Here is a 72,089-nt window from a genome sequence, read left to right as displayed (position 1 = left end):
AACAAGAGCAAATACCGGTACCGGTTATATTTGTTGGTTTGATTTCTGTTCTGCACATAGGACAAATAAGCAAACATCTGCAATTTCCATCCTCTTTTCCATCAAAATTCTCCTATATCCTTAGCAGGCAAATAAGCCCCTCCTGGCATTTCTGCCCCAGTTGCTCATCCTGAAAGCAAATGGCCTACAGTCCGTCCTTTCCCGAACGCTGCTCCTTCTCAATGAACTATTCCCGCTTTGATCTCAGAGGCACAAGCCTCTCTGATAGGCACTGGGCTGAAGCTGTTTTCTCTCTCACTGTCTGATATCTACAAGAGGCTTTATCTGTCAAGACAGTCTGTCTCCTGGTTACGAACAAGGAGACCTTGTCTAAAAAGGATGGGCATCGCATTGCTTTGCATCAAAGGTCACACTCAGAAGGTACAATGAGCTGGAGCCACAGACTGCTGGGCACTTCTAACTTGGCCCAACATCTATTTTTGCCACCTGGGTGCATAACTTGTGTTGCCTGTTTCCCTGAGTGATAGCAATATCTACGAGCAGCAGCTTTGGTCTTGGTGCAGGAAAATTAATTGGCATTTTAGTTCGAAATTCTCCTTATATACACAGTTTTGTATATTTTTGCCTATGAGATGCATTTTTGCAAAGCAATTTCCCTTAAATGAAATATACTTTTGTATGCTATTTGCACTTATATGCATTTTAATGCAGACTTTACCCCCGTATATGTATTTTTATTCACATTACTTGGCTGGAGAACTGCACTGCAAAATTCAGAGAACTGTGAATTTCTAAGGACGGCTGTGTTTCAGTTCACGTATTGTTTTGGAAAATGTGAATTGGGCAGGGTCACCTTTAAATGCAAACTGAATCAAATTTCTCCAACATCCATAATTTCTTTATTCGTAAGATTTCTTGCCCACTCTTCACCATAAGTTTACCCAAATATAATCATACAATTAGAAACAAATTAAAACAGTTACAACGATAAAAACAAGTAAATTCATTCCAATGAAAAGAGAACAGCAGAGATTCAGCAAAAGAGGTGGGCCCCACATACCACAAAATACCTTAACTGCCAAACACCCAGGTAAACAGGTGCTTCTTCTTTAGCAAACAGCAGAAACTATTCAATCTTTGTGGGAATTCAGGAGCCGGCGGAATGCCAATACTGATGGGGCCCCTCCTATTTCAGCAGGGAGGGTCCTGAGTGTCAAAGGTCAGGGTAAAGAGATGTTGCTTCAGCATATGATGAATGTTATACAATGAAGGCACCAGATGCATCTCTAAGTGTGTGTTTCTGGTAGGATTCCACAACTTACAGGCTGCCACAGAGAAAACCCCCTCCCAGGCTACCATTCCACATTAGGGCATGTTGAATTTTTCAGCTCTCATGTGAATACACATGAGAAATGTGAAGGCTACAGCAGACGCCAAGAAGCAAGTCAACTGATGTCCAAGATCAAGTCAAAGCGAGAAGTGTTTTGACTTGATATCCTGCCTTTCACTCCCCTCAAGGAGTCTCAAAGCGGCTAACAATCTCCTTTCCCTTCCTTCCCCACAACAAACACTCCATGAGGTGAGTGAGGTTGTGAGACTTCAGAGAAGTGTGACTGGCCCAAGGTCACCCAGCAGCTGCATGTGGAGGAGTGGGGAAGTGAACCCAGTTCACCAGATTACGAGTGCACCGCTCTTAACCAATACACCACGCTGGCTCTCAAGACTCGATGAAACTTCTTATTAACTGATGTCATTACTTTCTAATGTAGTTTTATGTTTACAATGTAATATTGTATCCTTAGATATGGTTTATGCAGAGAAACTAATTTTTTTGTGGCATTGCCTGACATTTTCAGGAGATAAATTTTGAATTATTTGGTTTTCCAAGAAAACCAAACGTTTTCTTCATAAAACGTAGGTTAGCCAAGCTAAATGTTGTCCAATCATAAAAATCATAGCAGATTTGAATTCCTCACAAAAATGTATTTTTAAGACCCCCCCCCACTGAAGAAATTTGCAAAAAAAAAACAAAAAAAAAACCAGTTTCTGAGGGTGGCAGAACTACCATGAGGTCCCCCTCTGCCAATCTTAACACCTAAGGGGGTTGGTTGTGATGGAGGTGGTCTTTTGGAAATTTGAGGCCCAAGTTGTTTAGGGCTTTAAACAACCTTGAAGTGGGTCCCAAAACAAACTAATAACCAGTGCAGCTGTTTTAAAACAAGGGTTATTTGAGCTCTGAATGGAACTCCAGCTAGCAATCTGGCTGATGGGTTTTGGACCAGTTGAGCTTTCCAAAGCATCTTTAAAGCATCAAGCCCAAACAGCTGGGTCCAGCTCTGGGTTTGAGTGGAGGCGCTGACAAAGTCATCACCCTGCATTGCTATACCCCCACCCCACCCTTCAGGATTACCTGCTGGGTGTGGGAAGTGAGAAACAGTTGCCGCACAGCCAGTTGTGCTAGACAGCTGTGAGCTGTGAGCTGTTTTAATTATTCAGAAAGCCCCCCATATACTTGTTGGTCCTGCCATGCATCTGGGCCCGTGGCAACTGCCCAAGAATGCCAGTTCTGAACCTGGTCCCAAAAGAAGAATGATTTCTTACCCCGCTCCAGCTGGCCAATGACAGTGAGGGCAGCCATCTTTGCTTTCCCAAGAACACCCCTGGGCACAGTGCTATATCATGATATAACATTGTTCCCATTAGGACATTCTGTCAAGGCAGCTAAGGGGAGCCAAAATGCTGTTTGAAGCAGACTTCCGGTCGGTGCCAGCGCTTAATGGCGGTCCTACCTCCGAGCTCCGGAGAAGGACTGCTTCGCAAGTTCGGGTCTTACCCGCTACGGCGAGCGGGGGACCCCTAAAATCCCAGGCGCTGAAGCCTGAGAACAAGGAGACTCGGTGGGCACCTTCGCGCCCCCCCGGTACCGTGAAAGAGCCTTTTTAAAGGCTACGGATCGACATCGGGAGAGAGCGCGGTGCTGAGAGTCGCTACCCAGCCTGCGAAGTGAAGCCGCGTCGCCATAAGCGGAGAGCGCCGATTCCTTCCTGAAAAGAAAATTTGGACTGAATTCCCGTGAGTAAGAGCTGGACAATAATCGGGACCCTTTAAAATTTTAGAAATTGGGCTAAAAACGGGGAGATTTAAGCAAAGGAAGTCTGCCTCCCCCCGACTGCATGAAAGTGAAAGCAACGGAACTCTAAACTTGCATCCGTTTAAACCTGCTCTTTGACCATCTAAACCGGACATTTAGACCTTTGATCTCCCCTCTAGCAAGCAGGGCAGAGGGGAGGTGAATCTGACCAACAACTGCATGATCCATTTGGAGGAAAAAAACCTCTGCTATCTCACCTATTTGAAAGCATGAAACGGTCTGCCTTGTTAGTACACTGAACTGACTTTTTCCTGTGAAGTGATACTTTGATACAAAGTTTCCACAGTGCCTGATCACTGTATATCATAAGAAGAAACAGTATAAACTGGGCAACTGTGGCAATTTGGAGTTATAAGTTTTTAGCAACATTGACTTTGACTGTGTTAATCTCCTTCTTTTTTACATCTCGGACTGTCTCCTTTGTTTTTGTATTTGGAAATCCTGTTCTATGGCCATTTTGATTTGCTCCCTCTAGAGGATAAAGTAAAACTTGACGGCCTAAGACAGTGGAATTTTCCAAGGGAGAATAATCCCGTGGGAATTGACCTTGACATGAGTGGCCCACAAGAAGAGATAGTTACAAGAGCCAAGATCAAGCAACAACAACAACAACAACAACAGCTGCAGCTGCAACAGGCAAAGAAAAGAGGCTCAATTTCAGGCGCAACAGCCGGATCAGCAGGAACAACAGGACAAGACAAAGGAGCAGCCGTCTCTATGGAAGCTGTGACAGAGGCCTTGCTCAAGATAAACCAAACTCTGGAGTCTTTGACAAAACAGACTTCAGAGAACACACAAAAATTAACAGAAATATCAGCAAGATTAAACCAGAATACAGAATCTATAAATAAATTGGTGGAGGAAAACGCTACCACGCGTCAAATTGCCGAAGAGGCAAAAGCCACTGCCGGAGAGACACAGGAGAAATTAGAGCCACTTGCCAAGAAGGTCTATGAGCATGATGCAACTTTGGCCTTGTGGGAGTTACAGAGGAAAGAGAGAAATTTAAAATTAAGACTGATTCCGGAGAATGAAAGAGACAACCTTGTGGAATATTTGACACGGGAGTTTGTGGATTGCTGGGACCTTGAGGAAGACGAATTTAAAATTACGACTGCCTTTAGACTGGGTAAAAAGCAAGATAGAAAGACACCGAGAGACTGCTTGATTACATTCAGATCCAAGGAGGAAAGAGATAAAATATTAGGACTACACTTTGAAAAGGCCTTGCAAATTGGAAATTCAGCTGTACAGATCTTTAAAGACATCCCAAAATACATTTTGGATTTAAGAAACTTCTACAAGGACTTGGTTCTTTTGTTAAAGAAAAATTCTATCCGTTTCAGGTGGGAGTTCCCACAAGGACTGTCATTTGACTATAAGGCAAAGAAAGTGAAAATAAAGACAATTCAAGATAAAGACAAATTTTTGGCAAGATACCAGGAGGATCTACAGAAGGGGACTGTGGACGTACTTGCAGAACAGAGGAGAGCACTGGATATCCTGAATCTCTCGTTTGGACAAAAACCACCACCATCAGAAGAAGAGCAACAACTTGGAGCTGTTGGAGGAGTCTTAAGAAAATAACAAGATGGCTTTGCAATTCCTTAGTTGGAATTGTAATGGACTGAATGGGCCTTTGAAGAGAAGACAAGTATTTCATATTTTGAATAGAGAACAACTGGACTTGATATGTCTACAAGAAACTCACATAACTAGAGCCCACAGGAGATTACTCACAAATAAAAGGCTAGGACAAGAATTTATCTCATCAGACAAAGTTAAGAAGAGAGGAGTGGTAATATATGTGAAGGAGAAATGGGCTCCAAAAATGATATTCAAAGATGAACAAGGGAGATATCTGGCTGTGGAGATACAAGTACAAGGAGAAAAACTTCTAGTTGTTGGAATTTATGCACCAAATGAAGGCAAATCTGACTTCTTTAAGAGACTTCATGAAACTTTGACGGACTATCTGGATTACAATATGATAATCATGGGAGACATGAATGGCGTGGTCTCCACTAATATGGACAAGGCACAAAGACTAACAGTCACTAAAGAAGGGAGACTCCCTAAGACTTTTTTCGAAATGACAGAAAATATGGACTTGATAGACATTTGGAGAACAAGGAACCCTCTGGAGAGAGAGGGAACCTTTTTCTCCCAAGCAATGATGACCTGGACCAGAATTGACCAAATCTGGGTTACTAGTGGACTGGCTCCAAAGATTAAGAAAGTGGAAATCCGCCCAAAAACTTGCTCCGACCATAACGCCGTGAAGATGGAGATGAAACTCACAATAACTGGTCAATTTAGATGGAGAATGAATGACACCCTCTTTCGAGATAAGGAGATTCTCACGAAGGCCCAAAAGACCCTAAAAGACTATTTTGAAATAAATTTGAGGACCGACGTGGAGAAAAGAGTGATCTGGGACGCAAGTAAAGCTGTTATGAGAGGATTTTTGATTCAACAAAATTCAATAAAGAGGAAAAAACAAACTGAGAAAAAAGAGAAGATTTTGGAAATGATAAAGGAAGGAGAGAGGAAATTAAGAACAAAACCAAAGTCTCAGGACATTTTAAGAGAGATCAAGTTATATCAAACACAATATATGGAATTGATGAACCAAGAGATTGAATGGAAGATAAAGCAAATGAAGCAAAAGACTTTTGAATCAGCAAATAAATGTGGTAAACTTTTGGCATGGCAACTGAAGAAAAGGCAGAAATTAAATACAGTTACAAGCCTAGAGGTGGATGGAAAGAACATATCTAAACCCAATGAAATTAGAAATTGCTTTTTAAGTTATTTTAAAAAACTTTACACTCAAGGCCCGCAAAATGAAGAAGATATAGATAAATTCCTTGGAAGATATGGACTACGAAACATCTCTCATCAAAGTAAGATGGATTTGAACCAGAGAATCTCAGATCAAGAGATAGAGGCTGCCATTCAGAATATGCAATTGGGCAAATCTCCGGGACCAGATGGACTGACTTCCAGATACTACAAATCGCTGAAGGAATGGCTGACTCAACCACTAAGAGAAGTTTGTAATGAGATTCTTGAGGGGAAAAGGGCACCTGAATCGTGGAAAGAGGCATATATTTCACTCATACCAAAGTCAGAGACTGAAAAGACCCAACTTAAGAACTACCGCCCAATATCACTGCTTAATGTGGATTACAAAATTTTTGCAGACATTTTGGCAAAAAGATTTAAAAGAGTCTTGATGGAGAAGATTCATAGAGACCAAGCAGGCTTTCTCCCTAATAGACACCTAGCAGATAATGTAAGGAATGTAATAGACATTTTGGAAAAGCTAGAGGTGAATATAAACACTAAAGCAGTATTGATCTTTGTGGATGCGGAGAAAGCCTTTGATAATATTTCTTGGAGTTTTATGAGGAAGAATCTTCATGGGATGGGGGTAGGCCAGGGTTTGGAGAATGGTATGGCTGCAATATATTCTGAACAAAAAGCTAAACTGATTGTAAATAATGTTGTGACTGAGGAACTTAAGATAGAAAAAGGAACACGACAGGGGTGCCCAATTTCCCCATTACTTTTTATTTCAGTTCTGGAGGTGTTGCTGAACATGATAAGAAATGACCAGCAGGTCAAAGGTGTGCAGGTCGGAGCTAAACAGTATAAGTTAAGAGCGTATGCAGATGACCTAGTATTGACTTTGCAAGAGCCAAACACTAGTACGAAAAAGGTCCTAGAAATAATACAACAATTTGGCCAGGTAGCTGGATTTAAGTTGAATAAGCAAAAAACTAAAGTTTTAGGGAAAAATCTAACAGATATGGAAAAGGAGAAATTTCAAGAGGAAACAGGTTTGACTGTGGTCAAGAAGGTGAAATACCTAGGGGTTTATTTAACATCTAAGAATGCGAATTTGTATAAGGATAACTATGAAAAATGTTGGTCAGAAATTAAAAAAGATCTAGAAATATGGTCAAATTTGAAACTGTCAATGTTAGGCCGAATTGCAGTAATTAAAATGAATGTATTGCCTAGAATGTTATTTCTGTTCCAGACCTTGCAGATTCTTGACAAGATGGAATGTTTTAAGAGGTGGCACAAAGATATCTCGAAATTTGTCTGGCAGGGCAAAAAGCCCCGAATTAAATTTAAAATATTGACTGACGCTAAAGAAAGAGGGGGTTTTGCCCTGCCGGACCTAAAATTGTATTATGAGGCAGCAGCTTTTTGCTGGCTGAAAGAATGGATGCTCCTCGAGAACACGGACATCTTGGATCTGGAAGGTTTCAATAATGCTTTCGGTTGGCATGCATATCTTTGGTATGATAAAGTTAACAGCGCCTTTAAAAATCACATTGTTAGAAAAGCATTATTTAATGTTTGGATAAGATATAAAGATCTATTGGAAAATAAAACCCCTAGATGGGTGTCACCAGTGGAGGCTAAAGCAGTGAAGAAACTCAATATGGAGGTCGGATGGCCGAAGTATTGGGAAATCTTAGAACAGGATGGAGATAAATTCAAACTACAAAGTCAGGAGAAATTGAAGCATAAAGTAGAAAATTGGTTTCAATATCGCCAAATAATGGAATTTTTTAAACAGGATAGGAAAATCGGTTTCCAGGTGGAAAAATCAAAACTAGAGACCGAACTGTTAGAACCCAATACTAAGAATTTATCTAGAATGTACAACTTGTTGTTGAAATGGAACACACAGGATGAAACAGTTAAATCGGCTATGATTAAGTGGGCTCAGGATGTTGGACATAACATTATGTCAGCTGACTGGGAATGGTTATGGAACACCGGTATTAAATTTACGGCATGTAATGCCTTAAAGGAAAACATTATGAAGATGGTTTACAGGTGGTACATGACCCCAGTCAAACTGGCAAAAATCTATCATTTGCCCGACAATAAATGTTGGAAGTGTAAAGAGACTGAAGGTACTTTCTATCACCTTTGGTGGACATGCCCGAAGATAAAGGCCTTTTGGGAAATGATCTATAATGAAATGAAAAAGGTACTTAAATGTACCTTTTCTAAAAAACCAGAGGCCTTCCTCTTGGGCATTGTCGGCCAATTGGTGACAAAGAAAGATAGAACTTTCTTCATGTATGCCACAACAGCAGCAAGAATACTTATCGCAAAGTATTGGAAGACACAAGATTTACCCACTTTGGAAGAATGGCAGATGAAAGTGATGGACTATATGACACTGGCCGAGATGACAGGCAGAATCCGTGATCAACGAAAAGAGACGGTGGAAGAAGAATGGAGAAAATTTAAAAGTTATCTTAAGGACTACTATAAACTTAATGAATGCTAAAATGTTGTGGTTTCCAGAAGCAAAAGGGTACAGGGATACAAGGTTAGACTATAAAAGAGACTAAGATGACAGAGATTAGAAAGTAACAAATGGGAGTTGCTTGTTGAATTGTGGACATTGGGATGCAGAGAGGGGGGGTATGGGGAAGTTCAAGAAAAGAGGTTTATGAAAATATGTTTGAAACTATACATGTATGTCTGTCACTTTTTGTGTTTGTTTGTTTTTTCCTAAAAAATGTTGTAAAACCAATAAAAATTTTATAAAAAAAAAAACAAAATGCTGTTTGAAGCAGTGGCAGATTTATTTATTTTTAAATGTGTGGGGCATTTACCACCTTCTCTTTAAAGACAGGACCCCAGAAAGTTATTATGACTCCCCCCCCTTCCCCCGTAAAGATCAATATCTGTGAGCGTTTTTCTGTCCACACTCACCTCTCTGAAACTTCCAGAACTTACTGGGCCTGAACAGTGGCGTAGGGTGGGGGGTGCAGGGGGGGCCAGCCGCACCGGGCGCAACATCTGGGGGTTAGGGTTAGGGGGCACAAATCCACGGGTTAGGGGGCGCAAATCCACGGGTTTGGGGGCACAAAATACTTGCCTTGCCCTGGGTGCTGACAACCCACGCTACACCACTGGGCCTGAATACTTCAGCCTAGCCAACATGGTGCCCTCCAGATGTTGTGGACTGGAGCTGTGGCAAATGGACAGGGATGCTGGGATTTGTAGTCCCAAACATCTGGATTTGGGGTGCAAGTTTTATTCCTGAGTTGGAAAAGGTTAAGGCAAGGATGGAGAATGTTGCTGGACTCCAACGCCCATCATCCCTGAGTACTGACCATGGTGGGCTGGGGCTGATGGGTGTTGGATTCCAACAGCTTCCCCATTCCTGGATTAAGGTCCTAGGCATCTCAGGTCCAGCATAACCAGGGGAAGGGCCATAATTCAGTGGCAGAACAGAAGGTCCCGGGTTCCATCCCCGACAACTCCAGGTAAGAGTGGGAGAGGCCTGTCTAAAACTCTGGAGAACTTCTTCCAGTCAGTGTAGGCAGAACTGAGATAGATGCAGCAATGGTCTGACTTGATATAAGGCCCTATCCTCCGTTCCTAATCTTTCTGGGCGTGTGAATATCTTTGGAATATATCGCACATGCAAAACCATGGACGCATCATCTCTTTTCCTGCTCCCACGTGGCTTAATAAAAAGAAATTGCTTGGCAAGAGCTTAGGACGATAGATGTTTAAACACTTAATAGGCATTAAAACCTGATCTGGGAAAAGCTGGATAGCAGAAAGGAGAAGGAGACTGGCGATTGTATCTGTTACACGGTTCTGTTAGTATTGGATTAAGGAGCTTTCTAACTAGGCGCCAGAAGAAAGGAGTGTGTTTGGGGTTGGGAAAAGGGCAACAACTTGACCAGAACCCAAATGGAGCAACTTACTAGCTCGCGAAGTAGATTTGCAGCTTCTTGAAATTAAGGTCAGTAGGTGAGTAGCGGGACTAGGATAGCCTCGGACACGTCATCCCTCCACAAAAAGGAATCACATTCCCCCCCACCATTACATCTAAGTAGGATGCTGCTGTGTGAAACACCATAGATATTGGAGATGCTGACTGATAAAATGTATGTGTTTGGGGAAGGGGTGGAGCATCTGTTGGGGAAACCCAGCCAGATGGGTAGGGTATTATTATTATTATTATTATTATTATTATTATTATTATTATTATTTGCTTTTTTTGCAGAGGGTCTCAGGTTCAACTCCCCAGCATCTCCAGGTAGGGGCAGTAGTAGGGTTGACATATTTAAAAAAGGTGAAAATCTGGACAGAAAAGTTGTTGATCTTTTTTCTTTGGGGTGGGGGGTTGTTGAGCTTTCATTCTATTCCCCCCCCCCTTTTGAGCTGATTTTGAGGGAAATCGCCAAAAACAACGCCGACACGGGTTTTTCCTGGATGTTTCACCAATTTCTGCCCAGACACTGTTTCCGATGGCCAATTGCTGGTTGTGTCCGTGAAATTCCAGACGTATGGCAACCCTAGGCAGTAGACAAGCCTGTCTGAAATCCAGGAGAGCTGCGCCAGTGTTCTTCCACTTGCTGTGTACACGTCATCTATTTATAGCACATTTATAGCACATTTCCACCTGAAAAATGTAGGATGGGATACATAAGTAGCAGTCAAGTACAACATTCCTTGTTTTCCTAGAGTGGACATGCAAGGGGATGTTTGGTCCAGTCAGTCAAAACATTCTGTTTCTTCCTGGGCTAGAGCATCCTTCCTTTTGCATGTGACTAGAGGTGGGTGTGACCTTACCTGTCCAGGTAGCAAAAAGGACAAGGCACGCAGCCATCTTCCTCCCTTTGAGCTTCTCCATCATTGAAGAACTTTTTAGCTAGAGATGCTCTGTTGGCTTTCTGCCAACAGAGGACAAAGGGACAAAGGGACTATCTCCATATGGGATAGGCTCACATGTATATACTTTGTAACGAAGTCTGCCTTCAGGGATCCAACTGTGAACTGATGATGTGAGTAAACTACTTTCATATACTTTACACAAGATTGTGGTGTGTATATTCTTTTAAGGGGGAAATAAGGGAACTTACCAGGAATCTAATACTGAGAGGCTTAAACAAGCCTGCAACCACCTACCTGCTGTGAGTTTAAAAGGGGAATGTAAAACTCTGCTAAGTTACAGAACTTGCTAGCACACGTTAGGAAGGATATTAATAAAAAATATATCCTCTCCTTCCTCCCTGAACATTCCTACAGAATTCTGGGAAGCGTAGTTTACCCCTCACATGGCTATAATTCCCAGCATCCTTAAAAACTGCAGTTCCCAGGACTCGTGTGGGTGGGAGGAAAATGTGCTTTAAATGTGTGTCCATGACGGGTCCAGCTGCAGATGTCTTTGGCAAGCTGGTGGATGTCTGGAGACCGCAAGAAGGGAGAGGCCTTGATGGGACACCCATTGCTACATTCACCAAGCATGAAATCATTCCTAGTTGGGAGTACCGGTCTCCTGGGGAGGGCATGTTCATCATTGTTCCTTATTCCTTCCAACAATATGTAAAGTGCTTGTTGTTGTTGTTTTACACCCCCTAAAATAAATCAGCTAATTGGTTTGTTAACGAGCTTGCAGTGATTAAGATCTCATGGGTGCCTGGGCACCACCAGGTTGCTATGGCGGCTCCTTCCTGGAATGTCGTTTCTTTGCTAGAAAGCATTCCGGTGAGAATCTGTGGAGAGGATGGTGTGTTTAGGGTAATATATGTTGTAAGGAAGGAGATGGAGTCCAGGCCTCCATCCTCTCTTTAAGAACATGGGCAGAACTCTTGTATAAAACAGCCCAAATGTCTCACAGATAAAGGAAGGAAATATATAGTATTAGATACAGACAAATGGTTCCATCGAAGGGACAAGTCTGTTTTTAATTATCTTGTGGGAGGCTTTTTTTTATATGTGTGATTTGTAATTTTTATTCTGAACCCACCCTTAAATGCTCGTGTCAGAGCCAAAAGGTGGAGTTTTTTAGGTCACCTCCAGTAATTTGCAAGAGGGAATGGAGCAGATACCGGAAATGTGGGTTTGTGCAATTGAAATGAATGAAAGCACTCTGCTGCCCTAGTGTAAGAAACCCTTTTTATTTTATTTATTTTTGTAAAAGGGGGTGGGAGGACTTATTGCAGTTAGGAAAGTGAAGGGAAGATGGACTGAAAAGTGTGGGATGGAGGAATGATTGCAAGGAGGCATATAAAGAGCCCACAAGCAAATCTGGATGGGTGCTCATCCTATGACTCTCCCATAAAGAAAACTGCCAAGGTGGGATGGCCTAGACTCTTAATCTCTGGGTTGTGGGTTCAAGCTCCACCTTGGGCAAAAGATTTCATCATTGCAGAGGGCTGGACTAGATGACCCTCCTGTTCCATTCCAACTCTACAATTCTATGATTCTATTATTCTAAATCAGAACAAATGTTCAATGAAAATTAGACATAGTCTGACTTCCACATGCAAGCAAATCAGGATGAATACTCAATAAACTGGTAGTCTGGAAGAGACTTTACAAGTGCAAACTGCAACTAAATGTTGCTGTATATCCTTGCTCCCTAAGAGGAGTGCTTCCATATTAGGGTTGAGGTTGCCAGCTTGCAAGGCCATCCTCCAGCAATACTGTAAATTGTTAGGGGGCCCAGGCAAGCCCGTTCATCCTTCCCCTCCCGCTTCAGTTTTCCATTTTTCTTTTCCAGCTGATGTGTAACATTCCGCAGCTCAACATTCCATATTAAACTGAAAAACCTTTCCTGAATACAGTGGTACCTCGGGTTAAATACTTAATTCGTTCTGGAGGTCTGTTCTTAACCTGAAACTGTTCTTAACCTGAAGCACCACTTTAGCTAATGGGGCCTCCTGCTGCCGCTGTGCCGCCAGAGCACGATTTCTGTTCTCATCCTGAAGCAAAGTTCTTAACCCGAGGTACTATTTCTGGGTTAGCGGAGTCTGTAACCTGAAGCGTATGTAACCCAAGGTACCACTGTATTGTAGAAGAAATCCCTTGCTTCCTCGATCAAAGGGAAATCTCAAAGTTTTTTAAGGTGTTGATATAATTATACAAATATATCACAGAAAAATATAGGCTTGTAGCCAATGTTAGTCCTACTCAGAGTAGGCCCAGAGTAGAAATTAATAGATCTGCCATGTCCATTAACCCAGATGGGTTTACTCTGAGTAGGACTAACATTGGATACAGCCCAGTGTGTTTTAATATCAAAACTCATTATTTATTACTGAACAATACATCTTGGATTTCTGTTTTTCTGTAATGTACGTGAAACTGAATTTCTACCCCATCTTTACACTGAGTATTGCAGTGATTCTAATTTTACACACACACATATGGATAGAAGAATGTGTCACAATCAGCACTGTAGATGAGTCTAAACAATGCCATATGCTGACTGAGCAATAGTCACAATTCTTATTATTCCATTAAAGGTTCCACTCCCCCTCATTTCTTTGGCTCTGTTTTAACACTACAAATCAAAGCAGAACTTAAAGATACAATCAATACATTTTAAGGAGTCAGATTCAAATAGCAAATTCAGTTTCAGAGGTAACTTTCGCTGTGCTCAGTGGGGTTTACAGCCAGATTAGTGACAATAGGATTGCAGCCTAATCATCCAAACTTCCTTTTGTGCCACGCTTTCTGGGCACAAGTTTGGGATTTCCAGGTCCATGACAAAGAAAACCTGAGTCTTGTTTACTCCGATTCAGCTATAAAATGTAGGTTTTACTGGGGAAAGGGGCGGGAGAAAATAAAACCACTTGGACACAGAAATCCCAAACCTTTGCCTAGAAATGAGGCACAAAGGAAATTTTGAATGAGCCCTGTGTGATCCTATACATGTTGACTCAAAAAACTAGCTCCATTGAATTCAATGGAACTTACTCCGAGGTAAGTGTGTGTATAAGATTGCAGTCTCATGTTAACATCTTATCATAGCTGTCAACATTTTCCTTTTTTTAAGGGAAATTCCCTTATTCCAAATAGGATTCCTCGCAAGAAAAGGGAAAAGTTGACACCTATGGATCTTATTAACTTTAATTCAGGCTAAAATGTTTGATGGGCAAAAGCCTTTAAACCAAAAAAATCATAATACAGTGGTACCTCAGGTTAAGTACTTGATTCGTTCCGAAGGTCCGTTCTTAACCTGAAACTGTTCTTAACCTGAGGTACCACTTTAGCTAATGGGGCCTCCTGCTGCCGCCGCGCCGCTGGAGCACGATTTCTGTTCTCATCCTGAAGCAAAGTTCTTAACCCGAGGTACTATTTCTGAGTTAGCGGAGTCTGTAACCTGAAGCGTATGTAACCTGAAGCATATGTAACCCGAGGTACCACTGTACTTCTGATGCATTGTACTTTGTTTAAGCCTTGTTTCCTGGAGCAGGATTTGGGCATATGGGATGCCTTGGGTCATATCTGCTCATAGCTGTCAACCGTCCCTTATTTGGTGGAAAAGTCCCTTATCCCAGCGCTGTGTCCCACTGCTGTCCCTTATTGATGATGTCCCTTAAATTTCCGGGGTTTCAAAGGAAGCAGCTCCTTTCCCTCCCTCCCTGCCAGCCAGGGAGGAGGGAGGCTCCAACTGTGTTGCTTGGCTGCATTGCTCACCCAATAAGGAGTCTAAGAATGACTGGGGGGGTGGAGCTTGCATGCCTTGTGCCGATCAAATCGGCCGCGTTGCCTGGGGACTCGCCTTTGCTCAGCGCTTCCCAGCGGAGAGGTGATGGTGCTTTTCCTTGATGCATTCCCTTTGCCGGGTTGCTGCGCTGTGGGAACCACCGCTTGAGGCTTCGTTTGGCTGCTGGCTGGGCTTTCTGCCTTTGGCTCGGAGGGGCTCAGAAGTTGAACATACCTGTGCTCTGAAAATCCCTTATTTTGGCTGCTGATCCCTTATTTTTGAGGCTGCTGGTCCCTTATTTTCAAATCTGTAAGTTGACAGCTATGTATCTGCTTCAGCCCCACAGAGTTATGGGTGTCTCATTGCGGGAACCAATGCACTTCTGTAATGTGGTTAGGAACGAATGGCTGCTTCTAGGGGAAGCTCTCAGTTAATACCCAGCAGAGCACGACTCCGCTGTTTTTCTCAGCTGCTTTCCCACCTTCCCAAGCCGCACCTCAACAAAACGTATTTTGCTTTTGAAGAGTTGTGGGCCAGGGCCTCCCTCTCCCCCTACGCCACTGCCCTTGCAACCCCCTTGCTGTTTTTCGGAAGTGCCGCTTGCCCTGGCAGCATCTTCTGTCACGGGTACGGTGTTTCCAGAGCCTCGGAGACACTGAGTCACCTGCTCCATTGTTCCAGGTCAAAGGAAAAAGCTGTCTGGTGTGATGCGTGTGGCGATGGGGCAGCGATGGCTCCCAAGAGGCCCAAGGAATGTGCTGAGGTGTATGCAGCCTTCTCTCCTTTTCCTGGAAATACCGCTGAGGGAGGATGCATAATCACAATGCCTGTTTGCTGCCAAGCATCACAAATCTCTCTTGCCAAGGGATTGGCTGAGCTGACAGGGTGTCGCAGACAAAGGAGGACTGGGATTGGTTGGAGAGCAGGAATGGAGAACCTCTATCAGCCTTCCAGGGGTCACGTGACAATGGCCAGCCCAGCCACCTCTCTATACTGGGGCAGAGTGGTTGGGCGGTTAGGCATAGGATGGTGACGGCCTCAGACACATTTAAAATCCAAACATACTCCATTTTGATATAATGTATTAGAGGGTAATATAGGGACGCGGGTGGCGCTGTGGTCTAAACCACTGAGCCTAGGGCTTGCTGATCAGAAGGTCGGCGGTTCGAATCCCCGTGAGGGGGTGAGCTCCCATTGTTCAGTCCCAGCTCCTGCCAACCTAGTAGTTCGAAAGCACGTCAAAGTGCAAGTAGATGGCACTTCACTCCGGCGGGAAGGTAAACGGTGTTTCCGTGTGCTGCTCTGGTGTCGCCAGAAGTGGCTCAGTCATGCTGGCCACATGACCCGGAAAAACTGTCTGTGGACAAACATCAGCTCCCTCGGCCAGTAAAGTGAGATGAGCACAACAACCCCAGAGTCATTCGCAACTGGACTTAACTGTCAGGGGTCATTTACCTTTATTAGAGGGTAATAAATAACAAAAACAACAACCCAGCAGCCTCACCCCACCTGATGGCTGTGCCAGCCCTGACACTGAGCTTTGTTTAGACCAACCTGATCAATTTCCCTTACCAATTTCAAGACCTTTCAGGGTTCAGCTTCTTCCTGCATTTGAAGCCATCTGGCTTCTATGGCTCACCGAACATGCTCTCTTTTTTACACTGGATTCCGGTTCTCCATCCACAGTGTTTCAGTGCTCTCTTGCACTATCTTTTGTCTCTCTAACTTTCCCTTATCAATTAATAATAATAATAATAATAATAATAATAATAATAATAATAATAATTTATTTATACCCCACCCATCTGGCTGGGTTTCCACTCTAGGCGGCTTCCAGCAGAATACAGTCATACCTCGGGTTACAGCCGCTTCAGGTTGTGTTTTTTTGGGTTACGGACCACCGAAACCCGGAAGTACCGGAAAGGGTTACTTCCTGGTTTCGGCGGTCATGCATGCGCAGAAGCGCTAAATCGCGCTTTGCGCATGCACAGAAGCACCGAATCGCAACCCGCGTGTGCACAGATGCACCGCTGCGGACTGCAGACGCTGCGGGTAGCGGATGTGCATCCTGCACGGATCACGTTTGCAACCCGAGCGTCCACTGTATTAAAATACAATGATTCATCAAATGTTAAAAGCCCTAATCAGGGCTGCCTTCAGAGATCTTCTAAAAGTCAGATAGTTGTTTATTTCTTTGACATCTGATGGGAAGGTGTTCCACAGGTCAGGCGCCACTACCGAGAAGGCCTTCTGCTTGGTTCCCTGTAGCTTCAGTTCTTACAGTGAGGGAACCGCCAGAAGGCCCTTGGAGCTGGACCTCAGTGTCCAGGCTGAACGATGGGGGTGGAGATGCTCCTTCAGGTATACTGGGCCGAGGCCCTCCAACATTTCTCCAATGAAAATAGGGATGTCCTAAGCAAAAGTGGGACATCAAATCCAAAACCAGGACAGCTTCTGTAAATCTGGAACTGTCCCTGGAAAATAGGAACACTTGGGGGGGGGGCAGTCTGCATTACTTCAACTCCTCCCTCCCAACCTCAGAAGGGGAGCAGAATTCTGGATACAGGACCACTTCCTCTAATCAATTAGCTTCCATCACTTAGGTTCCTTCTCCTTTGAAGAAGTGCTGTGGCTCATATTTCTGTATGAAATATCATATTTCTGTATGAAGGATCCCAGGTTCTTTGTTTGTTTTTGAATATTTTTTATTGAGTTTTACAGATTTTCTCATCATCACAATCAACATTTTCTCAAAAACAGAATAACATATAAATCCCCCACCCCCCTCCCCCACCCCCCGACTTCCTTTTCTGGTTCTTTGAATGTTTACTTCCCCTGCTTGTTTTATTTTACCTTAATATGCAGTCTTTAACTTAAATGTTATATATATATGTATATCACATTTTTATACCCTGCGTATTTTCACATTTCGTCTTGCACTTTATTATTTCCCCATTTTTACATCTTCATTTCTGTGTTGCTAATTGTAAATGTTTACTCAAACCCTGCTAGTGATTCTACTTCTTTACAGTTTTGAAAAGGGTTCCAGGTTCTAATCTTGGCATCTTCAGGTACCTCTATTAAAGAGCCTTGTCCAAATCCTGGAGAACCACTGCCAGTCAGTGTAGGCAATATTCATCTAGATAGACCAATGACCAGACTCCGCATAAGGCAGCTTGCTACATTTCCCCCTTTTGACTTTAGGCTTCATTTTCCTCTTTACTACCACTCTGAACTATTGACCCTCCCATGAACTGTTAACCTTTCTGGTTAGAACAGACCCTTTCAAAAAGAAAACATGCGTTTTGGAACAGAGCACCATCATTCACGTTCCTTCCTTCATAGTTTCACATCCCACCTTTAAATTCCTTCCCCTCCCCACGCACAATTAAAACAATAATATAGAATAATATAGAATTTAAATGTTGCAGTGAGTTCAATAATAACAGCGGTGATATCTCCAGAGGCATCCCTAACCTAGAGAGAATGAACGGGCAAAACGCATTCCAAAATATATAGCAGATTCGTTCTGATTTGGTTATGGCGAGGTTATACAACAATAAGCATTCACACTGGGTTCATTCTGTTTTGTTTAACATAAGAAGAGTCTGCTGGATCAGGCCAAGGACTCATTTGGTCCAGCATCCTGTTCCTACGGTGACCAGATGCCTGTGAGAAGCACGACCTGAGTCCAAGACACTCTTCTCTCTTGTAGGTCTCAAGAACTGGTTTTCAGAAACATTACTGCCTTCCACCAAAGAGGCGCAGTATAGCCATCATGGCGAGTAGCTATGGATCGCCTTGTCCTCCATGAATATGCCTCATCCTCTTTTGAAGCCATCCCAGTTGGTGGAAATCGCTGCCTCCTCTGGGAGCGAGTTCCATAACTTTCCGTATTTTTCGCTCCATTGGACGCACCGGACCATAGGAGGGGGAGAACAGGGGGAAAAATTTTTTTCTTGTTCTCCCCCTCTAAAATAAGGTGCATTCAAGGTACATTCACCTGAGCTGGTGGGGCTGGCGGTGGAGGGAAGCACTGCTTTCCCCCACTGCCAGCCTCAAAGATCCCTGAAGCCTTTGGAGCGCAGCGCCCCGCTGCCCTGCAGAGGTTTGCACGCAGCCATCCTCAAGCTAGAGCAGCGAGACGGAGCCCTCCCTCTCGCTGTTCTGGCTTGGGAACAGCCTTGCTAGCTTCTGCAGGACAGCGGGGTGAAGGCACCCCGCTACCCTGCAGAGGTTTGGGCACAGCCGTCCCCAAGCTAGAGCAGCGAGATGGAGCGCTCCGCAGTGCTCCGTCTTCCTGTTCTGGCTTTGGGCTTAGCAGTGCAGCCTGCATTCGCTCTATAGGACGCACACACATTTCCCCTTAATTTTTGGAGGGGGAAATGTGCATCCTATAGAACGAAAAATATGGTAACTGTGCGCTGCATGGAGCTGTACTTTCTTTTACCTGTTCTGGATTTTCCAACACTTCGCTTCAATGTATGTCCATGAGTTATTGCTTGCGGGGTGTTTCTACATCGGCCCATTAATCAGTCACTTATCCCACATTTTTCAATCCGTTTCTCCATCACTTTCCCAACTGCAGGAGCGTGTAAGTGTGTGTGTGTGTGTGTGTGTGTGTGTGTGTGTGTGTGTTTAAGAAGACTTGTTAAACTATGGTGGCAGAGCACTTGAATCCACATTCATTCATTAATTAATAATAATAATAAATTTTGATTTATACCATGCCCTTCCCGGTTCAAAAACCAGGCTCAGGGCAGCTAACAACAAAGTTAAAACACTTAATTGTAAAAGCAACATAAAATACAGTATAAAAACATGACTAACAATAAAATTCAAAAATCAATTTAGGGGAAATAAGCAATTAGATAATCCCCAGGGCTAGCTGGCTGAATTGGTCCTACTTGGGCCAGCGAGGAGGCCAGGGGAGAATTAGCTGTGGGGTCTCAGAGCGGGTAATCTTCATAAAAGGGGAGGGGGAGGGTAGAGAAGGGAAATAAAAGATCAGGCTGAATTCAAATTAAAGACCAGGTGGAATAGCTCTGTTTTACAGGCTCGACGGAAGGAGGTTAAATCCTGAAGGGCCCTACTCCCATAGGACAGAGCATTTCACCAGGTCAGAGCCATCACTGAAAAGGCCCTGGCCCTGGTGGAGGATAGTCTGAATTCCTTAGGACCCGGGACCTCTAAGCTATGGTTATTCGTGGACCTTAAGGTCCTCTGCAGGGCATACCAGGAGAGGCGGTCCCGTAAATACGAGGGCCCTAAGCCACAAAGGGCTTTAAAGGTCAAAACCAACACCTTGAACCTGACCCTATACTCCATGGGAGCCATGAACATAAATTTTCCAGTATGGACTGGAATCTCTCCCACAAAACAGTGACTGTCTGGAGGCACCCTTTAGCAGAAAACAATTTTTTTCCCCCTATTCAGTGCTGGCTGAGAAGCCAACTTAAAGGAATCCATCCAAGTCAACAGCTTATAGTTCAAGAAGTCTTTCCTTAACTGGGAGACTTGTAAACAATGTAAGGCAACAGACCCTATTGAATTGTACTGTCCTTCACGGAAAGGTTCTGTTTCTTTAGTTGTTGGTTCCTGCTCCCGCTGCAGTTTCCGAGACAATCAGGACCTGTGTCCACTTGCCAGCTGGAACTGGGTCAGACTGACCAAGCCTTTAAAGCCAGCCCAAGGTTTCTACATGAAGAGATCTGAGGGTTCACATCTGAGAAAGCATTGGTCTTGCGTGCTGCAAGGTGTAGTAGTAGGTAGGGCTGCTGATAAAGACTCCAGCTGAAACCCTGGAGAGTTGCTGTAGATGCTGCTGGATCAAATGGGTCAAGGGTCTCATATAGGCAGCTTCCTATGTTTGGAAAGACCGGCACCCTTAGATGTGGAAGCCCTTAATTCCTCACATTCAGGGATTCTCTCTAGTTTCTCAGCGAGGAGGGCAAGCTATGCACTTTGCAAAATGCTTGCAGGTGCTTAAAATCATCCACTGCCAGCATAGCACCCACAAACTTTATCTGAGGAGAGAGAAAAGTGAGGTGGGTAAACTGCAAAAAATGTTGAAAATAACTTTTGTTTTTAAAAAACCAGAAGCTTTTCTATTAGGAATTTTAGGTACCGGCATTCCAAAGGAGCAGAAAAGACTTTTTATGTATGTGACAGTAGTCGCACGGATGCTACTAGCCCAGAGATGGAAAGAAGAAAGAGTCTCTACCAGAGAGGAATGGCAAACTAAGCTGATGGACTACGCTGAAATATCAAAGCTGACTGGAAAGCGCAGGAACCAAGAGGACAAAAACTTTTTTAAAAGAATGGGGGGGATTATAATTTACTTAGGAGACCACTGTAAACAGATGAAAACATTGGCAGGATTTTAATATCACTTGTAATGTAACAGGTATTATGGATAATATGGATGAAAACAAAATATAGATTAGGAAATAATATGTAGCTGAAAATGTTCACATTAGGACACATGGAAGGGATGGTCGTGAGATTCAGAGAAATCTCTTTATACATATATGCATTTGGTACTGTTATAAACTCATATTTGTAAAACCAAATAAAAATAAATTCAAAAGAATTAAAGAAATAAAAAAGGGAGGTGGGTGGATGCTTTCCCCATGTAGGAATGAGCTACACATCCCAGCATTCCTGACAGAAAAATGATGCTGTTTCCTGGGATGTGTCATCCTAGTTCCTTGTGGGAATAAACTATCTGGGTATCTGCTGCGGCCAACTCCCTCAGGTAAGTGTATCTGAAGAAGTGTGCATGCACACGAAAGCTCATACCAAGAACTAACTTAGTTGGTCTTTAAGGTGCTACTGGAAGGAATTTTTTTTATTTTGACTATGGCAGACCAACACGGCTACCTATCTACTACTGGTCCCTCAGGTAAGGTTTGTTAGTCCTAGTGTGGGCAGGCAGTCTAGGATTGGGGCCAGCAAGGTTAAACCAGGGCTCTGCTCACCTTGACTCCACTCATGTGAGGAGTCAAAACAGGGGTGGTCACTTTTGTGAGCACCCCTATTTGATACCTCAACCCCCCCCCCATCTCTAGCTGGTGTCCGCATTTACACACCACATTCATCCGAGGAGATTGCGGAGGATAAATGAATTTGTTTCGTTTATTTAGTTATTTAATCATTGTGACTGTTAGGTAGTGACTGGCCCAAGGTCAGCCAGTGAGTTTCATGGCTGAGTGTGAATTTGAACCCTGGTCTATCAGGTCCTAGTCTAATAACTCTAACAACTACCCCACAGTAGTGCTCAATATTTATTCATTGCATCTGTTAGCGCTACTTCAAAGGTAAAGGGACCCCTGACCATTAGGTCCAGTCGTGGCCGACGCTGGGGTTGCGGTGCTCATCTCACTTTATTGGCCAAGGGAGCCGGCGTACAGCTTCTGGGTCATGTGGCCAGCATGATTAAGCCGCTTCTGGCGAACCAGAGCAGTGCACGGAAACGTCATTTACCTTCCTGCCAGAGCGGTACCTATTTATCTACTTGCCCTTTGACGTGCTTTCGAACTGCCAGGTTGGCAGGAGCAGGGACCGAGCAATGGGAGCTCACCCCATCACAGGGATTCAAACTGCTGACCTTCTGATCGGCAAGTCCTAGGCTCTGTGGTTTAACCCACAGCGCCACCCGCGTCCCTCACATACACACAAAGGACCCAAAGTGATTTAAGAACAAAGTCAAAGACAAACAGGTGAGATCGACTGAAAGACAACATACAAATTAAAATCCCTGAAGTGCTTATCCTGAGGTAAAACTGGACAGAGTCTCTCAGCCTATCCTATCAGGGATCCAGCGTTGACTGGTTTCCACCAAGCTGTCCATGCAATTAGTGAAATGGCCAGGAAACCACAGAGTAGCTTTTTCAGAAACACGAGAGCCGATGTAGGTTCAAATCTCTAGTTAGCCACAAAACTTAGTGGCTGTCCTTGGGCCACTTAATATCTCCCACATTTCACACCACACATGGCTGTTATGAGGACTGAAAGGAGAACATATCTGCTGCCTTGATCTCTACAGATGACTGGTGGAATAAATATTTTCATGACCTTGATTGCTTTGGGGAAATGGTCTTGTAGCGATGCTCTAAAGCAGGCATAGGCAAACTCCAGCCCTCCAGATGTTTGGGACTACAATTCCCATCATCCCTAGCTAACAGGACCAGTGGTCAGGGATGATGGGAATTGTAGTCCCAAACATCTGGAGGCCCGGAGTTTGCCTATGCCTGCTCTAAAGAAAACTGAAGCACTGATCAGCTTCTCCCCCCCAAAAAAAACCCCTACCCTTTGGTGCTATGCTTGCAGCCAGGAATTTCCTGGTTGCAGGAGACGAGGATGCCCATCTTCTGATGTTTCCTGACCAGCTGTCTTCCAGGCACCCAGCAGAACAAGCATGCTGATAGCCAGGAGTTAAAGACAATGTTTGTCTCTGCAGCGTGACCTACAGCGTGAGGGGGGCTCCCATCGATTTCCTGCCTCTACATCCTGAAGCTGTTATCAGCAACTGCTCCCCAGAAAAAAATGTCGGAAGGATGCTTGTGGCAAAAGGCAGAGGTGCCAGGAAAATCTTGCTATAATCCATTCCTTTATAACCATGGGGCCTGGAGAACATCAAAGTGTCAAGGTATTGTGAGCGAGTTATGTGCATCTCTGGAGTCTCGCAGGCTGAAGCCGATGTGTTTGAAATCACTGGAATGGGGAACATCATTGTACCATTAACTTCTACTGTTGTTTAAGCAAACCTCCAGTTAAATGCACAAAGAGAAAAAGGAGATTTACACAGTGCTTTGCCGACTTGCTAAAAATGCTTCACAAGGGCAAAATATCTGTACTCCTGATTACATCCCTGTAAAGTAGGCTATAATCTACCGTAGAGAACACCAGTTTGGCAAAGGTTGATCTATTCCATGCTGCAGATGAAGCTTAAGATTACGTGGTAAATCGATGGCTAAGGTTTGAATTTGTAACTTCACTGCTCAGATTCTAAAACACTACTCTATCATGTGGCATTGTCTGGTTCACATAACTGATTAAGGCTGTGGTTCTGTGCATGCTTACCTGGCAGTAAACTCTACTGGAAGCAAAGGGACTTACTCCTGAGCAGACAGGCATAGGTGGTTGAAGAATGTGCTTTGGTCCAGAATTTCATGTGAAGCAATATGCAAATTGAAACACATAGCCATTATTTTAAATGGGCATGTCTCCAAATTTTGTTATGCAGTTATCCAACCAAATAATGTGTATGAAAGAATGCATATTAGGGGAAATTGTGCATGCATTCATGAAAATAGCATATAAAAATGCATAATGAAGGCAAATTTGCTTGCAAAAAATGCCAGCAATTGCAAAAAGAAATTGCTTGCAAAAATGTGTATATCAGGGGAAATCGTTTGTAGACGTGTGAGAAAAAGTTTGCACTAAAATCACTTTTCATTATGACCTTTAAAAAATTGCAACATTTATGGATACTGGATATATTTTGTATAAATATATTTTGTAATGTTAATATTAATATTTAAAATGCAATGTGGAAATGTGGCAAACGGAACTTAACACTGGAAAAATGTGAGCCTGAGAGAAAATGGACTGGTTCATCCAGTCCTAACAGTAACATAATTTAGTTTTATAACTTGCAATAATCTCACACTTCAATGGATCGTTCAGGATCCTCAGGAGAAAAGCAACTTTCTCCAAGAGTTGCATTAAGTAAGTGTATGAAATTTTTAATTCATGCATTGATCAGTCAAAAGCCAGATAGCTATTCAGCTTTCTTTTTAAAATAAAAAATAAAATTAATGAGCTGACAGTCCTATTTATAATTGTGGAGTGGGATCACAGGGCAAGGTTTTAGCCGATTTGGCAAGGCTGTTGCCCTGTCTTGGCACAGACTTTTATTATATCCGTGCCTGTCTCGGATAGCGGCCAGGGGCTGAGGAATTTACTAGAAGCTGGGAGGCAATTAAGAGCTGATCCATCCTCCCTCTGGGACTGGCACCTAAAAACCTTTGATTGTTAAACAGCTGCAGTTTGAGCCCTTCCTTTGGGGGCTCACACTTTCCCATGCATAGGGGAGAGTGAAGCAGCTCAGGCCCAGATGAGCTGGGAGCGGTTGCCAAATGAGAGCATCTGTGGGGCATGGCTAAGGCACAAAAGCTTATGAGCCGCTTGGTCACAAAAAGCAGAGAGAGAGAGAGAGAGGGAGGGAGAGGGAGAGGGAGAGAAGAACCAACTCCCAATATTCTTCAAACGAGCCCCTTTTCTCTCTTTGAAATGGCTCACAAACCCTGAGAACAGGGGGCATTTGTTCAGCTGCCCTAGAAATAGGCTCAGATTCTCCCACCCTGGGTGATACAATCTGCCTATAGAGGCATCATCCTGTGGACACTTTCCCTGCAAAGTGAACAGGCGTCTAAATAGCTCTTTCGGCAGCCAAGAGGGATGTTCTTTCTCACTGAATTTCAATCTTGCCCTTCTTGTGGATCGGAACCACAATTTGAAGGATAATAATAATAATAATAATAATAATAATAATAATAATAATAATAATAATAATAATAATTTGTTTATACCCCGCCCATCTGGCTGGGCTTCCCCAGCCACTCTGGGCGGCTTCCAACAAAATATTAAAATACAGTAATGCATCAAACATTCAAAGCTTCCCTAAACAGGGCTGCCTTCAGATGTCTTCTAAAAGTCTGGTAGTTGTTGTTCTCTTTGACATCTGGTGGGAGGGTGTTCCACAGGGCGGTGGATGCCACTACCGAGGAGGCCCTCTGCCTGGTTCCCTGTAACTTGGCTTCTCGCAGCGAGGGAACTGCCAGAAGGCCCTCAGCGCCAGGGCTGGATGATGGGGATGGAGATGCTCCTTCAGGAGATGCTCCTTCAGGTAGCTCCTTCAGGCTACTGGACCGAGGCCATTTAGGGCTTTAAAGGTCAGCACCAACACTTTGAATTGTGCTCAGAAACGTACTGGGAGCCAATGTAGGGTAAGGGAGGACCCCCTGGCAGAGCACTTGATGGAGATGCTCTCCCTCCATGGTTGGAAGAGGCAACAGTGCTTCTGAATGCCGTTGGCGGAAATCGCAGGAGGGGTGTGTCCTCTAGCACTCAGGTCTGCTTGCGGGTTTCCCACAGGCATCTCGGTGGCAACTGTGAAAGCAGGATGCTGGAGTAGATGGGCTGCTGACCTCATCCAGAAGGCTCTTAAGTTCTGCACATGTTCTGCACATAGAAGGTCCTAGTTTTGATCTCCAACATCTCCCATTAAAAGGATCTCAGGCAACAGGTAGTGGGAAAGACTTCTATGTGGGGCCCTGGGGAGCCACCACTAGTAAGAGACGATTATGATGATGGGCTAGATGAACAAATGCAAAGGGGCAGAAGGTCCCAGGTTAAACCTGGCATCTCCAGGTAGACCAGAGGGAGAGTTGGGAGAGATGCTGCCCATCAGCATAGACAATACTGAACTAGATGGACCAGTTGTCTGGCTCAGTATAATGTAACTTTCTATGTCAAGTGTGGGGAACCTTTGGTTTTCGGGTTGTTGCTGGCCATTAGCAGCAGCATCTGGAGGTCCAACAGTTCCCTACACCTGTTCTTAGCCTAACCAGGTGCTTCCTGCTCCCACATTGCTTGCCGCTTGCTCTGGGCCGAGTCTGCACAGCTACCCAGGAGTGCCCAAGGCAAGTGATGGATTCTTCTGTAGCTCTTTGTTCTGGTCACTTGTCTGTATGGGCAAGAAGTGGGCAGGCAGTAAGCACAAGGAGAAGGTGGAGAAGCAGCAACAGCAGCATAGCCAGGAGTCTCCAAGGGCAGAGTTCGCTGCGACCACAGTCTCCGTAGTCATGCTACCAAACACAAAGGTGAGATTTCATGGTTGTGTGCAAGAGGTGTGAATAAAACCATTCACACAGCATCTAAACTGAGTACAGTGGTACCTTGGTTCTCAAACTTACCGGTAATTTGTCCCGGGAGCCCGTTTGACTCCTGAAATGTAAGCTTTCAGAATATTTAAAATTAGCCAAACTGACAGATATAATAAGACAAAAACCAAAAAGTGAAGTGAAAAAGGGAGTGCCTAAATGAATACCTTAAAAGCCAAGGTTCGAGGACAGAAATCTGGCTGAGTCTGGCATAACCTTGGCATAACCATTGCTGCGGCTCCACCGTGGGGGTTGAGGAAGGCCGCTCCCTCCTGTAGGCACACTCTTCCAGGCCTAGGGGGCGGGGCCCACACTCGCCACCGCTACTGTTTTAAGGACACTGATGTTGCCGCGGCAAATGCTTAATATGTTTTTATATATTTTAAAATGTTTTATAGGGGTTTTTATTTTTTATTTTGTTGTCCCACCGTGAACGGTGGTTTTTATTGATGTACTTCTATTTTGTTCTGTTTTAGTTTGGTTTGGGGTTGGCTATTGAGTGGGGTGGGGATTTGTTGTGTTGGTACAATTGTTTTTGATTTGACTTGTTTCTACTCTGTAAATGGAGGTTGGTTTGAGGCTTGGGATTGCTACCGTAGTGGGGCGAGGGAGGTATGGCGGTGGGGGCAGATGTCATAGGCGAAGGGGATTGAGATATGGATATGCTCGTACCCCTTCCAATCTGCGCCCCATCCCGAGGGACGAGGGTAGGGTGAGCAAGGATTACTCACCTCCGTCACTGGTGTTGTGCAATGCCAGGTCTATAGGCAAAAAAACCGCCACCCTGCGAGACTTCTTCACCTCGCAGGGGGTTGACCTGGCTTGTGTGACGGAGACCTGGGTGCGCGAAGGGGAAACTGTTACCCTACGAGAGATGGCGCCCCCAGGTTTCTCTGTCCTCCACCAGTCACGGACTGTGGGCCGGGGGGGAGGGGTGGCAATATTAATCCGGGAAAATTGTTCTTTCAGGGCTCTACCATCGCCATCGATCCCCGGCATTGAATGTGTTGGCCTAGTGTGGGGCTCCGAGGAGAGCTTGGCTGTCTGGCTGGTGTACCGGCCACCTAGCGCACCAGCAGCCACCCTGTCAGGCCTGCTGGAGGCGGTGGCCGGCTGGGCCTTGGAGTTCCCCAACCTATTGGTACTGGGGGACTTCAACATCCATGCTGATGCCACTCCCTCCTCACAGGCTCTGGACCTGGTGTCTTCCATGGCGACACTAGGGCTCTCCCAGTTTGTTTCGGGCCCCACACATCAAGCAGGCCACACGCTGGATTTGATCTTTGGCGCCGGTATAGATGTGATCATGTCTCCCTCGATGAAGGTGCCATGGTCTGATCACTACGCTCTGAAAGCCAGGATTGACTTTCCACCCCCACCCTGCTTAGGTGGCGAGCCGATTTGGGCTCGCCCGCAGAGGCTGATGGACCCTGATAGATTCCGTCAAGCCTTGCGGGACCTTGCTCCCCCTGGCGACTCATTGACTGAGCTTGTTGAGGGCTGGAATACCCAGCTCCTGGCAGCCATCGATGAGATCGCACCTAAGCGCCCTCTGCGACCCCGCAGAAACCGGGCTCCCTGGTTTACCGAGGAGCTTCGGAAAATGAAGCGGGACCTCAGACGGCTAGAGCGAGTATGGCGGGGTGCCCGTGACGGAGCCTCAAGAACATCTTATAGGGTTTTTATGAAAACCTATGAGATGGCAGTGAAGGCCGCTAAGAAGTCTTACTTCTCGGCCTCCATTGCATCCGCTAGCTCTCGCCCGGCGCAATTATTTAGTATAATCCGGTCTTTAACGTCCCTTGAAGGACAGCCAAATTTAAATAACAATCTGACACACAGCTGTGAGGCATTTGCGAGCTTTTTTGCGGAGAAGGTCTTGTCGCTCCGCCATGACCTCCCTGCCAATTTGGATACAATAAAGGAACTGGAGGCCCCTCGACTGTCCTCGGGTCCAGTATTGGACCACTTTGACCGGATATCTCCAGCCGATGTGGACAGATTCCTCCAAGCTGGAAAGCCCACCACCTGTCCTCTTGACCCGTGCCCGTCATGGCTGATTAGAGCGTGTCCAGACGAGGTGCGGGGCCCCCTGGGGGATATCATCAATTTGTCCCTTGGCACCGGGATATTCCCAGGGGAACTGAAGGAGGCGGTGGTGCGTCCGCTCTTAAAGAAAACATCGTTAGATCCCTTAGATCTATCCAATTACCGCCCGGTCTCGAATCTTCCATTCCTGGGTAAGGTGATTGAGAGAGCGGTTGCTGAACAGCTTGGTAGGTTTCTGGATGAAACATCTGCTTTGGATCCATTCCAGTCCGGCTTCCGTGCTGGTCATGGGACCGAGACGGCTCTGGTCGCCCTAACAGATGATCTCCGCAGGCAGCTGGATCGAGGCGGGTCGGGGCTGCTGATTCTTCTAGATCTGTCAGCAGCCTTTGACATGGTCGATCACGAACTCCTGGACCACCGCCTTGCCGACGTGGGGATCCAGGGCACAGTCCTTCAATGGCTGCGCTCGTTTCTCTCTGATCGGGGACAGAGGGTGGCGCTTGGGGGGGAATTGTCATCGCGTCACTCCTTGGTGTGTGGAGTGCCTCAGGGTGCGATTCTCTCCCCGATGCTTTTTAACATCTTTATGCGCCCCCTCGCCCAGCTTGTCCGGAGTTTTGGGCTGGGCTGCCATCAGTATGCTGATGACACCCAACTCTATCTGTTGATGGATGGCCATCCTAACTCGGCCCCAGACACACTGACCAAATGTCTGGAAGCTGTGGCTGGATGGTTACGTGGGAGCCGGTTGAAGTTAAATCCTTCGAAGACAGAGGTCCTCTGGCTGGGGCGGGACGATATGGGATCGAGAGGGCAACTCCCATCTCTTGCGGGGGTGCAATTGGTGCCAGCACCGTCCGTTAAGAGTTTGGGTGTAATCTTCGATACCTCCCTTTCTATGGAGGCGCAGATTACAGCTATAACAAAGGCGGCATTTTTCCATCTCCGCCAAGCTAAGCAGTTGGCCCCTTATCTCTCTCGCCCTGACCTAGCCACTGTGATCCATGCGACGGTCACCTCCAGACTGGATTATTGTAACTCGCTCTACGTGGGGCTGCCCTTGAGACTGACCCAGAAACTCCAGCGGGTGCAGAATGCCGCAGCGAGACTCCTTACAGGGTCTTCGCCGCGGGATCACATTCATCCGGTGCTATACCAGCTGCACTGGCTCCCGGTGGAGTACAGGATCAGGTTTAAGGTGCTGGTTTTAACCTTTAAAGCCCTATACGGCCTAGGACCCTCGTACCTACAGGACCGCCTCTCCTGGTATGCCCCACAGAGAAACCTACGGTCTACAAATAATAACACCCTCAAGGTCCCAGGCCTCAGAGAGGTTAGGCTGGCCTCAACTAGAGCCAGGGCCTTCTCGGCTGCAGCTCCAACCTGGTGGAATGCTCTGTCACAAGAGACTAGGGCCCTGCGGGATCTGACATCTTTCCGCAGGGCCTGCAAGACAGAGTTGTTCCGCCAAGCTTTTGGTCAGGGCGCAGCCTGACTCCCTCCTCTGGCAACCTGCACAGAATTTTGTTTAATCGGTTGCCATCAATTTGATTTTAACTAATTTTATAATGAAATATTTTTAGAATGTGTTATTATTTGACTGTTATTTGGTTGTTGTTAGCCGCCCTGAGCCCGGCTCAGCTGGGGAGGGCGGGATATAAATAAAATTTATTTATTATTATTATTTATTAAGTGAAAGGATAAGAAAGAGAGATTTATATCTAGATGCTAGGATAGAGATGATAAGGAGAACAGGATGATACAATGAGAGGTAAAGGAGGTGCTGTAGGATTGGTGGAAGTCAATGTTTGTTTTTCTTTTTAGTGTTTATATTATTAACTTGTATGATATGGATTTGGGTTTTTGTATGCTGGTTTTTGTGTTTTGCTATTTTTTGATATTTTTCGTGTTGTTGTTGTTGTGTGGAAAATACTAATAAAATTTATTATTTAAAAAATTTAAAACAAACCTGTTCGAAAACCAAGGTGTGGCTTCCGATTGGCTGCAGGAGCGTCCTGCACTCAAGCGGAAGCCGCGGAAGCAGTGTCGGACATTCAGCTTCTGAAAAATGTTTGCAAACTGAAAGACTCACTTCTGGGTTTGTGGCATTCGGGAGCCAATTTGCTCAGGAGCCAAGCCGTTTGAGTACCAAGATACCACTGTATAACCCCCCAAGAAATAAGCATGATGTCACTTAACAAACAAACAAACCAGGAGGTACCTTATAACACCTTTGTTCTCGTCTGCAGGATCACATTGTGTCCTCTGCCCACTTCCACTATTCTGTTGCATACTGTTGAAAGCTCTTTGCTGCTTCCTCAATAGAGAACACTCTGTATTTAGGAACTTAGGAAGCTGTCCAAGATTTCAGCTAGGAATCTTTTCCCAGCCTTACCTGGAGGTGGTGGGGATTGAACCTGGGGCCCCCTGGAAAGTATGTGCTCTGCCACAGAGCTACAGACCTTCCCAAGCAGGGAAGCCATTCACTCTGCAATAACCTGGCACTCCACTGCCTGATATGCCAAGAGAGTTGTTTGTTCTTACGGTTGGGGGAAAAACCAGAAGATTCCTACAATAAGTTGTCAGCCGTTCCCACCATTCATCATCAGCTGCATTGTGCGAGAAATCACAGGCTGAGCTTTGCATTGTACCTTGGAGCTCTTAGCTATTGTGGGGTTGGGAAGGACCGTGGGGGTCATTGTCCAATGCAGGAGTCTGGCAGCCACAGCATCCCTGCTGCCTCTGATTAAATGCCTCCACTAAGAACATAAGAACCTGTTGCATCAGACCAATGGCCCATCAAGTCCAGCATCCACTTCTCACAGTGCCCAACTAGATGCTTGTGGGTAAATGCTCAAGCAGAACCCAGGCACAAGATTATTCTTCTCTCCTGTGGCTTCCAGCAACTGGTATTCGGAAACTTCTTTCTTCTTCGGCAATCACTTGTGGCCAAGTAAGATTGTCTTCCAATTTGTAAGTGATTGCGGAGGCCAATTCTGGAACCGCACATCCTTCCACAGTGGGAACATAGGTTTCTTTTATATATATATATATTATTTTTATTGGTTTTCAAATACAAAAAACAAATTTATACACTCCATACATCTTAATTAAATCTTACTTCTCTTTTTGACTTCCCTCAATTTGTCTGCAGTTCCTTCCCTTTATTACTTTTAACACATTTCTGCCATTTTAACCATTTCCCCTCACAGAGCTTCCTTAAAACTTACAAACGTAATTTGATTATCACTCAGTTTTTGCATATATTGGATAAACTTTTCCCAATCTTCTGTAAATCTTTGGTCTCGTCGATTCAGGATCCTTCCAGTCATTCTATCCAGTTCTGCATAGTCCATCATTTTAGTTCTCCATTCTTCTATCGTAGGTAGCTCCTCATGTTTCCATTTCTGGGCCATCAGTATTCTTGCTGCTGTCACTGCATATAAAAATAACTTCTTTTCTTTCTTATTTATCTCATTACCTGTAATGCCTAGTAAGAAAGCTTCTGGTTTCTTAACAAATGTATATTTCAACATTTTCTTCAATTCATTATAAATCATCTCCCAAAAGCATTTTACCTTCTTACATTCCCACCACATATGAAAAAAGGTACCTTCTTTTTCTTTACATTTCCAACATTTGTTACTTGTCTTATACATTTTTGCTAACTTCACAGGTGTTACATACCATCGGTACATCATTTTCATAACATTTTCTTTTATAACTGTACATGCAGTGAATCTTAAACCTTCTTTCCAGAGTCTTTCCCAATCCTCCGTTTGTATATTACACCCTATATCTTTGGCCCAGTCAATCATAACTGATTTTACCTCCTCATCCTTTGTACAGGGAACATAGGTTTCCAGGTGGGAGTTGATCCCAGTAAGGATTTGCCAAACGTGCCTTCCTCTTGGCTCATTTCTCCCTTTCATTTTGAGTTCGTGCTTTTTGAAAGTCCATGAAGTCTTTGGTAGAGGCTATTCTCCAATTGGAGCACTCGCAGGCCAGTGTTTTCCAGTTTTCAGTGTTTATACATTTTTTATATATTTGCCTTGAGAGCATTTTTAAACCTCTTTTGCTGTCCACAGGCATTACGCTTTCCATTCTCAAGTTGGGAATAGAGCAGTTGCTTTGGAAGATGATAATCATGTATCCGAACAAGACCATTGTTGTTGTGACAACATTACTGCCTCCACCAGTAGAGTCTATCACCTTCTAGGGTAATGGACTCCATAGCTGGTACCATGGTGATCATAAGATAATTATTCTCATATTTAGCCGAAACCTGCTTTTTTGCAATTTCCATGCACCAATCCTATCCTACTCTTTAGGGCTGGGTTGGGGAAGCCTGGTGTATCTATGCAAACATACAGGTTGAGAATAGGTGGAATTTCATGGCAGTAAACATGCCAGATCTCCATTAGCTTCCTAGGTTGAACACCATCGTCATCATGATTCCTTGTAGCAGGTATGGTGGACTTCAATCAGGGTCCCAATTTGTCTCATGTTTTCCCCAAACCTTGCCCCCTTGCCCCACATCCATCATCATATGTGAGTCTTGACAGCAAGGCTTCTAGGATCAGCTGTGTTGTGGAAGTGGTTTAGCAATTCATTGCTCTTAATGGGGACCTCTGGAAATTTTAGCTCTCTTGGGGAAATAGGGGTCTCCTAGCACCTCTCAGTGTCCTTAACAAACTATAGATCCCAGAATCCTTTGGGAGAAGTCATATGACTGTTTAAAGTGGTACAGTACTACTTTAAATATATGGTGTCAACATGTCATGTAGTTAGTTTAAAATAGCATGACCATCCAAAGGAAAATAGGGCTTCAGAAAACCCAAAAGGAAAGGCCACAAGGTGCAACAATGGCCAAAGGCATAAAATAAATGGCTTTAATGACCAGGGTGTGGTGTGAAGGCACATGAGACCACCATGTTGCTGAAAGTAAACCAACCTAAATGTGGTCTGCACCTGGGAATTGTATGCCACCATGGAAGAAAGGTGGGATATAAATGTGAGAAAATAAATCACAAATAAAGGGAGATTAGGCAAATGGGTGAATAGTCTATCCATGGCTACTGGTCATGATAAACAGCGGAGACTGGTCCATGAAGGTAAAAAGGTCAACCGAGGCCACCAGTCCTGGGAGGTGGCTTTGGCTATCTGCTTCTTCCTCCTTAGTCTCGGTTTTGCCATTGTGGAACTCAGCAGTAAAGCAGAATGAGTTTTCTTCCCCTGCCATTGTCTCTGGCGCCACCTACTGTTGGCCTCCCTCCTTTACACCCTCCCAGTCCCAATAGGCACCAGCCACCATTGGTGGTGGTTATGCATTGCCTCCAGTATCAGAGGCAGAAAACTGATGATGAGAGTGAAAATTTGCTGAATACCAGTTGATACAGACAAGGAAATATTTATTGCCTCAGTGCTCTGCTTATTATGGGCTTCCCAAGAGATGTTTGGTTGGCCACTGTTTGGGACAGGAACCTGCATTAATCCCTCATCATCTTCTTCTTATGATGATGATGCAGTCCTCTCCACCGCCAGCTCATGCCTTTTCTCCTTTGCACATAAATAATCAAAGCCTTCTGGGCATCTCTAACACATCACCAGCTTTTCTTTTTTGGAGCTTGCTTAGCCAACCCTCCCCAAAGGAATGTCTCTCTTGCGCTCACGCTTTGACTTAAGAGTCTGGTTCCCAGCAGCACCAGACGTCACCATCCCATCCACCGTGCGACCTGCAGCTGGAACAAGTTGCAGCTGTAATCTAAGACCTCAAAGTACGACATTGGAAGGCTGGCATGATGCACCCGGGAAGCATTTGTGGATCAGGAAGCAAGTGCAGCCAGTAGGGGTGGGGCCTGCATTTATCCAGCAAGCCAGATCTTTACCTCCCCCACCTTCCATGACTCAAGCTTGACAGCTGGGCAGGGCTGCTCACCGGTCTATCATCTGACACCACAATGGCTCCAGGTGACCCATTTTCACTTGAAACCCTACATGCAAAGGAACAACTGATCATTGGTACCTCTATGCCATTCACAGAGCTGCAATTCCCAGTGATTTAAGCATAAATCCTGTTTTTTCCCCAAGGGAACTCTGGGGACTGTAGCTCTCTGAAGGAAACAGGTGGTCTCCTAACAAACCTCAGCACCCTTTAAAAGAAAATTCTAGCTCCCAGGAAGAGGGGACTGAAGTGGTATCATAATGCTTTAGATGTATGGTGCACATGTAATTCTCTCTCTCTCTCTCTCTCTCACACACACACACACACACACACACACACACACGGGGGGGGGGGGAGGGATGGAAGCGCCAAAAGGAGGGGAAAGTAGGAGGGATAATATAAACAGCCTTGCCAGATGCATTGAGCTCTCCCACCCCACTCAATAGGTTATCAGTTTCCTCCTCAGTGGAGACAGTGGAATTGCCAGAGCCAAACCCAGACTGGGCCTGTGTGGGCCAGAGTTGTAATTGTTTTGTGCTGATGTGGGGCACTTTTGGAGTACATACCACCACCTGTATTGCACAGGCCAGACTCGGGCGGTTACTTGTGCATTGTCAAGTAACAAGAGCACAATAGACCAGAGTTTTGCATAAAATGTGAGTTTATATATATATCAGTGCAAATTTAGAAAAAATGTAACTTGAAGGCAATATATGCCCCTATGTTGTGGGGGGGGTGACCACGTGAGCTGGCTGCTGGGAGTCTTCTTCATCTGCTGTCTGGGTGCTGCTCGTAGGCAACTTCAAGGCACCCGATGGTCTCCCTGATGTCTTTAAAACTCAAAATGGGCAGTCCCTCAAATAGAGGCAGTCTTTCCAATTGAAGACTGTCCTTTGATTGACCTTCCAAGAGAAGACCATCCTCTGCAGGCAGGGCACATGGCTAGCCTCAGCCAGATGTGCTCTGAACAGGTTTGCTCCAAGCACAGAGCACTGCAGAGTGAGCAGGCAACAGTACACGGGGAAATGACTGACCGAGAAGATCTATAGCTGGTCTGCCATGGTGCAACACAATGGATGGGACTCCCTCTTATAGGCCGGCACAGGTGTAATGCAATCTGCCTCTTAACCATATTTAAGACATCAGAGACAAGCCATAGCTCACCCTAGTCCTGCCTCCCTGACACCAGCCTTAACCAGGGTTAACATTTACATTAGGACAAGTCTTCACCAGGGTACCTATTTACCTTGGTTCTGCAACTAGCTTCAGAACCCTGGTTTACAATGTCAATATATTCCTCAACCAGTCATGATAAGCAATGGGGATTTGTGCTTGAGCAAAATCAGCTGGGCAAAGAATGCATACTAATCGGTGGCCTCATTCCCAAACCCTTAACCACGGCGAAGGAATGGCTACCCAGTGCATCTGCTTCATGTGAAGAGTCAGTTCAGCTCATTGGGATCTGCCTTATCTTGCAGGGCATCTTCAGATTTGGGCTCCTTTCTGATTGGCTGTCACTCTTTCCAAGCACTGGATGTTGTTATGCTTGCACTAATATAGCACCAGAAGCATGAAGTTGGAAGACCTCCTTGTCCATTGGCCTTGAGGGCCGTGTGTGGCCCTTAGGTTGCGTATTAGAGCACCTGGGTTACTTTCTACACACATGCATACACCCCTCTCCCTCCTCCCACTAGGGAAGAAGCATCACCCAAGTGCAAGGACATTTTCCAGCCAGGCAAATAGACTAAGGAGGGAGAACAGGGCTAGTGAGAGGCTTGATGTGGGGGTGTCTCACAGACCAGACAGAAAGGCTTGGAGGGGCCAAGGTTCTCCACTGCTGACTTAATACCATTGGCCACCTGAAGACAACTTTCATTGTCCATCTCTTTCATCTGTACAATAGGGCAGGAACTTAACAGTATTGTCTCTCACCCCCAACTCTGCCTCCCTCTCCCCCATCCATTGGTTCTGCCTGGGATTCCATGCGTTGAAAGAGACATCAAAAAGCAAGTGTTCTTAAAGTTTGTTTTAATACTGAGAGTCTTTACTTAGGGACTGTGTCTTGCTGAGAAGCCATAGCGGATACCCTCAGAATTTCCTATGGCTTAAAAAAAAACCTGTGCTCTGGGTTAATTGCTTCCAGATCCCAGACGGTGGCCCTACTTGAAGCCCCTCTTATTAGGTTTGTCTTACCGAAAGCCATGTGTTCCCCCAACCGCCACCACACAGACCCCTTCCAAAAGGGACATTCCACATTTGTTTTTGTTTTAAAATGCTGTCCTTCCTTCCTTGACACAGCTTCTCAGAGCCCCGCTTCTTCACAGGGCCTCTGCCAAACGTGGTCTCCAAAAGAGAGAAGCAATTAGGGGAAGCTGTCGCGTTAGTCGCAAGGAGGGGGGCCTAGTGGATTTAACAAACAACAGCAACAACAACAACAGTGCCGTGTCTTTTTCAGTATGCAAAAACTGGAGGGTTGGGGAAAGGTTAGACTACTGCCAAAACAGCCCCAGCAAAGTTTGAGTAATACTTTACAAATCTGTGAGTTCACCCAGTCTCCAATCTTTTAGCATCCTGAGAAAAATTTATCAAGGGAACAGGTAAACTGGGAACAGGGCTATGTGGATTTCATGCAGTGACTTCCATTGCTGGAGGAAAAGCAAGCTGCTAGTCCCTCATGGCTTTGAAAATGAACTTGGGAAAGTGTGAGCAACCGCGTGGTTACATGTGAGGAGCCGAGAGGGGCGGAGGCCTCTGTTTCCAGGAATTAGGGGCATTATGGGCTTCTCTGTGACTTGTGAAAGCAGAATAAATTACGCTAAACTTCAACTTATCTTGCAAAAACTTAGAACTTTGAAACCCTGTTTTTTTTTGGTCTGAAGTTCTGATCATGTTTTGAAAAATGGTGATGATGCAAGGGAGTATATATACAACACTGCCTGTGACCTACATCGTACCTAGGCTATTAAACTTGCATCTTAGACCAGCCATTGGTTCCTCCAAAGAATTCTGGGAAATGTGGCTCTGGGAAGCTGCTAAGCATTTTCCGTTACAGTCGCCCCACACCTTGAAGCACAGTTTCCAGGGCTCCCTGGAGAGAGGGCAAGGACTCTTTGAACCGGTTTGTGTGCACGCCGATGTCGCCAGGAGGGAATCAACCATGCATGGGGTAGGGCTTACAAAAGCAAGAGCCCAGACAATCAACAGTGGCTCTTAAAGTGCAGTGCAAGGGACCCGCAAGAGGGGGCCGTGGTGATGCAAACAAAGTAAGCCAATCCCTGAAGGAGCCAGCTTGTCAATCGTTCTTCAAAAGCAAAAGGGGAGATAGAAGACAAGCAGAGGGTCGAGGAGGTAACAAGGCCCCCGGACCATGATAGCTGCTGGCTCTACAAAAAATGGTGTTCCCAGTGCTTAACACAGGGCATAGGATTTTTTATCAATTGGAACTAGGAGTAGTGGATTTGGGAACAGAAAGCGCCACAGGTCCGGGGATGCAGGGGGCAGGAGACAAAGTGGGTGGGGAAGTCAGTCTGGCTCTCTGCTTCACGGCCTCCATGGTCAGGGGTGAGGGGGCTACTCATCACAGCCCAGAAGCTCCACTCGCAAGGTGATGCGGTTGTGCCAGGATTCGGGGAGGATGCGCACAAAGCGGGTGTAGAAGGGAACGTCAAACACATTTTTCTTGTGCGAGTTGTTGTCGTAGTTGCCTTGGAATATCTGTGCCGGTGAAGAGAAAGAAGAACGGTTAGAAAACACAAGAGCGGGAAGGAAGCAGGCCGGCTGACCTCGCAGGGCTGTAAGCAAGGGTTACCCTTTCTTGATTCTTCAGCATTTTAGTGTGAACTTCTCTTTTAATACACACACACACTTGGCTAATGTACCCTTTGTTGCAAGCAATTTCTCCTGATATAATGCTGCATTCTATGTTTCTTTTCACTAAAGTATTCATTTTTAAGCCCTGAAAAATGTCAGGGAACTGCGTTGCAAATTTCGGATAAGTGCAGATTTTGAAGGGTGGCTATTTTTGGTTCTCATCTTGTTCTGGAGAGCGCAGATTTGATAAGATTTGGCCTTAAATGCAAACTGAATTGAATTTCTCTCCTATTCCTCAGTGAGGATGGGAGCGGTTTCTAAAACACAGAGGATGCAAAATTCCCCAAGCCTACCTTGGTGGCGTTTGTCCTGCTATCCTTGTAAAGAGTCCAGGACTTCCCATCATCACTATAGGCCACTTTGTAGGCTGCAACATATTGAATGTGCCCAAAGTCACGAGCTCCTTGCGTAATGATCCCTGTCACCTTCTTCTCGGCCCCAAGATCGATCTGCAGGGAAACAAGGACGACGTTTATTTTGTGAGGAGGAAGAAGAAGAAAAGAGGGGCCCGGACTCAGGTGAGGCCACCTTCCTTGGAAACCTTTTAACCCCAACGCACAAGTTGTTAACCCATCCAAGGTTGAAAACTCTTAAGACTCAGAAGATTTGCAGGAAAAGCATGCAAACCTGGGGGCAAGTTTGCATACAACTGAGGGCTCATCCAGACTTCCTTTTGTGCCATGCGTGGGATGTGACATCACTGTAGCAGTCAAATAAAACACTTCCTGTTTGCCCAGAGTGGACACACAGGGAGGTGTTATTCCAGCCAGGAGGACTTCCTGTCCCACCTGATCTGGAGCATCCTCCCCCTGTGTGTGACTAGATAGATGGGCATGACCCTGTGAGACCCTGTAAAAGGGCCAGTCACGCAGCCATCTTCCTCTTTTGCTGCTCTCTTCTGATACTGATGCTTTTGCTGTCTGCTGGCTCTTAGCCAGCAGCACATGGGCTCATTCCCATATCGGATGAACTCAAAAACTCTCTTCTGTAACTACAAGGTAAAGCCTGCCTTCAGGGAACCTACTGTGAACTGAATGTGAGTAAACTTCTTATCATTACTTTTAAAGAAGACTGTTGTGTCTTTATTCTTTTTCAGAAGGATAAAAAAGGGAATTTACCAGGAACGAGCCCAATCTGGACAAAGCCAGATTGGATTGCTTAACTCAAGAGATTCAAACGAATCTAGCAACTATGTGCGCGGCACAATTTGGCACTTGTGCACATGCGTGAAGCGCGATTTAGCGCTTCTGCACATGTGCACGCGGCAAAACCCGGAAGTAACCCTTTCTGGTACTTCCGGGTCAGCATGGGACGCAACCTGAAAAAACATAACATGAAGCAAACGTAACATGAGGTATGACTGTATATACCATCGCTGTACTGTGTATGTTGGGTCTATGGACCACAATAAAGTGCTCTCTCTCTCTCTCTCTCTCTCTCTCTCTCTCTCTCTCTCTCTGTGTGTGTGTGTGTGTGCAATTCTTCAGACAGTACTTCTTCATGTGGCATAGTTAAACTGTGCAACTCACTGCTGCAGGAGGCAATGATCGCCATCCAAATGGATGACTTTAAAAGAGGATTGGACAAATTCACGGAGGACAAGTCTATCAATGGCTACTAGCCATGATGGTCATCTTCCAGGCACTGAATATAAGGTGCTGGGAATCATAGGTGAGCAGGATGCTGTTGTGCTCATTCCCAGCTTCCAGGTTTGTTTGAGGAATCCGGTCGGCCACTGTGGGCGCAGAGTGATGAGCTAGATGGGCCACTGGCAGGCTCCTCTTATGCCACACATTCAAGTGCCCAGCCTTCACCCTTGCACTGCCCTTCCACCCCTCCTTCCTGCATAGGAGCAGCAAGGCCTTACCTGAAGCCACTCGTCCTGTTTGTTGCGGAGGGCAGCCCAAGCGTTGCTCTTGCCCGTCTTGTCCAGGCGGGCATAGTGCGGGTGCCAAGTGAATGCGTCAATGCCCCATGTCTTGTAAACGCTGGAGGCTGTGATCTGCTGGTCGCTGATGAAGTGGGATTTCATGCCCAGCGGCTCCGAGCAACCTGCCATGTTGAAATACACTGTAACACAACAGTTTACACAGACACAGTGAAAGGGAAGAGACCGGAAGCAACAGATGCTCAAAAGAAAACAAAATTAAGCACCATCAGACAGACAGAAACACGCACACACATCTTCCCCAAAGTAGCAGCTTTCAAAACTTTCCATGCCATCGGCCTAGATCCCCCACGTCTAAACATGCCTGCCACAGAAACTCCCATGTGCTGCGAAGATTCTGGGGAAGGTTCTAAGGCAGAATTCTGCAACCTGCATCCCTGTGCTCTGAACATCAGCAGTGGTGAAGTGCTGATGGATGCTTCAAACCAACTTGTCCACCATTAGGGATCTCACTAAAAGCAAGTCTTGCAGCTTCCCGGAAACTGTTTTAAAAACAAGGAACCAAAGCACAGATGGAAACACAAAGGCAGGGGGGACAGGAGGAAGCCAACCCAAAAGATGGAATCCCAATGATGTCCACAAATATTTACAAGTCACTTTGAGGGTGCAAGAGCTGGGCATCTAACATGTAATCTTTCAAGTGTTGCTGGATGACACCTCCTGTTGCCCCAATGGTCAGGGAATGATAGGAGCTGCAGTCCAGGAATATCTAGAGCATCAAAGGTTAGCCACCCTGGTTTTTACCCAATAATGGTGTAATTCCATTCCAATTTCACCAGTGGATATTCCTCAATAATTATCCTTCAGATTTCCCACTTCTCTGAATTCTGTGAGACGCTTCTCAAGTCACAACACACACCCAAATGCTGTTCTAGGATAAAATATTTGAGATGCATACTCAGAGCAAAGATGTTTAATTGGCGTTTTGTGATTAAATGATAATTTTAAAAGTACATATTTTTTAAGTCATGGGTTAATGCGGAGGGTGGGAAGAGCTGTGACTCATTGTTAAGAACATATGTATTGCATGCAAAAGGTTCCACATTCAATCTCTGGCATGTCCAGGAAGGACTCGGAAAGACCCAGGAGAGGTATTGGCGGTCTGTGTGGGCAATAATGAGTTCTGTCACCCTCCACCAACATTTCAGCTGTAAGGTCCTCAGGGCAGGGGCCAGTCTGGGTTTCGTGACACTGCTCAGCAAAGCAAATTTACAATACTACATCAGAGCTGTGACAGTAAGAAGTAGGAAAAATAGTCAGCTGGCCTATAATTCTGAGCACCACCAGAGGGTGTCACTGTACAGTCGTACCTTGGTTTTCAAACAGAATGCCTTCCGGGAGCCCGTTCTCCGGGAAACATTCGAAAACCAAGGCACGGCTTCTGATTGGCTGTCCTGCAGCCAATCGGAAGCCATGCTGGATGTTCGGCTTCCAAAAATCGTTTGAAAACCAGAACACACACTTCTGGTTTTCGATCGTTCAAGAGCCGAAACGTATGAGTACCAAGGCATTCGGTAACCAAGGTACAATTGTAATTATGGATGCAGAGGAGGAGGAAGAAAGAGAAAGAGCCCCAAAGTCTGGATGTGGGCAGTGGTGCAAGTCGAGCCATTTTAGACTTTGGGCTTCCGCCTGCCACTTGAAAATGCTAATATGCGTTACTTCATCTATTCTGGAAACGCGTTAAGCCATATTCCCAAAAGTGAAAATCCAAACAAAGTTGTTGGAGGGCGGGCGAAGTTGATGACCTTTCTCTGGGAACATGTCCAAAAAAAAAAGAGTTTTGGAGCTTTTGGGGGATTTTTAAAGGAATTTTTCTTTTAAAATCGCTCCAGTTGCCATACATCCGGGTTTTCTTATATATATACATTTTATTGTGTTTTTTTACATATCATTTCCAACATTCATTTAACATAACTTCTTATACAATATTTTAGACTTCCGTCAACACCTCTGATGATTTTCCATTCTCTATCACTTATTCTGCATTTCTTAATTTCTCTATTACTCTTAATTATCATTAACTAATAATTCTCCTCATAGTCTTTCTTGCAATATTTCAAATAGTCCTCCTTACAGAACTTCTTGCAGTCCTACTAGCGTAATCTCATACATCCGGGTTTTCCAGGACATTTTGTCGACTTGGTAAAAATCTACTCAGACGCCATTTTGACAGTCCAATTCCCGAACGTATGGCAGCCCTAGTTAAGCCAACCCTCCTGGATTTGGGAGCCCACCTGTTCATTCTATTGTGTGGACCCCAGGCGTTTGCCCATAAGTCCTGCCCTGACAGCACCACTGCAATAGGGAGGCCTCCTGGCCTGGACAACAGGACCCAACAACCAAGACTCCATCACTGCTAGGGAAGCCAAAGAAAGCCTAGTCCTACCAGGCCAGTCCTCACCAAGTGGCCGCTTCCAAGATCAAACTGGAAATGACTATTTTGAGCAAAGCCCAACGGTGGAGATCCATGTGGTTGGAAGGGACCACAAGGATCATCTGGTCCAACCCCCTGCAATGCAGGAATATTTTTGCTTAACACGGGACTCAAACCCACAACCCTGAGATTAAGAGTCTCATGCTCTACCAACTGAGCTATCCCAGAGAGAGTTTGTCCCATAAAGAGGAGACAGAACAATGCATCAAACCCCAGCCAGGCAGATGCATATTTAAAGTTCAGAAGTGAGGACTGCGTATCAAGTCTAGTCTTTTCTTAGCTTCCCAGCAGCTTGGAGAAAGATTCTCAATTCCCCTATCCATAGCCCAAACAAAGCCAGATTAAAAATATGATACAAACAGCAAGAAGTCATGCAAAAACAGGTAGTAAATTCAGCCTTTTTTTAGTGCAAAATCTGGGCTGCCTCTGCACAGAAATGTTAAACGTTTCTTTACAGAGCAGACAGCGCTGGCAATTATCCACAGTACCCAAGTGGCCAATCTGAGAGTCCCAGTTTTCACAGTTAAGTGCCAACAGATTTTGGAAATTAGAGGTCAGCAAAGGCAACTGCTTCAACCCTGAGGAATTCCCCCAGGGCAATTTGGGTGACCTGCTATGGGGACGGGGGTGAAATTCAATTCGGTTCACATTTTAATGTGAGCATACCCGGTTTGCCTTTTCCAAAGCAACATGCAAACCAAACATACAGCTATCCTTGGAAAGTTTGCATTTTTCCAAATTTTGAAATGCAGTTCTCCACAGACAAGTAACGTAGGCAAAACATACATATGTCAGGTTAAAGGATGAAAATATATTAGTGAAAATAACATACCAAAATGCATTGTATTAGAAGAGATGGCTTTGCAAAAATGTACATATTGGGGGAAATTCACAATGATAAGCCAATGAATTTTCATGAGGACCTTTTCTTTTTAAAAAACAAAGTTCACAAAGTGATGTGCAAATATGGAGAACTGAACTTAGAACTGGAAAAATGAGAAACTGAGAGAAACCAACATTGACCTATACCCCCATCCCTAGACCTACAGCGACATTTTGGCTTACCCAAACCAGATTAAGGAAAAAGAATTCCAACATGGAGGAAAGGACGGTGAAGTCAAATTCTCCAGGGTGCTGCTGCCCTCTGATTGTCCATGCAAGAAAGTCCACCACCACCAAGACATTTAGGCCACATTCGCACCATGCGTTTAAAGTACTCTGTGACTACTCGAAACAGTCACAGCTTCCCTCAAAGAATTTTGGGAGCTGTGGTTTGTTGTGGGTACTGATTTATTTGGAGACACCTATTCCCCTCACATGGGACGCAGGTGGCACTGTGGGTTAAACCACAGAGCCTAGGACTTGCTGATCAGAAGCTCAGCGGTTCGAATCCCCGCGACGGGGTGAGCTCCCGTTGCTCGGTCCCTGCTCCTGCCAACCTAGCAGTTCAAAAGCACGTCAAAGTGCAAGTAGATAAATAGGTACCGCTCCGGCAGGAAGGTAAATGGCGTTTCCGTGCGCTGCTCTGGTTTGCCAGAAGCGCCTTAGTCATGCTGGCCACATGACCCGGAAGCTGTACGCCGGCTCCCTCGGCCAATAAAGCGAGATGAGCACCGCAACCCCAGAGTCGGTCACGACTGGACCTAATGGTCAGAGGTCCCTTTACCCCTTTACCATTACCTATTCCCCTCACAGAGCTATGATTCCCATAATTCCCTGGGAAGAGGGACTTGCTGTTAAACCACTCCTGGTTCCCAGAATCCTTTGGGGGAAGCCATGAGTGGCATTGCAGTACTTTAAACGTACTGTGCCAGTGGCCTTAGACCAATGGGAAGCATTTACCATTCATTTCGCAGCCAACCAACTCGAAGCGCAGAGTGCAGGCTCTACGGCAGATCACAGGGTAGATGCGGAGGTACTGGGCTGTAACCGGAGGATTGAAGAGGTTGGTCACCATGTCTTCATAGTCTGAGTTGCCAGTGTAAACCTGCCAGGAGAGAGGGCAACGGTGAAAGGATGAGACCTTAGTAGGAACAGAGTTGATGGTCTAGAGCAGGGATAGTCAACCTTTTCATAGCTACCGCCCACTAATGCATCTTTCTTGATGGTAAGTGCTCAATGGAAGGAGGATTCCGCTTGTGACGTAAAACCCCCTACCGCCAACCTAGAATCCTGAAATGCCCACTAGTGGGTGGTAGGGACCAGGATGATAACCCCTGGTCTAGAGTCACATCTGCTCTCTAAAGAGGACATCTTCTTAGGCAGCTACTTCAAAGAGGCAGCATGGCAGAATGGTTAGAATGCTGGCACTTTTTGACAGAGATCATGAGCTCAAATCCAGCTCTCACTTCTAGCAGGTTTGTTGCGATTATAAACGTGTGGTGACCTGCATCTATGCAAACTATCCTGAACTCAATGGAGGAAAGTTGAAATAGCAACAGAAAATCTGTAGCTCAGTGGCATTGGCCTTACACGCAGATGGTGTTGCCAGTTGGTGCAGACAATACAGAGCTAGGTGTATCAAGGGATGCGGGTGACACTGTGGTCTAAACCACTGAGCCTCTTGGGCTTGCCAGTCGTAAGGTCAGCAGTTCAAATCCCCGCAACAGGATGAGCTCCCATTGCTCTGTCCCAGCTCTTGCCAACCTAGCAGTTTGAAAGCACACCAGCAGAAGTAGATAAATAGGTACCACTGCGACAGGAAGTTAAACGGTATTTCCATGCATTCTGGTTTCCGTCACGGTATTCCATTGCACTGGAAGCAGTTTAGTCATGCTAGCCACATGACCCGGAAAGCTGTCTGTGGACAAACGCAGGCTCCCTTGGCCTGAAAGCAAAATGAGCGCTGCAACCCCATAGTCGCCTTTGACTGGACTTAACTGTCCAGGGGTCCTTTACCTTTAGATGTGTCAATGGTCCGACTCAGTTTAAGGCAGCTCCCTATGTTCTTTCTACTTCTACTATAGAGGAGTTTGGAGCTTGCAGGAATAACAGAGGGAGCCAATATATAGGAGAAGGAAAACTCTGGTCCTAAACCTCTGTTGTCTTGCGGGATACCAACTCAAACAGTTCTGCTAGCTCACGAAACAAACTTGCTGTAAGTATAATCAGAACAGCTTAAACCAGCTATTTAATTGGGGTGAGGTTGAGGCTGTTCGTGTGTTGGGACCCCCACACACACACCAACCCCCCCCCCCCTTTCATGCAGAAGCTAAATCAACTCTTATGTACCTTTATCAGGCTTCCACTGGGACAAGAGAAAACTTTTAAGGTGGGGTGGGGAAGGGTGGGTCTGAGGAATGGCTACAATGCAATGTGTTTCTGATTATCGCGCTTAGGGGGGCTTTGTCGGTGCTTGCAGAAAAACTCAAAGAACTTCTGGACTTCCAAATATTCAGCATAGCCTCCTCAACACCTGCACGGGGACAAGTAAGGACCCACCAGGCTAAGCACAGTGAATTAAGCATCATTAGTATTCTCTGAGAAGAGCTAAAATGTTTCTTCTTGGATGGTTGGGAGAGGCTGGAATTGCAGCAATCTAAAGGAAACAGGGAGGGGAGGGCAGCAGAGCCCTCAAGGCACACCTGCCAATTTCAGTTTGTCTCAGGGTTTTTTTTTATTTTCTCAAATCTTAAATTCAGTTCTCCACCTTAGTTTGCAAAAGGCAATTTTTAAGTCCTCATGGAAAATTTCTTGCCGCTCATAAGATTCTTTGCAACACCATTTGACAAGCTCAGATATGTTTCAATCACAGTGGATTCTTCTACGATTGCAACTAAAAATGTATGCTGTGCTCAAAACTGTTCCTTTTTTGTAGCAAAAGGTGATGCGCTTCAATGGAAAAGACGGCTTTAGCAGACAGGAAGCCCATTTTTTTCTAAGCAAGGCATTTGTACAATGCACTGCCCATCTTGCAAGGCCCTCCTACAGTCCAGCTTATGAACCCAGGCCATTTTTTGTGCGCAATTTTGCCTAACTAATGCATCCGATGCTAGAAGAAGAAGAGGAAGAGTTTGGATTTGATATCCCGCCTTTCACTCCCTTTAAGGAGTCTCAAAGCGGCTAACATTCTCCTTTCCCTTCCTCCCACACAACAAACACTCTGTGAGGTGAGTGGGGCTGAGAGACTTCAAAGAAGTGTGACTGACCCAAGGTCACCCAGCAGCTGCATGTGGAAGAGCGGAGACGCGAACCCGGTTCCCCAGATTACGAGACTACCGCTCTTAACCACTACACCAAACTGGCTAGTCATGGTAAGAGCACTTTTTTGAAATCAAAAGGGCATTACTAACCTAGGTCCATTCATTTCAATGGGTCTACTCAGAGTACAGCTAGCATGGGAGTCACCCCACTGTTTTTAGTTTACTAAAAGTAAGTAAAATACACATGCTAAATTTAATCATTCTCTAGGGCAAGAGTTTGGAGGGGGGTTAGGCTGAGGGCCAGATCCCCTCATGGACAACCTTCTGGAGGCCACATACAGGGGGGCAACGGGAGAAGGGCCGGAGGGGGGGAAATGGGCAAGGAAACTGATGTGTCCTTTGTACATTAGGAGCTCTGTGGGAAATTCAAGCAACTGCCACTCTGCGCAAGTCAAAATCAGTTTTGTGGGTCATGGGGCAGGCATCAGCATCCGAAGCAACTACAAAAAGTGACTGCGGGATGGTGCCAAGCCTAACAACAAAGGCACTGTTTTAGTGGCCTACCTTGGGAGGCTGCTGTTAAGAAAAACAAGGTAATGTATTTTATAAAGCACTTCAGCATCGTTCAGGGGTACAGGTGGCGCTGTGGTCTAAACCACTGAGCCTCTTGGGCTTGCCGATCGGAAGGTCGGCGGTTTGAATGCCTGCAACAGAGTGAGCTCCCGTTGCTCTGTCCCAGCTTCTGCCAACCTAGCAGTTTGAAAGCACACCCGTGCAAGTAGATAAATAGGTATCACTGCAACGGGAAGTTAAACGGTATTTCCATGCATTCTGGTTTCCATCACGGTGTTCCATTGCACCGGAAGCAGTTTAGTCACGCTGGCTACATGACCCGAAAATCTGGCTCCCTCGGCCTGAAAGCGAGATGAGTCCCGCAACCCCATAGTCACTTTTGACTGGTCTTAACCATCCAGGGGTCCTTTACCATTACCATCTTACCATCCACTTTTTTTTTTGATTCTCCACCTCTCAGGCACAGCTGCAGCACCTGCCCCGTTTGCTCACCTTGTCATGATCTTGCTCCTCATCCTTAATGTACACAAACTCGCGCCCGTCGAGGCTGTAGGCTACTTTGTAGGCCCGGACATATTCCAGGCGGCCTACACGGCGTGCACCTTGCGTGGCAAGGCCGGAGATCCTCATCTTCCTCATCAGGTTGACCTGGGGTGAGGAAAAGCAGGCAGAAACTGGATAAACATCTCTGTATGTATTTGTGTATGTTTGTGTGACTCAACACTAATCAGATGTTTTGTGTGTGGCTTATTTGCCCAACAGCATGCTGGGAGTCACAAAAACAAGCACAGCACATTGAAGCACCCATTTCTCTTTTTACCCCCACCCATATCTATTTATTTAATTTATATCCATTTATATCCCTCCCTCCCAAAGGAGCCTTAAAACATCAGCCTTAAAAACAATGAAAGCAACACAATCCAAGCTATGCTTATTAGACTTATTGGTCACTTGTAACCTAAGAAGGTATCAAAGCAACTTGCATTAAAATACATTACACCATAAAAAGGAAGTCGCATTAATGTTTCTATAATTCAAACAAGTTCCTCAACAGTAACAGCACATTCACCATTATTACATAATCGACTCAGTCTATCAAAGGCCTGTTTCCACCTGGCCCTCCCAGTTTGAGCGAATGCTCCTTGCTTAGTTTTTGGCCTCCCACATTTCGAAGCCCACCATTACCTGAATCCAAGGGCTCCTGTCATAGTTACTGGAGGTCCAGGCATTCACAATCCCCTTGTTGTTGAGGCGGGCGAGCTCTGGACCCCAGCGCTGCAGGCCAAGGAACCCGTAGTGCACTGAAGAGGCGGCAAGCTGTGTGTTCGAAATGGCTCCTGACTCCATGCCGAGAAAATTTGCACATCCTGGAGGGGGTCACCAAGACCATAGGGAGGAGGGCAGGGAAAGGGGGAGAGAAGACACTGAAACCATCACATATTGCTTCCCTGTTAATACCTGCCTCCACTTCCCTCCCCAGCTTCTTCCACTGTGTCAGCTTTTCGACTGTAAGCTCCTTGGGGCAGGAACCTGCCTCTTGCACTCTGCAAAACAACACACACACACACACACACACACACACACACACACAGCGAGAGAGAGTTGGCACCCTGCAAACAACACCACAGAGAGAATTGCCACATCAAAAGAGTAGGAGAGCATCAGACTTTTTGGCTGTTAAGTATTTATCATTCTATATGAAGCAAAGTGGTACTTCAAAGTCTCAAGCAGAGACTGTTCTGTGCTTTTATAGAATTTTATTCAGATCTGCACGCACTCAATTCGTTCCATACCGTGTTATTTTATTTTAACATTTGTTAAACAAGAAGAACATCCCCTCCCTTTTTAAGAAGCATGTTGCAACCTGCCAGGGAAACATGGCATTATAAGTTTGTTTATGATGTTGCCTTGTGTTACTTTTCATATGGTTCAAACTTTGGTCCTTGGGATGGCTGGATAGCTATATACAAATAAATGTATATAATTTAATCTCGCACACATACATATGCCATCTTCGGCTGCTGGAGAACCTGGGGGCTTGCAAGATCCCTGATCTCTGACCGGAGGTGGGTGCAAGCTCTGGTTCAACCTCAAAGGAATGCTGTTCTCAAGCCAATGGCTCCTGCTCCCTATTTCTAGCAAAGAAGCCCTCAAGGAGATGGGAGGGGAAATATCTTTGTGGGGTTATTCAGAATAATGTGTTTTTCTAGTTCTTATCTCCCTTCAAGTGTCTAATTTGTTTATGCAATAAAAGTGTCACCAAGAAGCAGAACATCATGAAAATAAGTCCTAGAGGAGCTTTTGGGGGACTGAGACTCTCAAATCACTTCATGCTTAAATTAAGTTAAGCAGAGAAGACAATTACGTGTTAATTATCTCTGACGTGTAAATGTGAAGTTCACGAGAACTGGGCAGGCATAGCTTGAGCGGGAACCCAAGTTTAAAAGAGAGTAAGGAACGGTGGTGAACACTCAAGAGGCTTTCTTGTAGGGATGGTTGAATCTGTAAATGTCATTTTGTCTTTTTTCCCAGTCTTGCAATCTTCCCCTCTCCTCCCAAAAATGCATTTCTCTCAACATAAATTTCAGAATGCACTTTTGCCTTTATATGCATTTTGCAAGCAGTTTCCCCCTACATGTAGAATTTGCATGCATTATTTTCTCTAATACAGACGCAATTTTTGTGTATACATTTCCCCCCAAGGTACACATTCTTGCGCATACGCTTTGGTTGGAAAAGTGAAGAAGTGAACATTGCGAAGGATAGCTGCATTTTGGTTCCTGCACTGATCTGGAAAGGGCAAATCAGTCAGAAGAATTCGTCTTTCATTCTACTGTATAGTGCTAGTGTAGGGCATTGCACAGGTAGGTCATTTGTTTGTTTGTTTGTTTGTGTGTGTGTGTGTGTGTGTGTGTGTGTCTACACACACACACATTATATATATATCTTTTTATTTGCACTGCAAGAGATTAGAGCTTAGTTGGAAGCCATGCAGAGGGCACCTTAACTCACTATTGGCTTATAGAATTTTGCAAGATTTCTGCATGTATACAGGTGATAACACTCAATGCAGAAACTGGGTTATCCATGGGCAGAATTTTATTTTGCGTATATACAATCTTCTATATATTTCTGAATACAAGATGCTGGCGTAATGGTGTTTGTTTGTTTTTTAAAAAAAGAAAGAAAGAGACTAGGAGCAGGCTCAAATCCCATCCCAGCCATGAAGCTCTCTGAGCCACTTGGGAGTCTTCTCAGCCTAACCTACCTCACAGAATAAACTCGAGGGTGGGAAGATAATCAGTGCATGTTGCCTTGAGCTCTTTGAACCGATATCAGTGTAAGCAAATAAACTTCAGTTCATCAACCTGTTTGCAAGCTTCCCCAGGGTCTTCCAGCCGCTAGTTTTCAGAAGCAGACTATTGGGCTGGATCACAAATGGGAGACACCCCACCCCCGATCTTGATGGATCCCAACTCTCAACAGCCCAACCAGCAAGGCCAATGGTCATGGATGTTGCAAGTTCTAGCCCAACAACATTTGCAGGACCAATGATTCACCAGCTGTGCTCTAAACGGATCTTGGTTATTTCATCACTACCACCCTCCACACCCGTCACGGAGCAGGAACTTACGGAGTTGGCAGGATTTCCCCAGGTAGGGCGGCATGCACTTGCAGGCATAGTCCCCACTGAGATCCAAGCAGGTTCCTCCATTCTTACAGGGCTGCGAAGAGCATTCGTTCATGTCTACAGCCAAAAGGAAAGAAGAATTGAGTTGCTCGCCCCCAATGCAGCTAAATCAGGATCCCCGTTTGACTAAATACCCATGCATTTGATGGCTTAAGAATATTGTTCCTAGCAACCTCAAGATTGGTGGATGGAAGCATGCTTCAAATTGTAATTGCTGCTAGAATGTTTTGGTCCGTTTTAGAATTGGCTTGATGTGTTTTTCTCTTGTATATCTATTTGCCTCCCTGCCTTCCTTGGGGAGGAAGGGCAGGATATAAACTCTATAAATGAAAAGAAAACCATAAAAGAAAGCTTTGTTGCATTTGTCAGCCATGTCTTAAGACTGCAAATCTCTGAAGGTCATTTGTGGCCAAACAGAAGATAAGGCAGGGTACCACTGTACTTTTCCTATCTTCGATGCTACTTTTAGTTGCCAAAAGACAGATAAATTGTGATTTTCTTTGCGGAACAGCTGTAACAGTTACCGGCTGAAGCTGTATCTGCCATCAACAACAGACTCGCAGAGGAGAGTACGGAGTATGAACAGCGAGTATAGTGCACTGGTTAGAATGTCAGGCTAGGACTTGCAGGACCAGGGTTCAAATCCCCACTCTGCCAGGAAGCTAACTGGGTGAGCTTGAGCCACAGTCACAACATCTCACCCTTGGTTGCCTCTCAGGGTTGTTGTGAGGGTGAAATGGGGAAAGAGAAGGGACAGAATTGCCACACACGGGAAGAACAAGGATATAGTTTGAGTGCCTCACTTGTATGTCTATAAATCATTTATTGGTCAACACAAATGTAAGTTATTAATACTGCAGTTGTTGTATAAGGGATTATTATTTTGACCAGAATGTAATTGAAATTAACTAAGATTTTGGAACGCAGAAATAAAGAAAATCATCAAACAATCAACTCTAGCACACGGTAGGCCACCTAAATTATAGAATTTGGTATTTGAACAATTGGTATTAGTAATTGTATTACAATTTGGTATAATGAGGCTATTATTGGATTGAAATTGAAAATAAAATAGTAAAATTTATTATGAAAAAAAATGGGGAAAGAGAAGGAACTATGCACACTGCCCTCGAGCTCCTTAGAGGGAAAGAGATATAAATGCAAAATCTGGCCTACTATAAACATGGATGTAATTGCAAGAGGTGGCTGTTGCCCTGCTTGGGGGCATTCCTAGAGGCACATAGCTACAACTGCTGGAAACAGGGTACCAGACTGATGGGCCATTTGCTCCAAGCCAGCGCGAGCTGCTCTTCCATTTGCAGCTGCAACTTTCCCAAAGACACATCTCACACTCACTGTTTTCGCAGTGTTTGCCTTCGTAGCCCGAAGGGCACTTGCAAAGGTATTCGGTGAAGACGTCGCCCCTGTTGGGAACCACCTGGCACTCGCCCCCATTCTGGCAGGGGTTTGGGTGGCAGGCACCTGAAAACAAGTGGTGCAGAAGGAGAAATTAGATGCAAACAAGAACATCTCACAGCCCCTGCTACATTTAACTATGCAAGAGAAGGTCGACAAACCACCACCTGCCAGAGTTATCAGCGCCCCCAACACACATGCGGTTTCATTAGAAATCTGGTTGGCCGCTGTGAGAACAGGGTTCTGGACTAGATGAGCCACTAGCTTGATCCAGCAAGACACTCCTTATGTTCTAAAGAAATCATGTATGTCAGAGCAGCTGATGGTTTGCAAATGGCAATCGGGATGTGAATATCCTTTCCCAACAAATGAGATGTGCATGTCATTAGCACTGCAAAATATATTCTGAAGTGCAATGGAATAACAATAGCATAATTAGCAGGACTGATGTGCTTGCACTTATTTTAACTCTGCCATTGTTGCAGTAAGCATTTGGGGTCCCAAGGTGGAGAGATTCTGAGACCACTGCAGAACTTGTGTCAGGAGTCAGATCAGTCCCTTATCCAATGCCCTATCTACCGTATTTTTCGCTCCATAAGATGCACTTTTCCCCTCCTAAAAAGGGGAAATGTGTGTGTGTCTTATGGAGCGAATGCAGGCTGCGCAGCTATAGCTGAAGCCAGAAGAGCAAGAGCGCAGCAATCCCTCTTGCTCTCCTGGCTTCAGGGCTAGCCACGCAAAGGCTCGGGAGCGCAGCGGGAGCGCTCCTGCCTCTTCGCTCAAGAGGCTTTGCATTGCTTTCTTGTTTCCCTCCTCTAAAAACTAGGTGTGTCTTATAGAGCAAAGAATAAGGTATTCTGCGCTTTAGTCATGCTGGCCACCATGACCTGGAAAGCTGCCTGTGGACAAACACCAGCTCCCTCAGCCTGAAAGCCACAACCCCATAGTCGCCTTTGACTGGACTTCACCATGCAGGGGTCCTTTTACCTTTTTTTACATATCCTGCATTTTCCTCTCCGGGCTCCTCCAAGCAACTTCACTATTGAGCACTCATCCTGAGTTGGTTTTACTCTTTTTAGAGCTTGTGTTCTATTCCATTCTCATTATGCACATCGTTTTGACGGCTTAATGGTAGCCTATAAATTTGTATTAATAATCATCATAAACCATCCTCTGCTTGCTTAAGTTCTAACGATAAACCCCGTGCTCCGAACACCACATTTACCTTTCTCGGTTTCATTGCAATCAATCCCAGTAAAGCCTTCTGCACAGATACAGAAGAAAGGAGATTCGGTGATGCCGGTCAGGCAAGTTCCTCCGTTCTGACACTTGTTCTCTTCACAGAAGTCACCTGGAAAACCAAGGGAGTGAATCAGTGCAAGGCAGCAGCTTTGTAGTGAAGGTCCCTCTTCCCCACCACTTCTGAATCATAAATACCAACGGGGGTCAGGATGCTGATTTGTATGAGGTTCCCATTTCCAACTGTGTCCAGGAGTGGGGGAGGGGTCACAGAAAACATACAGTGGTACCTTGGGTTACATACGCTTCAGGTTACAGACTCCGCTAACCCAGAAATAGTGCTTCAGGTTCAGAACTTTGCTTCAGGATGAGAACAGAAAGGCCAGGACTAGCCGCCTGAAAAACAGTTTCTGCGCTAATGCAATTCTGGTTCTAAACTCAGCATAAGGGGTTTCTGTAGTATAGTGTGTTTTAAAATGGGGTTTTAGAGTTTTTAGGGGTTTTTGAATGTTTTATGTAGTTTTGTAGTAGTTTTATGTAGTTTTTATGTAGTTTTATGTAGTTTTGTGGTAGTTTTATGTAGTTTTCAATTTCATTGTTCTGCAAGGGACAATGACAATAAAGATATTGTATCGTATTGTATTGTATTGTATTGTATCGTATCGTATCGTATCGTAAGAAATCGTGCTCCGGCGGCGTGGCAGCAGCAGGAGGCCCCATTAGCTAAAGTGGTACCTCAGGTTAAGAACAATTTCAGGTTAAGAACAGACCTCCAGAATGAATTAAGTACTTAACCCGAGGTACCACTGTATTTGGAGAGGGGCAACAGCTCAGTGGTACAGCATGTGCTATGAAATAGAACAAAAACAATCCCCAGAAACTATTTTTATCCTGCCTGTTTTTCTAGGGATTATTTAAGTGGGGGGGGGAGCATCCTCACAGGCGTCGGAAACCTTTGGGCATCCCGATGTAGCTGAACTACAACTCCCAACAGGCATACCAGCACCTAGGGGCTGAAGCAGTTCTGTGAGGACCATGTTTTTGAGGGGGGCGGGCCCTCTCAATGTTCAGAGGGAGTTTGGCTCATCACATCACGTTGGGCCCCCTCAATCGTCTTGAGAAGATGGCGCATCTGACTCAAACCATCTTTGGCAACTGGCAATGCTTGCTGGGGCTGACAGGAGTTCAGCAACAAGTAAAACCCTGGTCTAACTGCACTGGCTACCAATTCCGGGCCCAATTCAAAGTGCTAGTTTTGACCTATAAAGCCTTAAATGGCTCAGGACCGCAATACCTCAAGGACCACCTCTTCCCATTTGAGATCATCTTCTGAGGCCCTTCTTTGTGTGCCCCCTCCATGAGAGGTTCGGAGGGTGACAACACGAGAACGGGGCCTTCTCTGCAGTGGCTCCCTGTCTGTGGAATGCTTCCCCCAAAGAAATTTGCCTGGAGCCTTCATTATACACCTTTAGGCACCAGGCAAAAATGTTCCTTTTTAACCAGGCCTTTGATTGCTCTGATTGACATCCTATGCCCTTTTAAAAAGTGGCTCTTTGGGGGGGGGCGTTATTGGGTTGTTCTTTTTATTCTGATTATGTAAGTTGTGGTTTTTATGTTTATCTTTTCTCTGAACCGCCCTGAGACTTCCGGGTATGCGGTAGTATATAAATTCAATAAAATAACAGTAACAATAACTAGGTCAAATGTTTCCCACACCTGGTGTAGCAGCAAATTCCATAGTTAACTATGTGCTCTGTGGAGAAGTACTTGTGTATACTTAAGTACATTAGAATAGCCTGCTGAATTAGGTCCATCTATTCCAGCATCCTGTTTTCACAGAGGCCAAACAGATGCCTAGGGAAGCTATGTCGAAGCACTGGCTGGCTTCACAGTTTTTCATGCCTCGTGATTTTTGCACAGCACACACACGCACATGATGATTCGCAACATATTGCCAGGTCAAAAAATTATGAAACCGGTATCACAATATGGACTTCAAACCGGTTTGGGGCGATGTATTGATATATTGCCTAGCTCTAGTCATCATTGTGATAGGAATTTTATGGTCTTAGATATATGGTGTCAGGGAACTGCCATCGGAGCATCAGGTGGTGGAGGGGCTCAGGGAGGAAGAAAGAGACTCAACAGCTGAAGAAGGAACCAGCAGGGGGAGGAGTGGTTCTCTGAGGGAATGCGAGCAGGAGGGAGGGCTCAGAGACGCTTCCAGCGAGAACAGTGGGGAGGTATCTGAGTCTCCCATAGGGAGACCCACACCTCGCCGGAAACTGTCACGCCGTGAGTCCAGGAGACGCGTTTCCGTGAAGGAGCTTCTTTGCTGGAAGCGCTTCCGCAGACAGCCACTGTCAGACTCTACGAGTGACTAAGAGCAGACATGTTTGAGGAGCTCTGTCACACACAGAGGTTTGTGGAGCCGCACAAACTCTGAGGGAGCACGATTTTACGCACAAGCAGCTAATCATCCCATTACAGCAGTCTGACAGTCTCTGTACGCTGCCTGTGCAGGAGAAAGCATCATGAGCGACCCAGCCGGAACCGGAGGAGCAGGGGTTGGAGCTGGTCCAAGCTTGGAAGAAAGATACCGAGCGTTGGAAGTCCAACTTGCGCTGCAGACGGCGAGGCTTGAGGAGAGAAGGGCTCAGGATGCAGACAAGAAGGGGAGAGCCACCCAATTCCCCAGAAAGGTACCAGGATTGGTGCAGAAGTTTGGGGGGGACCCCAAGGATTACCATGCCTTTAGGACAGAGATGCAATATGCCATTAATGTGCAGTTTGATGAGTTCCCTGATGAGGAATCGCGAGTTGCTTTCGTAATTGGGCATCTTGAGAAAGGGGCGCGAGACTGGGTTCGACCCCTAATGGCAACGCACAATGACGTCCTAAAGGACACGATGAAGTTCTTTCGTGCAATGGATATCATGTTTTCCAGCGATATTGAGGAAGGGGTGGTGCGCAGACAGCTAATGGCTTGCAAGCAGGGAAGCCGATCTGTCCGTGAGTACTGGACTGAGTTTACCATGCTGGTTCACAGATTGGGTTGGGATTTATCGGCGGCACCCATTCAGATGCTATTTGAAGAAGGTCTTTCTTCGGCTGTGAAAGACGAGCTGTCCCGGAGCCCCAGGGCGGTGTCTATGGATCAGCTGACCAAATCTGCGCTGACCATAGGAGCGCGTCAGGAGGCAAGAGCCTTGGAGAGGCGGGAAGGGAGAGGGGAACGTTGGAAGGAGTTCCGCATTCCAGACATTCCTGAGCCAGCTTTCCCGCCGGCAGAGCCGATGGAAATCGGAACAGCGCGCGCGCGCGCATTTTCAAAACCCAGTGAGGGGGCTAAGAAGGAGGGAAAGGGCGCCCGGAAATGCTATCTCTGCCAACAGCCAGGACACTTTGCCAGAGTCTGCCCCCAGAGGAAGGAATGGCAAGGGATGGTGGGAGCTGTTGAGGGAGGAGAGCAGGGAGAAACGGAGCAGGTAAAAGCCAACGCCTGGTTGCCACAGTCGGGGCACTGCAGCCAGGCCAAAGAGCAGTGAAAGTGCCCGTGCCAGAAGCTCCTCAACCTGCTCGAGTGATTGAAGTGTCGCTAGAGCTGCAAAATGGACACCCCCTAAAAATAAAGGCGCTGTTGGACTCAGGCAGCTCCTGCAATTTTATGAGCAAGGAGTTTGCTGCTGAACACCAGATACAGACGATCCCTTTAAGCAACCCCCTGCAGGTGACCACGATCGATGGCAGGGAGTTGTTGGGAGGAGGAGTCAGCTTGCAGACCGTCCCAATGATAATGAGGGTGGCAAGGCACACAGAACTGATAGCGTTTAATGTGGCCACCTTGGGAGGCGCTCCCATTATTTTGGGAATGAGCTGGCTAGCGCTACATGATCCGCTGGTGGGCTGGCATCAAAGAGTGGTTTCCTTTGGTTCAGCACATTGCTTAGAACACTGCAAAGGGGAAAAGGGTTCAGCAGGGGCCCAAGCCACGCTAGCAGGGACTGAAGTAATGGAGAAGGTGAAGGTACCACCACAGTATGCAGATCTCAGCGACGTGTTCAGCGAGAAGGAAGCTGACCAACTACCCCCGCATAGGCCCTTTGATTGCCAGATCAATTTACTCCCTGGAGCACAGCTTCCTGTGGGCAAGTTGTATGCCATGTCAGACAGAGAAATGCAGGAGTTGCGAGAGTTTATTGACAAGAACCTGAAGAGAGGCTTCATCAGAGAGTCCAAAGCAGCGGGGGGTAGCCCAGTGTTTTTTGTGGATAAAAAGCACACGGACAAGCCGAGACTTGTATGTGATTTCAGGCGGTTAAATGCAGTGACAGAACCAGTGGCTTTCCCTATGCCCAGGATTGATGATATTTTGACCAGGGTGAGGAAGGGAAAGATTTTTACAAAGCTGGATCTAAGGGGGGCGTACAACCTGATACGTATAAGGAAAGGGGATGAATGGAAAACCACCATGTTTACCCCTTTGGGGGCATTTGAATATCTCGTTATGCCTTTTGGATTACAAGCAGGCTCAGCGTGCTTTCAATCTTTTATGAACCACGTACTGGGTCCTTTGCTCTACAAGAATTGCGTTGCCTTCCTAGATGATGTGTTGGTGTATTCGGAGAATGAGGAGCAACATGTGAGAGACGTCAGAGAAGTGTTGAGCAGGCTGCAAGCCAACAGGCTGTGGGTGAAACTGGAGAAGTGTCAGTTTCATACCAAGGAGGTGGAATTCCTGGGGTACCGCCTGTCAGACAAGGGATTGGCCATGGATCCCGGCAAGGTGCAGGCAGTGCTGGACTGGAAAACACCCAAAACCAAGAAGGATGTGCAGAGGTTCCTAGGGTTTGGAAACTTTTATCGTAAGTTCATCCGAAACTTCGCACACCTGACGGCGCCCATTACGGACTGTCTCAGCAGTAAAAAGAAGTTTGTATGGACGGCGGAGGCGGAGCGAGCGTTTGAGGAACTGAAAAGGGCCTTCGCCTCTGAAGAACAACTTCTGCATGTGGACTTACAAAAGAAGCTGAGGGTCGAAACAGACGCATCTGACAGAGCCATAGGGGCGGTGCTTCTTCTGCAGCCGGGGAAGGAGGAGTCAGAGTGGCGACCGTGTGCCTTCTTTTCGCGAAAGCTGAACAAATCCGAGAGGAACTACACGGTGTACGACCGGGAACTTCTTGCTATTCATGAGGCTTTCCGGAAATGGAGGCACCTGCTAATTGGTGCACAACATAAGGTGCAAGTGTGCACGGACCATAAGAATCTAGAGTATTGGAGAACTGCGCGAGTGCTCAACCAACGGCAGTTGAGATGGGCCCAGGAGTTCTCCAAATTTAACTTTGAGATTTGTTACGTGCCAGGCCCAGAGAACGTTAGGGCGGACGCTCTCTCACGCAAACCTGAATATTTGGAGGGGGAGGGAGCACCCGAAGAGACCCATGTCATTCCAGAGGACCGCTGGGTGTGTGGGGCGGCATTGGTGGGGCAAAGGGAATTGGTAGAGGGAACGGTGCATGATGAATACGCCCAGGACAAACTCAGGGGTCTCAGGAGGGAGGGAGACAAACCCGGGGGTTTTGAGGAGAGAAACGGGGCATTGTACTACAAGGGAGCGTTATATATACCCGAAGGGGAATTGAGGGAGAAGGTACTCAAGCAACTGCACGATAGCCCCACAGCAGGGCATTTTGGGCAACACAAAACCATGTGGCTGGTTACCAGGGAATTTTGGTGGCCCAAGGTCAGGGAAGATGTGCGGGAGTATGTGAGAGGGTGTGAACAATGCCAACGAGCCAAGGGGGAGAGGCGGGCACCGGCAGGTTTATTAGAACCACTACCCACACCTGAAAGACCGTGGGAAGCAGTGGCAATAGATTTCATGACTGATCTGCCAAGGTCTAGAGGGAAAACAGCCATCATGGTTGTGGTAGACCTGTTAACTAAAATGGCCCACTTTATAGCCTGCTCACATGCGGTCACAGCAGAAGAAACAGCTAAATTGTTTGTAGAAAATGTGTTTAGGTTGCATGGCGCCCCCTTGAGGGTGGTTTCAGACCGAGGGAAACAATTTACTTCCAGGTTCTGGAGGAAGCTCATGAGCTTACTGCATGTAGAGGTTAATTTCTCAACGGCCCGTCATCCAGAAACCAACGGGCAGGCGGAAAGAGCTAATGGTGTTCTCCAGCAATATTTGAGGTGTTATGTGAATGACAGAGAGAATGATTGGGTGGAGAAGCTGGCGTTGGCAGAATTTGCCTACAACAATGCAGAGAACGTGTCCACGGGGATGAGCCCCTTTTTGGCTAATTACGGGTGCCATCCCAGAGCCTTCCCAGGGGGGGAAGGGGTGAACTGGAGCGTTCCAGCTGCAGAACAGTTCGTTGAAGAAATGGAAGCGATCCATCGCCAGCTCCAACTCAACTTAAACAGGGCTAAGGAGGAATATAAGAGGCAGGCAGACAAAAGCAGAAGGGAAGGTGAAAGCATTAGGGTGGGGGACCAGGTGTGGCTGTCAACCCAAGGGTTGCCATTCAAAGGGGGTTGTAAGAAGTTAAGACCCAAAAGGCTGGGCCCATTTGAAGTCATGCAGCAGGTCAACCCAGTGGCTTTCAGACTCCGGTTACCGAACCACATGAAGCTGCACCCAGTTTTCCACAGGTCGTTGCTGTCACCGTATAAAGGGGACAGAGAAGGGAGGGTCACTAGGGGGCCAGCAATGGAGGAGAAGGAACACAGCTACCATGTAGCGGAGATCCTCAATTCCAGGTGGAAGGGAGATCAAGTAGAGTATTTGGTAATGTGGGAAGGGGAACCGGAGTCGGAAAACACCTGGGTTAGGGCAGAGGATGTCAATGACGAAGTTTTAATAGAAACTTTTCATCAGAGGTTCCCACGTAAACCTCAGCCTGTAGCGAGGTTCCGGAGGGAATACTTTGCCACCACCGACGAAGAAGAGGAGTTGGAGGGGTTCACAGATTCCGAAGAGGAGGAGGATTCAGCGAGCCAGGACGGCGATCGATGGAGGGAATTGTGCGAGACGTCTGAAGATGAAGAAGATTCTTTTCGGGGTTTTAACCCTTCACCTCCCAGGGGAGAGGAAATGGGAGGGGTGAGGGGGGCCCTGGAGGGGAGGTGGATGTCAGGGAACTGCCATCGGAGCATCAGGTGGTGGAGGGGCTCAGGGAGGAAGAAAGAGACTCAACAGCTGAAGAAGGAACCAGCAGGGGGAGGAGTGGTTCTCTGAGGGAATGCGAGCAGGAGGGAGGGCTCAGAGACGCTTCCAGCGAGAACAGTGGGGAGGTATCTGAGTCTCCCATAGGGAGACCCACACCTCGCCGGAAACTGTCACGCCGTGAGTCCAGGAGACGCGTTTCCGTGAAGGAGCTTCTTTGCTGGAAGCGCTTCCGCAGACAGCCACTGTCAGACTCTACGAGTGACTAAGAGCAGACATGTTTGAGGAGCTCTGTCACACACAGAGGTTTGTGGAGCCGCACAAACTCTGAGGGAGCACGATTTTACGCACAAGCAGCTAATCATCCCATTACATATGGTAATGTTCATAAGCGTACCAATCAAGCACGTACATAGATCAGCACAGGAAGACCGACCTGGAACCATTTTGATTCCTAAACTGAGCAAATGTTTTCTCTGCACGGTCAAAGTGGGAAACCTCCCATTGTCTCTTTCCTCACAAATCCTGTCTTAAGGGCACATTTAAGATATGAATAGGGTGTGAGCCTGTGACATGGCCTAGGAACTACCGTATTTTTTGCACCATAACACTCACTTTTTTCCTCCTAGAAAGTAAGGGGAAATGTCTGTGCGTGTTATGGAGGGAATGCCTACGGGTGGCATGCCTACGGATTTTCCTCCTCTAAAAACTACGTGCGTGTTATGGTCGGGTGCATGTTATACAGCGAAAAATACGGTAAGTATTTATCATTACAAAAGACTGGCCAGGCTACCCAGGCAATCCAATCAAGTAACCTGCCAGACAGGAGATAAACAACGACAGGAGAAAAACAACATTCAAATTTCTGTTTAGACCGCCTTTTCTGTGATGTAGGTATGATGTATCTGAGGGGTGGTCTTAGGTTATACCCCTTCTGTGATGTATGTATGATGTTTCTGGGGGTGGTTTTGATCTACAGGGTGGCAATTTCAAAAGTCTTTATAAGGCCTTGCACGCCATTGTTCTGGGTCCTCTTCCTCTCCTGCGTGTGAGGGGAGTACCCTGTTGCAACAGATCAATAAAGATCAAGCTTACTAGCTGCTTTGCTTCTCAATATTCTCTGGCTGGCCTCTGTTATTCTCTCCTACCAATAGGGAACCTATGTAAGGACTCTATATGGGCTCTTGGATACCCCATAAGGCAAAAGGGCAATTTTTGTTTACAACAACATCTTGCAGAAGTTAATCCCACAGTTTAACTATGCACAGAGAGAAGAAGTACTTTATCTTTGAGGAATTCCTTTCGTTTTGCCTCTTCTGAATCTCCCACTGTAGAGGACCCAAGGCAGATCCTCCAAAAATAGCCTCCAGGCTCCTTGTTTGCTGGGGTAGGGCTTTAACGTCCATGGCAGACAGATTTCATTAGCTTAAGCTATTCCTCCCAGCATTATTGCTCGTAAGTCTTTTTATAGCAGAAGTCCCTGGGGTTAATCTCACTTCCTAACACTCTGCTCCTCCAGTGTGCCAAGAAGAAACCAGGCTCCAAACTGTGTTCAGAGGTGCATGGGCAGCTCTCACAGCCCAGCCTGGGAAGGGAAAATAAAAAAGCAACAGAGATCCGGCACTGCCTGTGCTGTCGCCCTGGCTGGTGCCAGATGACCTCATCTTCCATCAATGCGCTGCCACGAGCCACAGCCAGGGAGGAAGGGATGGCCATAGGAATCTGAGATGTCGCTTCCGATCTGACTTGCTCCCAAACAGACAGGAGTACTTAGCTGCCCTCTGTGTCTCTCTGCCCGCCTTTTGGACAATTAATGCAAGTGAGAGCCGGGTTCCCGTGGAGTGGAGTGGGCAAGTTACTACAAACAAAAAAAAAAAAAAACAGCACTGAGCGTCTTCAGTGAAAGGAGGTGGCTGAACAGAAAAGCATTGGCAATCAGCAGGGATGTGTGAATGCCAGAGCTTTACAAAAGGGTAAGGGGAAAAAATTCAGAATCCAGGTTCCAGAGAACCCTTTTTCCCCTACTCAGTGAACCTCTGAGTTGTACTGAATTAACTTTTACTGAAGAGTTCCAGGGGTCAGCAAACTTTTTCAGCAGGGGGCCAGTCCACTATCCCTCAAACCATGTGGTGGGCCGGACTATATTCTGAAGGGAGGGGGGAATGAATGAATTCCTATGCCCCACAAATAACCCAGAGATGCGTTTTAGATAAAAGCACACATTCTGCTCATGTAAAAACACACTGATTCCCAGACCATCTGCGGGCCAGATTTAGAAGGCAATTGGGCCAGATCCGGCCCCCGGGCCTTAGTTTGTCTACCCATGGAATTGACTCATCAAACTTAATGGGCATTCATTTCAATTGGTCTAAAAAAGTTAGTTGAATACAACCCCAAGTTTTCATTTAAAAACAACCCCCCACCACCAAGTTTCTAACTCTTAAAAGGCTGGGAAAATAATATTTGGCTGTACAGTGGTACCTCAGGTTACATATGCTTCAGGTTACATACTCTTCAGGTTACAGACGCTGCTAACCCAGAAATAGTGCTTCAGGTTAAGAACTTTGCTTCAGGATGAGAACAGAAATTGTGCTCCGGCGGCGCGGCGGCAGCAGGAGGCCCCATTAGCTAAAGTGGTGCTTCAGGTTACGAACAGTTTCAGGTTAAGAACGGACCTCAGGAACGAATTAAGTACTTAACCTGAGGTACCACTGTATTGAGGATGGGCAGCGTCCCAGAAGTTTCAGAAGCCAAGTAGAGGTGATTTCAGAACATGGCATTTTGGGACAGATGCCAGGGCCACAGCAGGAGAGCTGATAACGCCTGCTCTGGGGCTGCCTTTAAGGGAGGGTAAATTCATGCCCCAGTGCTTCAAGCAGTCCTGCAGCTGAGGTTGGTGGGAGCTAAAGTTCAACAACAACTAGATCTACCTTCCCTGATCTGCTTTGGACTCCAATGCCCATCAGCCCTAGCCAGCATTGTCATGGTCAGGGATGATGGGAGCTTTCATCCAAAACACCTGGAGGACCAGTGTTAGAAACCCAGATTGGTATATAAGCTAATCACTGTTGGGTCACCCCAATGGAATGTCTAGGCGCCATTCCACCGGGATGAAGTTTTTCATTGTTATTGTTATTCATTTCATTTCTATAGCACTTTATATTTTAAAGAAAAAAATCTCAAAGCAGTTCACAACACATTAAAACATCACATAAAACAATCCAAAATAAAATAAATGCAAGCGTCAAGGAAAACAATAGAGGCAGCAACTTTTAAAATCTCAGAAAGTGCCAGGAAGATTATCCATGAGATGTTCAGCAAAATTGGAGCATGTGTGATTACATAGCTTCCAAACTTGTCCATCATGGTACTTTCTGAATTGCCTGTCTTGAACCGCCATCCATAGTCAGACACATTTAATTTCCCTGTCCAGACACTTTAACTACCCCTGTCTCCTTCTCCCTCCCAGATCTGTTCTACTTGCTCTTGCCCAAATTCTCTGATAAGCAAAAGACCCCCATTTGACAGTTCCCATCTTCTACTGATGAGCAACTTCCTCCAACCCAGTTACAGAGCACTTGACATATTCTCAGCCCACTGAGGGATTTCTGAGGTTCCTGGCTACATCTTCAGAGGTGGCTGCTCGGGTAAAATACAGTCCGAGCACTGCTGTTCTGTCCACCTTTTGGTTTAATAATGTATAATTTGACATGAGCTTCATTCACAAAGCATGGTTTCCCATTCATAAAACATATTATCTCTCATGAAAAGGTTATGAATTGAGCTTCTCTGGGCGGGGTGGGGGGCGTGCAGCATTCACCCTCAATTTACAGCAGAACCAATTAATTTCCCTGGTGTGTTCCTAATAGGACAGGCATTAAGTAGGTCTCTGCACAGCTCTGCAAGCCGCTTACTATTTCAAGGAAGAGGCTAGAGCAGAGGAGAAAGTCGACAGCGTGCAAAGGAAAAAGTGAGTTTTAAAGGGCAACTCTCCTGTCTGTGAACTCCTGCTACAATTTCTGTGACAATGGAACTCCAAGTCAAAAGGCGGGATATAAATACCTTAATAATAAAATAACATCTTCATTCCAGGAAGCTATCTTTTTACAGTTGCTTTTATACTTGTAATTTTGATGTCTGCCTTTATTTGTTTGTGGACTGCCTAAGCAGTTCTTCTGGAAATGAAAGTGGTATATAAACCCTTTTAATCATTAACATCTGAAGCTAGACAGGCCAGTGACCTGACTTGGTATAACATGGTTTTTGAAGTCTCTAAAAGTCTCAGGTTCAATCCCAAACAATTCCAATTAGAAAGGACAGGTAGCAGGCAATTGTCATAGAAGAGAGAGTCGCACCAGAAATCCTTCAGAGCTGCTGCCAATCTGAGTATCTGTTATTATTTCTTTTATTTATTATTGACATGTCTAAGCAGCCTCAGAGCGAGAGGTCTCTGGGCAGTGGTGTAGATAAAAATGGCTTAAAATCTCATGTGCCCCCTCCATGGGAGATCTGGACAAAAACAGGGCCTTTTTAGTGGTGGTTCCCCACTCACAGAATGCTCTCCCGAAGGATGCTTGCCTGGTGCCATCATTACATATTTTAGGTGCCAGGCTTTTCTGCTAGGTCTTGGGTGAGTGGGATGTTTTAATCCTGCCTTGTAAAAATACAGTTGATTAAAATTTTGTTTTTGTTTTATGCTTTTTGTAATAATAATTTATAAAGGGACTAGTAAATTTAAATAGCAACAACTATAATATAAAACAGAGTAGATTGTACTAGCCTAGGTGAACAAGAAGCCTGATCTGGTACAAGGCAGTGTCATATCCTACATGTAGTCTGTTCCTTTTGAATTATGGTGCTGGAGGAGACTCTTGAGAGTCCCATGGACTGCAAGAAGATCAAACCTATCCATTCTGAAGGAAATCAGCCCTGAGTGCTCACTGGAAGGACAGATCGTGAAGCTGAGGCTCCAATACTTTGCCCACCTCATGAGAAGAGAAGACTCCCTGGAAAAGACCATGATGTTGGGAAAGATGGAGGGCACAAGGAGAAGGGGACGACAGAGGACGAGATGGGTGGACAGTGTTCTCTCAGCTACAAACATGAGTCTGACCAAACTGCGGGAGGCAGTGGAAGACAGGAGTGCCTGGTGTGCTCTGGTCCATGGGGTCACAAAGAGTTGGATACGACTAAACAACCAAGGGTCCTCTTTAGGGAGTCCCTGCAGAATAAAAAGTTTGTTTCCACACCCATTGGTGCTCCTTTATATTCTTTTCCTTTCCCCCATTCTGACTGCAGGCTAAGAATGTTTCTGTCCTTTGATTAGCTACTACTTAAAAACCAGCTCATTCCATTTGGCCCTGATAAACAAACCAGCAAACAATGGAAAGGGGGAAACGTATCTTCTGGTTGGGATAAGAAACTATTGTCTGCTTGCAGAGGGAAGGATTGCCTAATGATTAAAAGAATACTATGTGTCTGCATCGGGACTGTTGGGTCAGAACCAATTCCCAATTATCACTTCACTCACTGTCACGAGGCAAGGAAATCGGATGAGAAACACAATCATGCCCCCATGTGTGAGAACAATGTGTCTGTTTCCCAGAATCAGAAGTGCCTGGGGAAAAACAGGATTCCTTTAAGGCTAGAGAAAAGGGGAAAGTAGACAGCGTGCAAAGGAAAAAGTGAGTTTTAAAGGGCGACTCTCCTGTCTGTGAACTCCTGCTACAATTTCTGTGACAATGGAACTCCAAGTCAAAAGGTGGGATATAAATACCTTAATAATAAAATAACATTTTCATTCCTTTCATCTTGCCTGGAACTGGAATAGCCCCAATTCCTGTTGCCCACCTATCCCTTATGTTTCATGACCCCCAAATAAAAGCCCAAATCATTCCTAGAGAGTTTTGATTCGTTGGGAAGAGTAGCATTTTCTGTACGCTTGACTCTAAATCGCTTGGCAGAAGGAATGAGAATTATTTTTGCAGGGGCATCACTGATTGAAGGTGGCTTAGGTCACATTCACACCATACATTTAAAGAACATTTTATGCCCACATCTTCCTTCAAAGAACCCTGGGAATTGCAGTTTATCCCTTGCAGAACTACAATTCCCAACAACCTTGACAGGCTACAGTTCCAAGGATTCTTTTGGGGAAGCAATATACTTTAAATACCCTGTGGGCCTGATAGTAAAGTAAAGGGTAAAGGGACCCCTGAGCATTAGGTCCAGTCGTGACCAACTCTGGGTTTGTGGTGCTCATCTCGCTTTATTGGCTGAGGGAGCTGGTGTACAGAGCTTCCGGGTCATGTGGCCAGCAGGACCAAGCCGCTTCTAGCAAACCAGAGCAGTGCACGGAACCGCTGTTTACCTTCCCGCTGGAGTGGTACCTATTTATCTACTTGCACTTTAACGTGCTTTTGAACTGATAGTTTGGCAGGAGCAGGGACAAGGTCGCGGGGATTCGAACCGCCGACCTTCTGATCGGCAAGTCCTAGGCTCTGTGGTTTAACCCACAGCGCCACCAGTGTCCCATCTGCCAAATATCAGAGGCTGCTCCCCTATTCACCCCTATATTTTGGTGTGGCGAGTGAGTGGGGGACCTTTCTCAGCAACGAGGGGGCTGGATGGCCCAGAGGTTGCCAGATGTGGAACTTGTTAGAATTTTAAAAAGGAAAGAAGACAAGAGGACAGATTGCACCAACAGCAGAATCCACTGGGATTTTCATTCATGCAGAATCCAGTCTAATCCCTTTCAGCTACGTACATCTCTGCACCTCCACTGTCCTGAGTTCCGGGTTGTTGTTTTTTTTCCTCCTCCAACAAAGACTTAGAAGTGCTGACTCTGCCCTAAAGTGCTAACAAGAGGAGGCAGATAATGCTTAGCTCACTGTTGGGTTCAGGCCCGTACCCATCACAGCCCTGCAGTAAGCATTTAAACAGTCTCCTCCCCACTGTCACCATCAATCAGAAATATAAATATGCTGTGTTCTCTCCTCCAGCAGTTGCCTTAGGAACCAGGTAAAACTGTGGAAGAAAAAATCCCCGATTCTGACCACACAAAGGAGCATTGCCAAGTGTGGGAAGAGATGTTACAAGGAACATATGCCCTCAACTTCCTCATTCTATTGCTAACTTGTTTTTTTATCCTGCTCTCCTTTCAAGATCGGCATACTGCACATGATTCCTTCCCATGAACGCATGTTCTGTCCTCACAGCAACCCTGTTAGGTAGGCTAGGCTAAGAGGGAGCTGTTGGCCAACAGTCGGTTAATGAGGTTCAGGGCCAAGTAGGATTCAACCCCAAGTCTCCCTGACCCAAGTCCAACAGCCTATCCACTAGAAAAGGGGTGAGCAAAATTCAGGCTTGGAGAATATGCTTTGTTGTCGTTTTTACTATGTACCCAAGGTCCACCCATGGGAAACTGGAAGAAAAGAAATGCATATAAAATTAAATAATTCTGAGCCCAAGTGTTTGCTCCAAGTACCAAAACCGAATGGAGCTCACAGTCCTTGCAAACAAAAAATCCCAAGTTTCCTTTCAGCAGTGTTAATCGGGAGTCATTTGGTTGCTACTAGTACTATAAGCAATTAGGAATCTGACTCCTTGCAGATGAGGTGATCACCAGCCACTATCATATCCACAGCCTTGTCTGCACTACACATTAAAGCTGTATCATACCACTTTAATTGGTCGTGGCTTCCCCCAAAGAACCCTGGGAAGTGTAGTTTGCTGAGGGTGCCGAGTCATTAGAAGATCCCCCATTCAGTTAGCAGAACTACCATTTCCAGAGTGCTTTAACAACCAATCCCTCTTCTCAGGGAACTCTGGGACTTGTAGCTCTGAGAATGAAAATAACAAACTACAGTTCCCAGGATTCTTTGGGGGAAATCACAACTGTTTAATGCTTTAAAATGCATAGTGCAGATGGGGCCCAGATCTCCCCTCGCCCCATCGCTGTACTATATTATATTGGCTGTTCAAGGCCTATTTACCATGGATAGGGCGTAAGAAAAATATGATGCTTACATCCCAAATCTGAAAGCAATTGTTTGGAATTACTTTTCAAAGAGCTTACTAGGGAAGAGGCACAGTTCAGTGTTAGTGCATTTGCTTTGCAAGCAGAAGGTTGCTGGTTCAATCCCCAGCAACTCTATGTATGGCTGAAACCCTGGAGAAACTGCCAGCCAGAGCAGACAATACTGAGCTAGATGGGCCAATGATCTGACTCCACCTGAGACAGCTTCCTGTGTCCCTATGTACTTATTTGTTTATATTCCACTGTTTCTTCAGGGAGTTCAATACACTGCATCTTCACAACAGCCCTGAGAGGTAGGTTAGGCTATGAGAAAGCAACTGGCCTAATGTCATCCAGGGCACACTTCGGAAAGAGGAGATTTTTCATACTCAAGGCAACTGAGAGTACCTCCATGGTGAGCAGAAAAGGAGTTGAATTATTTTGCAAGAAGTAGTAGTTTTTAATTTCAGACCATCACTTTGGCCCAACTTACACATAAAACTAAACCAAACCAAGGCTTAGTGCAAGCAAGCAGGTTCCCTGACTGAAGGGAACTTTTGTTTTTATTGTGTATTTCATGTTTTCATATTGTGATTTTATGTTGCAACCTGAGACCTGCGGGTATAGTTCAGTATACAAATTTAATGAATAACCAATAAATAAATAAATAAAAGATCACTGTGACAATACTCCTCCCCAATGCCGCTGCCCTACAAGGGACGAAGCCATGATTTGGCATATTGTTAAAACCCAGACTTATGGTTTGTCTACCCTAGATAAAGCGGTAAGCCAGGAACACACCTTGGTTAAAGTGCATGGTTTGTCTGGAGCAAGACAAACCATGGGGCCAAGGTCTGTATGCAACATTAAGCCAAACCATGGTGCCTTTAAAGCTATAGGAGCCTCAGTATGGAGGTGCATATCTAGGTAAAACTTCCAGACAGCAGCTTCCAAGTAAGATTAACCCTTGTGAGGGGCCACTGCTCAGAGGTAGGGCTGGGAGAGACTTCTGCCTCAAAGTCCAGAGAACCATTGCCAGCCAGTGTTGACAAAACTGAGCTAGACAGAGCAATGATCTGACTGGTTATGGAAGCAGCTTCCTACGTCCCTAAGCTCCTTTCGGAATTGAGTCACTGCACTGATCCAGTGTCTTCCACATCCCCACAAAAGCCTACCGACATCTTGCCCACAAGCACCCAAAAGGACCCTTGGGAGATTTATTAGGAAGTCCCTTTAACCAAACATGCACACGTACCTAAGTCCTGGAAATAGGTTGGTATAGAAGGAGAACAAATATACATCTCTAGCACCAAAACTACCCTGAAAGCCTAGAGCAGGCCCCCTTAGGCTCTCCTTTCACTTTGATTTCCACAGACCAATTCCCGTGGGAAAATATGGTGCCTATTTTCCCACATTGCAAAATGTTAGTCTGATGATCCCCAAATCAAGTCAAGGTTCAGAGGGTGGGGGAAGAGAGCACAGTCTTACTCTTTGTGTTGATCCCACTAGCTATTGTTTGTAAAATGTTACTGAGGAACGATACAGATAGGCTAAAACTGGGCGAGTCAGAGGCTTGTGGATTTCACTAGCTCCCTTTCCCTTCCCCCACCGTTTCCCTCCACAATTTGAACACAGGGCCTGCTTCTCTAAACTTCATAACCAGGTCTTCGTCTTAGAGCTTGCCAAGGCTAAATGCCCCAAAACACAGGCAGGGAGGAGGAGAACCATAAAAATAAAGCCAGGACTTAGCGCCGCCCGCCGCCCCTGGCGAATCCATCATTGTGCACAGAACTTCTCGAGCATGTACAGAGCGCTTTTCCCTAACCCTAACCAAACCGCATTCCAACCCAACGCGTAAACATACCCTGCTTGTGCGTTCGGCTGATCTTTTCAAATGGGCATTTCGAGATTTCACGGCGCTCTAACGCGAGTTTCGTGGAAGGATTTGGTCGGCAGCGAAGGAATAAATCGAGAGGGGCTGGGCTGACAAACGGATTTAAAGCCAGGGCAGCTTCGCCTTCGAGGCGCCCCGCGCGCAATTTAAGAAGGGCTCCCCACCCACCACCTCCAGTAGCCAAAAACCAGGCAGCGGAGCGAGAGAAGGGAAGGGGAAATCGGCGTTGCCTGCTCACCGCTGACAGCAACCAGCAGACAGAAGGCGAGGAGAGGCCCCAGCAGGAGCTGCGAGGAGCTGGGTCCCTTCATGGTGCGTCGTTCCCCTGCGGGCTGGGCTGGGCTGAGCGCGCCTCCCGTCCCGTCTCGTCCTGCTCCGCTCAAGCTCGGCAAGTTCTGCCGCCTGTTTGTGTTCCTGCTCCGCACAGGCGAATGACTCAGTGCAGCCCAAGGCAGCGAGCGAGCCCGCCCCCTCTTTCCCTTAAGGCTCAGCCTGCCAATTACGCCCCGCCGCCACGTGCTCCGGCTGTCGAGCCAATGGCAAGCGGCGTCGGAAGGAGCAGGAGCAACAGCAGCGCAAGGAAAGCCATTTGGCCCATTTGGAGGGATGGGTGAGCGGACCGGGATGGGCTGCTGGGCGCCTAGACGCCAACATTTGGCTAAGCGCAGTCGTGCTTGAAATAGGTTTACCACCTTTGTTCTGGTATAATACAGGACAGGGTAGGGTGGGGGGAGCCCCGATTTATTTATTTTCCATCTGATGCGAAGTGACTTCAAAGCAAACCATTATGATCTATTTTTTTTAATTAAATAGTTTTCATTTGATTTTACAAATTTGTTCACATTCCAAATCACAAATAATAAAAATTACACAAGATTCTTCCGAATCTTGAGACTTCCCTCCTCCCCTACATGGGTGCTTTAGTTAACCTTTAGTTAACCTTTTCAGCTACATATTATAAGTCATCTAATTTTTCGGTTCTCCATTGTGTCCAAAGTCTGTGTAACATTACTTGAGTTATTTAAGACCGGCTAAAGAGTTCAAATGCTTACAGTGGCCTCTCAAGTATAGTACAGTGGTACCTCGGGTTACA

General features: G+C 45.9%; 1 protein-coding gene across 2 annotated transcripts; it reads right to left on the bottom strand.

Annotated features, from left to right (window-relative positions):
- Positions 1-36,605: 36,605 nt before the first annotated feature.
- Positions 36,606-71,448, bottom strand: MFGE8 (milk fat globule EGF and factor V/VIII domain containing). Of its 2 annotated transcripts, none has more exons than XM_081171211.1 (10): positions 71,235-71,448; positions 53,895-54,020; positions 52,610-52,735; positions 51,197-51,310; positions 48,748-48,929; positions 48,055-48,210; positions 44,690-44,834; positions 40,330-40,532; positions 38,756-38,911; positions 36,606-38,306 (listed from the first exon to the last, which is right to left on the bottom strand). In XM_081171211.1, the coding sequence occupies exons 1-10, from the start codon at positions 71,305-71,307 to the stop codon at positions 38,163-38,165; spliced, it is 1,425 nt and encodes a 474-aa protein (XP_081027337.1). In that variant the 5' UTR covers positions 71,308-71,448; the 3' UTR covers positions 36,606-38,162. The 2 variants fall into 2 exon arrangements, with proteins under 2 accessions (XP_081027337.1, XP_081027338.1); XM_081171212.1 differs by having other exon boundaries at positions 40,330-40,514; positions 71,235-71,447.
- Between the last annotated feature and the right edge of the window lie 641 nt (positions 71,449-72,089).

Source organism: Podarcis bocagei, assembly GCF_964188305.1.
Source record: "Podarcis bocagei genome assembly, chromosome: 14".
In the NCBI taxonomy this organism is placed as follows: Eukaryota; Metazoa; Chordata; class Lepidosauria; order Squamata; family Lacertidae; genus Podarcis; species Podarcis bocagei.
Note: the sequence above shows the minus strand (reverse complement) of the source record. Positions and strands in the feature narration are given on the sequence as shown.

Coding starts and splice junctions, on each gene's coding strand:
- MFGE8 (XM_081171211.1), bottom strand. CDS start 71,307: ATGAAGGGACCCAGCTCCTCGCAGCTCCTGCTGGGGCCTCTCCTCGCC. Junction 51,311..52,609: donor AGGCAAACACTGCGAAAACA/GTGAGTGTGAGA, acceptor TTTTGGCTGTAG/ACATGAACGAATGCTCTTCG. Junction 40,533..44,689: donor GGTTGGCTGCGAAATGAATG/GTAAATGCTTCC, acceptor GTTGTGTTACAG/TGTATTTCAACATGGCAGGT.